Genomic DNA, 72,089 nt, shown 5'->3' with positions numbered 1-72,089 from the left:
TCCCCAGATTACTAAAGGTAATATTGTTGACTAAAGGAAAGTATACGAATGGATAGTTTCAGTTGTTGCTGTCCTTATAAAAGTGATTGACTGTTCACTTTGCACAGGAAAGAATTTGCACAGGCTTCATCCCCCTTAACAATTACAGATTTTCCTTCCTCTGACAGTTACAAATAACATGGCTTGTCCTAAGTGGCAAAAATTTACTGATTCCTTGGAAGTTCAGGTCTGAGTCTATATGGATCCTCTCTTGTTTATTTCTTGGACATCTCTCCCACTTTGCCCCTGGGGGGCACCAGACAAGCCACAGCTGGATTCTTGGTGCCTGTCAGCCTGGGGAGGTGGCACTTGATTAGGTAATTCATGACTTCAGACACTTAACTGTCCCTATAGAGGAGCTGAGGAGGAGGCCATGGGGTAATCTCCAGCCATGCCTGGTTGGGGTGACACATGGTGTTCTTAGTGCTAAGAATTGTCTCGAGATCAATTGCTCTTTGAGAACATAACTCTCAGTATATGTAGATGGTGTTCACTGAGTAGGTCAGGCTCAGCCTTTCTTCTCCAAGATGTTTCTGGTTGAAGGTGTAAACATTTCACCTCAGGTCACAATGGTATCACTGATTTATAGACTAATGTAGATAATACACTTTTCCAAGGTCTGGGGAAATTGTTTTGAGACCTAGGAATTTTCTCAGTGTGACACTGCAGTTGTTAGGTACTCTGACTTGGTTCCAACGCAGAGAGAGACTGTGCACAACAGAACACAGCACTGCCTGGCTCTGTGTCACTTTCACAGTGGCCGCCAGGCCAGCTACAGACACTGCGTCAATCCATCTCCCAGGAATCTTCTCCTTTTTTACTGACCCTTTACTGTTTCAGACATGATGTCCTTCTCCAGGGACTGGTTACATACAAAGTATGTATGACAACATCTCACTATTCTTGAGTCTAAGGAACATTCTGGCGGTACTACGGCTTATTCTTGATTGGCTTATTCTTCTGGCAGTACATGGTGGTTGTTGTTGTTATGTGCCATCGAGTCGCATGTGACTCATAGCGACTCTATGTACAACAGCTCTAAACTGTGCTCTGTCCTGTGCCAATCATACCATCCCCGATACACCCATCCCGATTACCCCAGTCACTGAATCAGTCCACCTCATAGAGGGCTTTCTCTTCCTGCGCTGTCCCTTCACCTTCCCAAGCATGATGTCCCTCTCCAAGGACCGGCCCCTCCTTACAACATGTCCACACTATGTTAGACAGAGCCTCAGAATCCTTGCCTCTGGGTACCCGCCCAGTTTGACCCTTTCCAGGATGAATCTGTTTGTTTTCCTAGCAGTCCATGGTACCCTCAGTAGTTTTTTCCAGCATCACAGCTCAAAGGCATCAATTCTCCTTCTATCCTGTCACTGTCCAACTCTCTTATGCATAACAAGTAATAGCAAAGACCATGGCCTGTATCAGACGTACCTTAGTCTCCAGAGAGACACCATTGCTCTTGTACTTTGGAGAGGTCCCTAACAGCAGACTTTCCCATGGCAATGCGCCTTTTAATTTCCTGGCTACTGGTGCCAAGAGTGTTGACTATGGAGCCAAGCAAACTAAAGCTGTGAACAATCTCAATCTCTTCACCATCCATCCTGATGCTGTCAATTGGCCCGGTGGTGAGAATCTTTGTCTTCTTGACGTTGAGGCTCAATCCATATGGGAGGCTGCAGTCCTTGACCCTCTGCAGCATGCACTTCAGGTCCTCCTCAGTTTCAGCAAGCAGGGTTGTGTCATCTGCATATCGCAGATTGTTGATAGATCTTCCACCAATCTTGACCCCACGTTTCTCCTCATAGAGCCCAGCCTCCTGGATAATCTGTTCTGCATACAGGTTGAAAAGGTATGGAGACAGGACACATCCCTGGTGTATGCCCTTTCCAATTTTGCACCATGCAGTGTTTCCTTGCTCTGTTCTGATGACTGCCTCTTGGTCCAAGTATAGGTTTCTCATTAGCACGATCAAGTGTTCTGGTATTCCCATTCTTCTCAGAGTCAGCCACAGTTTGTTATGATCCACGCAGTCAAATGCCTTTGCATAATCAATGAAACACAGATATATGTTCCTCTGGTATTCCCTGCTTTCAGCTAAGATCTATCTAACATTAGCTACAATATCCCTAGTACCACGACCCCTTCTAAACCTAGGCAAGACTTCTGGCAGTTCTCTGCTGATGTGTTGTTTCAATTGTTTTTGGATAATCTTCAGTAGAATCTTGCTTGCATGTGAAATTAATCGTACTGTTCTACAGTTTCCACACTCTGTTGGGTCACCCTTCTTTGGGATAGGAACAAATATAGATCTCTTCCAGTCAGTTGGCCAAGTGGTTGTTCTCCAGATTTCTTAGCACAACTTGGTGAGCACATCCAGGGCAGCATCTGTTAGCTGAAATTTGTCAATTGGGGTACCATCTATTCCTGGGACCTTATTTTTTGCTATTTCCTTCAAAGCAGCCTGAACTTCTTCCTTCATCACCATAGTCTCTTGCTCATACATTGTTTTATGTAATTCTTCTGTATCTGCCAATTCCTTTGGAAACAGTGACTCAGTGTATTCTTTCCATCTTCTTTTAATACTTCCTGGATCATTTACTATTCTGCCTAAAGCATCCTTGATTATAGCAACTCAAGGTTTGAATTTGTTCTTCAGTTCCTTGAGCTTAAGAAATGCTGAGCGAGTTCGGACCTTTTGATTTTCTGACTCCAACTCCTTGCACATTTCATTGTAATATTTTACTTTGTCATCCTGTGCTGCCTTTTGAAATCTTCTATTCAACTCTTTAGTATCTTTAATTCGTCCTTGTGCTTTGGCTTCTCTGCGCTCCAGTGCAATTTTCCGAGTCTCTTCTGACATCCATTTTGGCCTTTTCTTCTTCTCTCTTTGCAATAACCGTTTGTACTCTTCCTGGATGATACCCTTGATATCCTCCCACAATTCATCTGGTCTTCCCTCATTAGTGTTCAAGGCCTCAAAACTGTCCCTGAGATCGTTCTGAAATTCAGGTGGGATAGACTCAAAATCATATTTTGGTTCCCGTGGATTTGGTTTAATTTTCCTCAGCTTCAGCTTGAACTTGCATAGGAGTAGTTGGTGGTCTGTTCCACAATCAGCTCCTGGCCTAGTTTTCACAGCTGATATTATAGTCACTATTTTGAGCTAACACTACAATTCAGAGGCATCAATCCTTTCTTGTTCTTCATTAGTCAACTTTCACATGCTTATGAGGCATTTAAAAATACATGATCTGAGTCAAGAATACATAAGTCTTCAAAGTGACTTTTTTTCCTTTTTGACATGTCTTTTGTAGACAATTTGCCCAATATAATATGCTGTTTGACCCCCCCAGTTGTTTAAATAAATTATTATATAATGGTTTGCATACAAAGTTGTGTTTTGTATTATTCTTCTCACTTCATACAATCATTCCCATTTGTTGTGTTTTATAAAATCAATCACTGTTGAACTATGCTTACCAGTACCCTGTCTTTCACTGTTTGAGTAGTTAAGTGCTGCTTCTTCCCATGGGCACTGATTGTGGAGCCAAGTAAAATGAAATAATTGATGATTTTAAGATTTTCTTAGATGTTCGTTATTGGTCCATTTGTGAAGATTTTTCTTTTATTTATAATGCGATATAATCCATATGGAAAGTTTTTATATTTATCAGTAAGAGCTACCTCTTCCCTTTCTACAAGCAAAATCGTATTAACTGCGTATTGCAACTTGCCAATGATTCTTCAGTCTTGCTGCTTTGTTCTTTTTTAATAATCCAATTTCTTGGATTATTTGTTCAGTATACAGACTGAATAAGAATAATGAAATGATGCAACCAATGCACACATTCCTGATTTTAAACCATTCCATATACCCTTGGTTCGTTTTTCTTTTACTTGTTAATTATTTTTTTAATTGGTTTGCTTACAAAGTTTGTATATATTGTGTTTCACACAATTCTTTGTCCACATTGTGTTTCAAACTATCATTCTCAAGCATTGTTGTTGTTAATTGCTGTCGAGTCATAGACAACTCATAGCGACCCTATGAAGGAAAGACATGAACACTTGTATAACTTCCATCGTTTTTCCAAGTTCATAGGGTTTCCAGATGCAAGCCATTTTGGAAGTGGATGCTACTCTTGCTTCCAAGCTTGTTTTAATTGTGGAGCTCCACCAAACACTGTCCACAATGGGTGACCATTATCACATTTGACACCTTAGTGTCACAATGTTTATCATCACAGCAACCATGAGTTACCTCTGTACAGCAAGTGGACAGACCAGCACTATATCACTTAGAAGAAGGTTTGACCAAAAACAATTAAAAGCAGGCCCAAGGGCCCAAATTTCTTTTCCAGTAGGAGGCCAAATACTGTCAACTCACACCCCATGGCGAGTAATCATTACACTCTAATCCTCACCAGAACCGGAGGACAAACCTCTATAGAATCTGGCTGCTCCAGATGACTTCCCAACCTAGATTCCAGCCCCATGATGCTTTTTAGGATGTTGTTGTTGAATGCCATAGAGTAGAACACAGCTCATAGCAACCCTATAAACAAAAGGCCTGAAGCCTTTCTATACCTATTATTATTTCTCCAAGTTCAAAAGTTTCCAGAGGCATGTGGTTTAGGAAGTATATGACACTCCTGCTTCCAAACCTGTCTTAAACTTGGAGCTCCGCCAAACACTGTCCACCTTGGGTAGCCATTATGGCATTTGTCCCCCAATGGCACAAGGTTCAGCATCACAGCAAACCCAGATTAACTCAGTGTAAAAAATTGACAGAGTGCTGCAAAATTTAGAAGAATGTTCCTCCAAAAATAACACTAGACCCTCAAGCCCAACTGATATTTAAATACATGGGCCCTTCATGTATATATGTATACGAACAAAAGGCCTGAAGCCTTTTTTATAAGTGGTTGTTTTTCCAAGTTTAGAGAGCTTCCAGAGACATGTGGTTTAGGATGTGGATGCCACTCCTGCTTTCAAACCTTAATCAGTCTGGGAACTCCACCAAACATTTCCCATGATGGGTAGCCATTATGGTGTTTGGCACACCTACGGCATAGTTGTTCCATTAATTCTCAAGCATTAAATTTTATAAAATTAATCACCATTGGAACTTGCCCATCATTACCATATATTTTTGCCCAGATCCTTTCCATTTACTTTCCCCCCTCAGTATATCCTTGTTTTATCTGCTACCAAGATCAATAGGCAGTTCTGGAATTTCTGTTCTCTGCTATGTTATTCATAATTGGTTTTGGTCCACACAGTTTTAATAATTTTGTATAATCAATAAACCAAAGGTAAATATTTTTCCTAGTATTCCCTGCTTTTAGGCAAGAGCCATCTGACATCACAGTGATACTCATTCCTCTTTAATTTCTGGCAGTTATTTGGGTTTTTTTTTTTATTACCTCCCCAGCCCATCTTCACGCCTCTGCTCCTATTCTCCACTCTTCGATCCTCATACACATTTTACTAGTTAACTTTCTATTTCTGTATTAATGGCCTTATACAGTATTTATCCTTAAGGGACTGAGTTAGTTCACTTAGCATAATGCTCTCTAGACCCTACTTACCAAGTTAGGTAGTCATTTACAAAAACATTGCTCCTGTGTGCTGTGTAGTATTCCATTTTGTGAATGTACCATAACTTCTCAATCTATTCGATTGTGTTTGGGCATTTGGACTGTTTCCAGGTTCTTGCAATGATGAATAACGCTGCTATGAATATTATGTACAAGTGTCCCTGTGGTAATTATTTGTTGATGTATTGCTGTAACTGTTTTTGAATTCTATTCAACAAAATTTACTTGTGTTAAATATTAATGATGTTATTAAATAATTTGTGCATTCTGCTAGATCATATTTTTTAAAATAACCACAAAAAAGTAATTTTTTAAATTTTAACTGGTTGGCCAGGTAGCTTTCTTTAAAATTTCTTTGTATTGACAAGGATTTCCAGCATCACATCCATTTGTTGAAACATCTGGCTAGTAGTGTGAGTATGTCTTTGTCAGCCCTGAGGTACTCCATTTAATTAATTTGCCTTGATAAAGTTGTCCACAGTGTGTTACTCTTCTAGCCAAAAGGCCTTGGGTCTCCAGTAGGTCTAATCCACCAGCTGTTCTATGGAAGAAAGTTGGCCAGTCTCCTCTCATTAGGATTTACAGTCTCAGAAACCCAGTCACTATAAGTCAGAATCAACTTGATGACAGTGAATAAGTGAGTGTTTGGAGTGGAGATCCATCCCAAGATAAATGAGACTAAATTATGGTGATTGATGTTAGAAGACAACAGTTAACAAATGTTCATCAGTTTATTAGGGCAACTATATGTTGAAAAGAAAAGAGTTAGTATAATTTTCTTACTCTGCAGTGGAAACTGACTTGAAGGTGAACTTTAGCTGAGATACCTTCTTAATTTCCTTTCCATGCCTTGTCTATTTTCATATATTTGCATTGATGGAAAAGATGATCTAGTTTAGCTTTAATAATATCAGTTATCATTGTCATCAGTTTTTTCAATGTTTATTTATCCCTTGTCTTGTCTATACAATTTGATGTACAACTGCTTTTGCTTACCCCTTATCAGTTATCTTAGTACATGAAAATTTTGTTTGATTTTGGCTTCCTAGATTTAAATACATATGTTTTAAAATTCAAATTTGTTTGTGAAATGCAAACCTAATTTTATTTACTAATGGGCACTCATGGCTCATTATCAAAACACTATTCATCATACAAATAATTACAAATTAATATATTTGCTTATTATTATTCTCTTTTGACAGCCAAAGCTTAATGCCTATGCTGAACTTACCATTAAGGGGAAAGAGTGTATAGACAAGGACCGCTGCATTAGAATAGATGATGGGAAAAACTGTCTGAAAGGAATATAGGATTATTTATTATATGTATGAGAACAATCTGGAACAAGGGGTGCATTGCAAGTGGGATAGGGGAGAAGGTAGGAAGGGGGTGAGAAAATGTGCAACAATGAATAAATAAAAGAGGGAAAAAAACCAAACAAAAAAAATATGTGCCATTAAGTCAGAATTGACTCATGGCTGACCCTCCAGTGAGTTTTTAGAGGCAGTTAATTGCAGGAGAAAAGATTGCCCATCCTTCTTCCACAACGTAGCTGGTGAATTCGAACCATGTAATTGCAGGATTGCAATGCAGCTTCTTGCCGCTAGCCCACCGGCGCTCCCTAACTAGGGGATTATTAATTCATGTACTTTAGATAAATCCTAATTTAAGTTATATTTTAATGAACATTTTAAATAAATAGGCTAAAATAGGGTCGCTATGAGTCGCAAACGACTCGACGGCACATAACAACAACAACAACAACAGGTTAAAATATTTTCAGGGACTGTCGTTGCCCCTTTTTAATACAATAGAAGCTTTAAGTCAATAAAGTAGGGTGCTATGCTTGGTAGAGGGTCAGAGAATAGTGGAACACCTTTGACAAGACTAATTTGCGCTGCCTGCAACAGTGGGCTCCAGCACAGCAGTGACTGTGAGGTGACAGAGGAGTGACACATGGCTTGTTCTGTTGACTACAGTGGGCACGAGCTGACTCATTGGCACCCAATAACAACAATTTTGTGCAGAAAGAATTGGATCTGGAACCTTGAAGAGAATACTATGGTTATGATGATCATGTCACCAGAGCTCCCTATGTAGTAATGTTGTTGCTGTTATGTGCAGCTGAGTCACTTGTGACTCACAGCGACCCTATGAACAACAGCCTTAAACTCTGCTCTGTCCTGTGTCAATCACACTGTCTCTGATACACCCATCCCGATTAACCCAGTCACTGAATCAATCCACCTCATAGAGGGCTTTCCCCTCCTGCGCTGTCCCTCCATCCTCTCAAGCATGATGTCCTTCTCCAAGGACCGGTCTGTCCTTACAACATGTCCAAAGTATGTTAGATGGAGCCTCAGAATCCTTGCCTCCAAGGAGCCGCCTGGTTTGACCCTTTCCAGGATGAACCTGTTTGTTTTCTTAGCAGTCCATGTTACCCTCAATTCTTCTCCAGCATCACAGCTCAAAGGCATCAATTCTCCTTCTATCCTCCTTAGTCACTGTCTAACTCTCTTATGCATAACAAGTAATAGCAAAGACCATAGCCTGTATCAGATGCACCTTAGTCTCCAGAGAGACACCATTGCTCTTCAGTACTTTGGAGAGGTCCCTATCAGCAGACTTTCCCATGGCAATGCGCCTTTTAATTTCCTGGCTACTGGTGCCAAGAGTGTTGACTGTGGAGCCAAGCAAACTAAAGCTGTGAACAATCTCAATCTCTTCACCATCCATCCTGATGCTGTCAATTGGCCCAGTGGTGAGAATCTTTGTCCTCTTGACATTGAGGCTCAATCCATATTGAAGGCTGCAGTCCTTGACCCTCTGCAGCATGCACTTCAGGTCCTCCTCAGTTTCAGCAAGCAGGGTTGTGTCATCTGCATATCGCAGATTGTTGATAGATCTTCCACCAATCTTGACCCCACGTTTCTCCTCATAGAGCCCAGCCTCCTGGATAATCTGTTCTGCATACAGGTTGAAAAGGTATGGAGACAGGACACATCCCTGGTGTATGCCCTTTCCAATTTTGCACCATGCAGTGTTTCCTTGCTCTGTTCTGATGACTGCCTCTTGGTCCAAGTATAGGTTTCTCATTAGCACGATCAAGTGTTCTGGTATTCCCATTCTTCTCAGAGTCAGCCACAGTTTGTTATGATCCACACAGTCAAACAAAACACCTTTGCATAATCAATGAAACACAGATAGACATTCTTCTGGTATTCCCTGCCTTCAGCTAAGATCCATCTAACGTTAGCTAAAATATCCCTAGTACCAGGACCCCTTCTAAATCCAGCCTGGACTTCTGCCAGTTCTCGGCTGATGTGCTGTTCCAGTCATTTTGGGATAATCTTCAGTAGACTCTTGCTGATTTTTTTCCCTCCATAGCATTTTATCACTATTAATGCTATATTTATATGTGTGTATATATGCATAAATGTGTGCTAATATGTATACATACAAATGAGCAGATAAGAGTGTTTACTGTGAGCTGTACTTTTGCAGGTGTATTTCTCATGTTTCATCCTCATGTTTCTCTGAACAAATATGTATATTTTTACATATGGTGGAACTGGAGCATGGAAAGTGTAAACATAACTTGTCCAGAGTTGCATGACCTAAGTGGAAAAGAAGGGGCTTGAAACCAAAGTGTTCATTCTCAAAATCTGTGCTTTTCACCAGCGTGTTTGCCCTCCTGAAGAGAGGAGATGATGCGTAATAGGAAGCATTTCTGGCATCGTTGTTATTTCTCTGCTTTGCCAGTTGGGCAGGTATTTGCTGCTGTTGTCTTCTTGTGTCTTCTTCCTAGGAGTCTCTTAAACAGAGCCATATTGCCATTCATCCCACAGTTAAAACAAACCTTGAAAGCAGAACAAAGTTCACTTTTCCATCTGTGAGTCTACTAACACATTCTGCATGAACAAACTAGACACAGGAGAAATTATACCAAGCATTTTCAGCTACAGATTTCTCTGCTTTAAGGGGAATTGGAAGGATTTGAATGGTAGGGGGAAAGTGAAATTTTTGTTAACTGCTCTTTCCTGTATAAGTGCTTATTCGCTTAGTTGCTTTTTCTACCTATTGTTCTTCCAAGCATGCGTGTATCCATCCATCCATTAATCTATCTTCTTTCAGCCCTTTTGTACATTATTTGCTAAAGTATTTTTTCTTCAGAGTACTGATTAGTTAAAAAAGCACCAAATTCTCAACTACAGATGTTATTTCATAGTAAATACAGTGATGAAATAATGTGATAGGCTGTTTGCTTGGGATGTACATTTTGATGAAGGTTTGCATTGGCCAAGTTTGATTATTTTTGGTAAGAAAATGGATCAAGGTAGGTGTAGCTATTGATAAGTGAAGGGCCTTTGTTTTGGACATGTGCTAGGGGAGAGCTTAACCAAAGGCAGCAGCCTCAGGTCCCTGTCCCCAGTCCCATTCCTCCACCAGTCAGAATACCTTGTTCTGGCAGCAAGTCTGGCACCAGGTGAGACGGGAGGGTACTGGGAGGTGCAAACCCCTGCAATCCGGGATATTGTTTAAATACCGTAAAAAGCCTCGCTCATTTACTCCTTCTGAGCACTGGAGAGAAAAATGGCGTGGTAATACTGGCGTAGCGGGTGGTGCTACTTTCATATCAGTATAAAATGAAATTGTGTGGATGTTCCCCCCCTCCCTCTCCTGTTCACTCTTTTTAATCTTTAAATAAGACGATTGGTAGCCTGTTGGCAAGAAAATGGGCCCTGAATTTTTATTCAAAGTTATACAAGGATGATAGTTGGAATTTTTGGCAGGAGGCACACCATTGCTTTTCAGAAAGTGCTGTCAAGGGAAGCTTTTCCTGAATTACCTGCTGGGCCTGGGCGCTTTTATGTTGTTGTTGTGACAGGTAGATTTATAAGGCTTGAAATTTGTACAAATCAGTTGTCATTCAGTGCGAGCTGTCAATGTGTCAAGCTGTCAGCCTGCTGCGAGGGGACGCCTGAGGGGGAGTACAAGGGGGCAACCGTGGAGAAAGGAAATGAGTTCAAACAGACCTGAAATGGAGCTCAGTTCTCGGGGTTTGCTGCCCCTGTAGAGCCCGCATTGATTTTCCTTGATGTTGAGCAACAGCAAACCTTAAATGACACGTTGTTAGCAATCTAAAGTTGCTGTTTATTGTCTTTTAAATGGCAGCAAATCATGCAGAAAAGAATACAGTGTGTATTTTCGAATTGTGCATGTTTAGCAGCATCCTGTTGATGTCACTTTTCTGGCCTGGCTGGTTTCAACTAAGGGACCTGCTGCTTCACTGATGAGTCCAACTTTCTGTAGCATTTTGCAGACACAGCGTGAAAGGAGTTGTGTGCTCGCCTCTCCCTGGGCAATAGATCACTAATAAACATGGTATTAAAGGAGCGGTGAGTCGGCACTGCTGTTTAGCCTAAAATAGAGGAGCGTATCGGTTTTAGCTCTCTTTTAAGAAAGAACAGAGGTCCCAGAAGACCTCTGCCAAGACGGTTTTTCTGGATAATTTTGGAAAAGGTAGTTATAATTTTTGGACAGCACTAACCATGGCACTCAGTGAAAACAATCTCCTTCTACTTTATGAACCAATTATTAAGGAAAAAAATATTTTTTCCACTAGTAAAAAGCAAGAGCAAAGCCCTCTGGTGAATTTCTCCATTTTGCTTAACAGCATTTCATTCTGTGTCTGTTGGTAAATATTGGTGTGATTCAGATTGGCCTCGTTTGCCTCTTACATGGTTCCTGGGAAGCTTCAAATATAACCTTCCTTTTATTATCTTTCCTCCGTGGTCTTCCTCATATACCCAGTCCATGAAGAAATTGGAGCGTTTTACTAGCTTATCAAGGAGGAGTAACCCTCTGTTTCTGTAAAATAAAATTAATAGGCACAAAGGGGTCTTACCTTTTCAGCATGTGGCATTTAGCTAGGGGGCCTGGCCAGCCTCCAGATCTATCAGTCTCGCACCTCTGGACAGACTGTCCTGGCTTTAGTCAGCTGTATGGTTTTTGGCCCATTTCACTCATCTCTTCTCCATCAGGTGGCAAAGAAGAGAGAAGGTGAGGAGAGTGCGAGAAGGGGAGAGGTGGCTGTGGATGGAAACTGGGAAGGTGACACTTGGGGAGCAGTCAGCACCAAGTGGTAAAAAAATGAATCCGAGATTTCCATCTAGCCATTACCGGCTGGTGTTCATGGCCTCTGAGCCTCTGAGCGGAAAAGTCTGCAGAGAGGCTTCTGGCGCTGCTGACTTCGTCTTGTAAAAGTGCAGCTGTCCAAAACATGACAGCTACAGCATTAGCAGGGCCATTAAGAGGTGTAGAACATTTCCAGGGAAATGATTTGAAAAATGACAATGCTGGCTCCTGTGTGATATTAATTATACCCTGTACTCCTGGAAAATAAGCTAAAATAGTTGGCGAGAAAGACAAAGTGAGGTGTCCTGTTTCTGACCGTCATTCGGATCAAGCAGTCACCAAACTGGTAGAGCTTTCTTGTCGGTAGGTAATTTCAAAGGTGAGAGGTACATGCTCAAGCCATCAGTTACAGCTGTGTCTGGAGGATGGTCCGTGTAGGGCGAATGTGGAAGGCTGATGTGAAGAGGGATGGATGCCCGTGGAAGGGCATGGCATGGTGGTGGAAAGGCTGGCAGGTCTGCCCTTCACATAGAATGGGTGGCTCTGAGCTGTGCTGTCTAGTACAGCTTCCTGCAGTGATGGATGTGCTCAATGTCTGTGCCGTCCAATATGGTAGCCACTAGCTGCCTGTCGCTGCTGAACTGGTATGGTTGAGCGGCTGAATTTTAAACTTACCAGTTTTAATGAAAATGTAATCTCTTAAATTGTGATTTGGGAGAAAGTTTACCAAGCAAATTAGTTCCCATTCAACATTTCATGCAAATTTTGTTTAGCAGTGTTAGTTGAAATTATCCCAATGCTACCTATGGATACTTCCCTACTTCCCTCTTGAGTTCCCATGACCCTTTCTGCCATCTGAACTTTGGATTGGGTAAATGCTATCTTCTGGACTTGTGTGGTTGACTCTTCTGAGGAGTTCATACCTCCTAAGTATTATTGTTCCCTTTATGTTCACTTTGCTTGGCTGCCAGGTGATCCCATGGGGCTGGATTCGGTTCTAGGTTTGAAGACTGTCTCAAGGCCATGGTCACAGGCTCCACAAATTTACTTCAGACCAGGAATCTGGTTTTTATTATAACTTTAAACTTTGTTGTAAATTTTTCTCCCAATCTGTCTAGGCACTTCTGTGGTTCTTATCAGAATAGTCAGTCATGGTAGCTCAGTGCTGTCTGCGTCCAGTCTCATTAAAATGAAAATTTGAATAGCTACATATGACAATTATGTTTAACAGAACAGTACTTGACAGAGTGATTGCTCAATGAGATTCTAAAGCTAGAGTAGGTTCTAGAAATGGGTGATAGTAAGAGTCAGGAACTTCTATATCAAGTCCTTCCTGGTGTAAAATAACATAAAGCTTTCTTTGGCTATATCCTACTTTATGTTATCCTTATCATGCCCATGGGAGCCAGTGAGAACAAGTGCTAGTTTGTTTTATACATGAGAAAACTGAGGCCCAGGGTGGTCAAATAATGTCTGTTCAGTGGCACAGAGAAAATCAGGGACTGTATCTTGCAACCTTAAGCCCCATGCCTTTTCTTTAAGATGTTGTCTCCTTTCCCAAGGGCCATGTTTCTGCCCTTCCCTTTAGAAAGTCTAGGATTTATGCCACCTGTCTTCCTGACTCCAGACTTTAGCAACTTCTTCCTATGGCATATTAAAACTCACATCTGCGTGTGAAGGGCGTACCCAAGTCTGAGGTGGCCTGGAGGAAGCCTCCTCTCTTTTCTTGCCTTGGTTGGACCTTTTGGAAGGCAGCCAGCCCTGTGGCCCTGCCCTTGTGGGGCCCTCCCTTAAAAATGCAGACCCTTCTTCTGTAGACCTGTAGATCAGACACATCATCCTTCTCTGGCCTCTCTGCTGATCCTGTAGCTAAAGTACCCTATATAAGCAAGCCTTTGTTATTCCTGACTGCAGAGTTGTGCTGCTGGCTCTTGTTGAAGAAGAAATGGGACCTGGAAAGGAAGAGGTCATGAGCAGCTCAAAGTGCCAGAAGAAAAGTTTCTGGGCTAAAGTTTCCAGAGAGAGAGAGAGAAAGGGAGAGGGGAGAGAGGAGAGATGGAGGGAGGGAAGGAAGAATGGAGGAAAAGAGATGGACAGAGACAGAGAGAGGGATGGAGGAAAGGAGAAAAGAGAAAAAGAATGAACGCAGTGAAGATGAAAGTAAAGAAAAAAGGGGTAAAGCAAGAGGGATGGAGGAAAGGAGACAGAGACACAGATACAGAAAAGAAGGGAGACTGAGTGAAAGAGAGAGCTGGAGAGAGGGAGATAGGGGAAGGGAAAGAGAGAGAGAGGGAACGAGGAAGAGAGACAGGGAGAAGGAGATAGAAAGAGGGAACACAGCAGAGAGAAAGAGAGAATGTGAGTGAGAGATTTTTAAGAGGTTGTGTGTGTGTGTGTGTGTGCGCGTGCAGGTGTCTTGGACTGCTGCATGGGGATTACATGAAGGTGCGTGTATGTATGCCACATATGTGGCTACCTCATAAGATTTATTAAATAAAAAAGAAATATAAAAAAAAGCCTTGGCTAAGGTCAGCCTAGACCTTTTGAAGAAATGTTGAAATGCTGCCTTGCTGTTATCTGCTAATCCTCCAAGTGTGCGGAACATGAGAAATAACATTCAGTGTTAAACCACCAAGTACAGAGAAAATGTCTTGAAATTACAGTGTTTGGTAAATTAGAGATTGCTTGTGTTTCTCCCTTTCCGGAGCTGAAGCGAGGCTGCTTCCCTCTTTCCTTGTTTACCTTGAAAACGCACTTTACTGCCTGTGGTGTTTCTGTTAACCTTCCTGAACCCTTGCGATTTCATTCATGTGATTTGTTATTGAATGACCTTTTGAGGATTTTACAAAACATGACCTTTTCTTGTCAAACATTCAAGGGTTTGTAAAGTGAAGCTGTCACGGGGACTCTGTGTGTTTGCTAATTATAACTAATATGTTTCCCCACATCCTTGGAAATGCAAATCACTTATTCCATGAATGGCTGCTCTTTCTTTCTTGTTGGTTTGCGATGCCTCAGAGCTGCTCAAAGGGACATCTCTGGCCTGGGAATTTCTACTCCTCTTCATATAGTTAGGGGATAGAAACGCTGATTCCATTGTAAGTTAATTTGACCTCTTGGGAAAGAAAACAAGATGCATGGAAAAAGTGAAAGCATTCAGCGCAATCTAGTTCTTAAGAGAGTAGTGGGAATGGCACACTGGAAGTTTCTCTATCGTTCTAGTACCTTCCCTCCTGGGAGTGAGGAATTTTGTTTTTAGTGGAAAGAAATGCTCAAATAGGGAGTTTTTGCATATAAGACTAAAATTACAGGCAGAATCTAGGAGAGAAAACAGTAAGGCTTTATTTTTCATTTCTTGCTTTGTTGGTGGTAAATGTGGGAATAGCAGTAGCAAACATTTATTGTTTACTATGGATTCAGTGCTTCACATACATTAATGGTTTCATTTCATCATCTCAACAGTACTATCTGAGTGCTATTATCACCACCACCACCATCATCACTATTGTCATTACCGGTTTACAAATAATGAGACTGAGTCTCAAATTGGGGAATTTGCACAGGACCAATTGCTATAGGATTTGATCCAGAGTCTTTCTATTCAGTCTGTTCCACATCACGATCCCTGTGAAATTATGAATTTTGATTGATCTAATAAAAGTGATCCACCTTCCTTCAAAAGCTTATTTTCTCCATGAGAAAAATGCCCTAGGTGATTTCTAGAATTTTGTCTTTTGTGGCTGATAATCATCCAAATGAGCTGCAATCAGCTTCCTTACATCCTGGTTTGGGAAAGTTAATGCTAGGTCACATCATGTGCTAGTTATTTGTTGCTCATGGAGAAGGGGTGGGGCAGGGCTCCTGAGACACTTACAGAAGTCCATCTAGGAAGTTTCTTTCTTCATTTTTTAAAATTCTTCCTTTGTTTTTTAAAAGGGACACTTTCTTTTCTCCTGAACAGTTTTATGTTTATAGAAACATTTCTACAGAAAATTTTGGGAGTTCCCGCATATACTTTCTCTCCACTGTGCTCTATTTTCATGCAATTTATTTCTTCTGAAAACGAGCTGGATGGTCAGTTATGTGTTGATTCCAGTTCGCGGGCACACACCAACCACCACCACTGCGCAAGTAATTAACTTTTATTATTAACACTTTGTATTATTAGTACAATTGATGAACAAATACCGTTATATTTTACTAAAGTTCATAATTTACACTAAAGCTTTTGTTGTCTAGGTCTATGGGCTTTGACAAATGCACAATCTCATGTCTATAACATTTCAATATCATGGTGTAGAAATGGCCTTAAAAATGCCCAGTGCTCTTAACTATTCATTATTCCCCCTTACTCTAGGACTGTTAGCAGTCATTGATTTTTTAAAAAAAAAAAATTTACCTCTACAGTTTCACCTTTCAAGAATGTAATATAGTTGAAATAATACTATCTAACTTTATTCAGATTGGCCTTTTCCCACTTTGCAGTGCTTTTCAAGTTCCTCTATGCCTTTTCTGTGGCTAGATAAAGAATTGCCATGTTTTATTATCTTTCCATCTACTGATGATTATATAGGATATTTTTGCCATTCAGGTATTAAAATTAATGCTGCTTTGAATATCTGTATGTTGTTGTGTGCCCTCGAGTCGCCTGCGACTCACAGTGACCCTATGTACATCAGCCCTAAACTCTGCTCTATCCTGTGCCGATCTTATTGTCCCTGACACACCTACCCCAACTACCCCAGTCACTGAATCAATCCACCTCATCGAGGGTCTTCTTCTTTTGTGCTGTCCCTCCACCCTCCCAAGCATGACATCCCTCTCCAAGGGACATCGTCTTTGCAACATGTCCAAAGTATGTCAGACAAAGCTTCAGAAGAATCCTTTCCTCCAAGGAGCAGCCTGGTGTCACCCTTTCCAGGATGAACCTGTTCGTTCTCTTAGCAGTCCTTGGTATATTCAATACTCTTCTCTGACACCACAGCTCAAACACATCAATTCTCCTTGTATCATCTCTAGTTATTGTCCAGTTTTCTGACACATAGCAAGTGATTGCAAGGACCATGGCCTGTATCATGTTAATCTCCAGACTGACATCATTGCTCTTTAGTTCTGTGGAGAGGTCTCTGACAGCAGACTTTCCTAGCGCAATGCATTTTTTTATTTTCTGGCTGCTGGTGCTAAGCGTGTTGATTGTGGAGCCAAGTAAACTAAAGCTGTTTACAATTTCAGTCGCTTTACCAACCATCACAATGATGCCTGTCGGCCCAGTGGTGAGAATCTTTGTTTTCTTGATCTTGAGCCTCAATCCATAATTGATGGCTGCAGTCCTTGACCTTCTGCAGCAAGAACTTCAGGTCCCCCTCAGTTTCATAACGCAGGTATACACATATTTTTTATTTGAGTAGACACCCAGGAGTAGAAGTATTAGCTTAAATATATGATAACTTCATATTTAACCATTTGAGAAACTTCCAGATTCTTTGCCACATTTGTGCCATTTTGTATTTTCACCAGCAAATCTTAGTTTCTAGTGTGTATGGAGTGTTATCTCATTGTATACTTTTACAAATGTGATTCTTTTGTTAATTCAAAAGAAATGTATTAGTACCTTGTATTCAACTTAATTTACATTTTTCAGCTTCTTTTTGCCCCCCAAATAAACACAGAAAAATGCAGGCAAGTTAAAGGATTTTTACATGTACCATTCATTGACATAGATTACATTTTCCATTTAAGCAACCATTCTCACTCTTCTTGAGTTGTTCGGTGAGTTTCTTACTAGGAGGGGGGAAAATCTCAAACATATCAGATGACACACAGTTACTGTCACTAATGATTTGTGCCTAAGGGAGGAGAGATTTTGATCTCTCACGATTATTTGATCTCTCGTGATTAAGAAATGGCTGCTTGTCTGTAAGCCTTGTTTGTTAATAGGGGAGGAGGAGACCTGGGATAGCACATATGGACTGCATAAACCTCAAATTTTCCCAGCCTGGAGACATTCCATTTGAATTGTGTGTAAATTGCTTAAAGATAATGCTGTGTTGGTTCCCTTGCAATCAAGGTAAAGCTGTGTCTTAGAGAGGTCAGCCAGCCATAAAGGAGCTGAATGCTAGATTCTCTCCCCAAGGTCTAATATGCAGTGTCCTTTATAACATTTAAATGCTTGGCCCTGCTTCGTTGCTGATCCCTCTAGCCATTTGGAAAAGTCTATTTACCTAGGTAGGGAGTTTCCGGGCTTTTCCAGCTTCCAAGGATGACTCCTAGGAGATGTTGTCTTTGAAATGACTTTCATGTACTTTCCTTCTTCGTTCAGTTGACAGACAGATGTGGAAAATAATCTGTGTCTTCGAAATAATGGAAATTTTTGAATTGTTGGCTCATATTACTAGGAAAGAATCATTATAACTTTATACATTTAAAAAATTGTGAATTCAGGATAGAAAAATATATTTCACTTCTTTTATGACTCTGTTCTCAAAAGCCAAGCAATTTGTTGTAAAAGAATATAAGAAATATTGAGAATGAGAAAAGTTACTCATTCCATAAAACCCTGTCCCTCTTCATACCTCTTTTTCCCACCATAGCTTGATCGCTCATAGTGTGAGAGCACCTGTCCACTTGCTATTTCTAATGTATTGAAGGTATTTATGATGGGTAGTTATGTTTCAACTATACCACAACCCACCTTTCTATTAAGGAGCACCCTCATATCTTGGTGTTTAATAGCAACTGCTTCTATATTTTAGAATCTTGCCATCTCAAATACAATCAGCCTGACCTTAAGGTTTTTAAAAATCACTATTTCATAAAGTGCATGTTCAGGAGAAGATGGAAAATTATGAGAATTTAATCTTTGGGCTGTCTCTTTAAAATCGAGTCAAATTTAGGGTCTGTTTCATTACCAAAGAATGTCCTTTTAAAAAGAATCCTGTCAAACTACAGTTACTGACAGTACCCTTGCCCACCAAGACCCTTTCCCAACGATTACTACCCAGGACTTGCAGTCCCTAGTAGGGCTCTGGGTATCTGAAGGGGGGAAAAATTTTCCCAAAATAATATTCAATCAATCCTGACTTGGTCGGGAACATTTTCAGGAGAATGGAAGGGAGAGGAGCTTAGTGTAAAATTGACAAGAAGATAAGGCATTGCAACTTTAAAAAGAGAGAGAATAATTATACTAAGGAATGAGTTATAACATTTTAAAGTGAAATATTTGAGAATATGATGGAAATGATTTGTTCTTTGCTAAAAAAAAATCCACATTAACAAAATTTGTCATTCATCTCTAGGAATTCATGGGTCATCCTTAGGACCCCAGATGAAGCTCCTCTGACTTCATTCAGAAAATCATTTCTGACCAAGGAGAAAGTTCAGCCACTGACAACGTGTTCAGATTTTTTAAAAGGCATAATATTTACTTCTTTTACCCATAAAAATATTGTGAGTTGTGTTGCACGTAGCCACTGAATTGGTGAGAACAGTCAAAGATGTTGATGCCTGTCAACTGTGCTGTTAGAAATCCAGCCATGCATTGTTGAATACCCAGTCAGTACAGCAGAAGAGGAAAACAGGAGATGTGAATTCTAGGTTTTCCTCTAACAGTGTAATGATGAGAATATCTTTTGACTTACTTGGTCTTGACTTTTTATCCATGAAAATGAGTAGTTGGATTGTGATGCTTCATGTCTCTTTCCAATTTAAAATTCAATTAGTTGATCACTTTTGGTTTCTGATTTGTGTGTTATAGAATCAGTGTCAGTGCTATGGAGAAGAGAGATGTTTTCCTCAAAAAGTTGGAAATAGAAATACCATTTGACCCAGAAATATGCCCTAAAGAAATCTGAGCTGCCACTCAAACAGATATATGTGCATGCGTTGTGTTCTTCACAATAGAAAAGAGATGGAAGCAACCCAAATGCCCATCAACAAATGAATGGAAAGAAAAACTAGGGTATATTCACACAGTGGAATATTATGCAGCACTGAAAAACAAGAACTCATAACATATCCAACATGAGTGACCCTGGAGGACATTCTGCTTAGTGAAATATTTTAGTCACAAAAGGACAAATACTGTATGATGCGTCTGTTAAAAAAACAGGACTGTCATGGAGGTTGGAGGGAAAATAAGAAAAGAGGGTATAAACAATGAACACTGCATTGGAACAGATGAAGGAAAGAACTGGCTAAAAGGAATATATGATCAGGCATTTGTGTGGCAACAGTCCAGAATAAGAGGTGCATAGCAAAGTGGACTGGGGGAGGTGTGTGGGGAGGGGAGGGAAGAAATTATACAACAATGAATGAATATATATTTTTTAAAAAAGTAAACTTGTAAGGGGATAGGGAGGAAAATGTGCAACAATGAAAGTCCATCTTTTCTATACTCTTTTATTAAAATCACAATTCAATAAACTAAAAAAGAGAGCAAAGGAAAAATTTTAATTTTTAGGAAAGGAAACATCTATTGTAATAGGAATACAGAATTTTCTTGGGATGAAGTGTAGTAAAATATTTAAAATTCTTGGACTACTAAGTGGGGGGTCACACCTGGTTTTCAGACCTGTTGGAGCAAAGAAAGGAAACTAATTTGTCATGCCCATGTTTGTTATTACCTCGTTATCTTCCAGCCATTATTCTGTGTGCCTTAGTGCACCTATTAGAGAGTTCCTGAAGTTTGTCATAGAAGATGAATCTTGGAGAGGTGAAATAAGGTGTGCTGCTTACAAGACTGTGTGATCCTGAATGTTGTTTGAGGCCACCCAGTTGATTTAACTCATAGCCACCTTTTTTTTAAAGCAAGAGATAATTTATAACAGTTCAAGCACAGTCAGAAAGGTTCAAAACAGGTGTGATAGTTCTATTTTTTCCTTTTACTTGTATGCAGTCCATTTATATTTAGAATTGTGTGTCTCATATGCAACTTTTGAGATTAAGGGAGACATTTCACTAACTGTGGACATATTTTTAGGAGGTGGAAACAGTGCTTGGAGAGAGATGTCATGCTGGGAAAGGGAGAGGGTCAGAGAAAGAGAGGAAGACCCTCAGTGACATGGATTGAACTGTGACTCCACAGTGGGCTAGAGCAGGACAGAGATCATGAGGATGGTGCAGGAGAGGGCAAGGTCATGGTCATCTTTTACAAAACACTGCCAAATTCTGCAGGACCCTCACCAGCCGTATTGTGCTTATACTCAATATTACAACCATAGCTCAAAGGCATCAATCCTTCTTCTGGAATATATATGTATAATATTGATGCCTTTGAGCTGTGGTGTTGGAGAAGGGTTGAATATCCCATGAACTGCTAAAAGGACAGACAGATATGTCTTGGAGATAGTGCAGCCAGAGTGCTCCTTGGAGGCAAAGATGACAAAATTTTGACTCATATACTTTAGGTATGTTGCTAAGAGGGGCTATTCCTTGGAGAGGGACATCATGCTTTGTAAGGTGGAGGGTCAGCAAAAGAGAGGAAGGTACTCAATCAGGTGGATTGGCATAGTAACTGCTGTAGTGGTCTTTAGTGTATTAGAAATTATGAGGATGGCACAGGATAGGACTGGATTCAGTCAGATCTGTTGTTCATAGGGTTGCTATCAGGCATACTTGACTTAATGGTACTTAACAACAACAACAGCAACATCATTGTATGTATGTACAGATTGAAGCTGTCAGTGGTCTCATCTTCTTTGGATCAACAGTTAACACCCTTGGTACCAACAGTCAAGAAATCAAAAGACGTATTGCACTGGGCAAATCTATAATCAGGGACCTCTCCAAAATGCTGATGAACAATGATGTCAATTTGAAGACTAAGGTGCATCAGATTAAGGCCATGGCCTTCTCAGTCACCTGCTATGCATCAGAAAGCTGGACAATGAATACAGATGACAGAAGGAAATTAATGCCTTTGAGTTGTGGTGCTGGAGAAGAGTATTAGATATCCCATAAACTGACAAAAGAACTAACATTTATGACTTGGAAAAAGTACAGCCGGAGTGCATCTTGGAGGCAAAGATGATAAAGCTTCATCTTTCATACTTTGAACATACAGCTAGACGAGGCTATTCCTTGGAAAGGGATATGATGCTTGGAAAGATGGAGGGTAGTGAAAGAAAGGACACCAGCCATGGTGACTTTAGCATTGAGCAGTGTGTCAGAGATGGTGAGATTGGCACAGAATAGGGCAAGATTCAGATCAGCTGTTCATAGGGTCACTATGAATTGTACTCAACTCGACAGCATCTAACAACAACAACCACACATATTATGTGCGAATATGTATGTATAACAGCCCATATTATGTATGTAGAAGCAGTTGCTGCTGGGACAGAAATAGAATTTCTTTGATTAGAAAGCTAAGAGTATTTTGTATCATTATGTGAGAGTTGAAGATGAAAAGTTATGGTGACTCTGATGGGAATTAAGTACTCTCTCTCCCAGTTTTACCTTCCTTTCAAGTAACCCCAGTTTTCTAACTGAGAAATAAGAAGAGTTCATTGCTTTAGCTACTTTTTAAAAAACAAAACCGAAGCCACAGTCTGCATGTGCTCATGGCTGTGTGTGTCTACAGTAAGGGTGTGAGAATATAGAATGGCAGCTCCCTGACCAGGTTATTTAATTTCCTTTCTCCATTGCTTCAGAAATGGAAAGAAAATGTCAGAACTCTTGAAGTGCCTCTTAAACAAAAGTGTAATGAAAAGATTAAAATCAGGAAAGAAGAAAAAAAGAGCCCATTTTTTAGAACTGAGGCATCTTTTTTCTCGATAACACTGAGCTTCTTTATTGGTAAATATAAAGTCTGCTGTGGGCTGTTGTACCCCACCTCTAAGCGCGGAAGGTTCAGATCCACTCCCTGCTCCTGAGGATCTGGGTTTCCACAGTACCTTTGGACTTCTAATATTTTGGGGACCAGGGACATTTAAGGGAATTGATGGTCTCTTGGCGTGAAGGCTGCTTTCTCCAAAGCTGCTGCAACCTTTTTTCCCCATTCCCTTTTTCTCACTTCTTTTCTACTTCCCTTTGGCATGAGTGAGTCGATTGGCATTTCTGTTTGTATTGGGAAAACTCACTCTTTGCCACAGGCAAAAGAGAGGGCAGAAAGCAGGGCTACAAATAGATCTGAAGGCATGCTTATGTCTGTGCTTCTATTTCTGTGGGCAAAGGGCAGTGTTACTAGCCATAAAATATTTATTGTATTAGAAATCTCTGGTCATCCTTGCTAATGGAGGGAAGTAAAAGTATTCTAATCTGAAATAGCAAAAACCTTCACATTATTTATATTTGTTTTGGCAGTTTGTTGTTTTGTTAAATGCTGTTGAGTCACGTATGGCTCATAGTAACCCTAAGAGCAAAAGACCTGAACCCTGCCCTGTCCTGTGCCATCCTCATTATCTCTGATACACTTGAGCCCATTGCTGCAGTATCAATCCATTTTACTGGAGATCTATCTATCTTCCTCCCTTTCTCTGACCCTCTCCAAGCATGACATCCATCCCTCTCCAAGGAATAGCTTTTCCTAGCTACATGCCCAAAGCATGAGAGATGAAACTTCATCATCTTTGCCTCTAAAGAGAATTGGCTGCAGTTTATCCAAAACATATCTGCTATTTTGGCATCCCATGGAATATTCAGGACTTGTCTTCAACATTAAAACTCAAAGGCATCAGTTCTTCTTCTATCATTCTTATTGATTTGGAAATGCATAGTAATAAAATGTCATGAATTAAGCCTAATTAGGAAGAAGGTCAGTATGGATTAGTGAAGCCTAAATTGTATTTTACAGAAAATTGATTTGTAGCTTCTAAAATTATACAGTATTTTGAATTAATTATTAAAGTCTACTATAGAGATTTTGAAATAGCTTTAACAACTGGTTCAAAATATTTGGCATTATATTGTGAAATCTTGTAGGAAGAGTTACTTTTGAAGTGACTGAGGCATTTAAAAAGTGTCACTTTGTGGGTGTAAACTATGTACTCACCTTGGGCTCTTGTATGTCAGCAAGTGTGAGGGTGGCACAGGATAGAACAGAGTTCAGATCTTTAGTTCATAGAGTTGCTATGAGTCGTACTCAACTCGACAGCACTTAACAACAATAACAACACTCACATTCTTTACTATTTTATCTAAGGAAAAAGACCTTTCTTGATATATGATAAAAAAGTAAACTTCTGTTAAAATTTTACTTATTTACCATTTACATATGATAAAAAATTTTGAGTGAAATTTTATAAATCATCTTGCATTTCCATTCAATGATTTGTGGACATTTTGTTTTATAACATTAATTGAGCAATATAATTAAATCTAATATCTAATCTTTGAGGTGATAGAAGAAGCATTGGTATTGCATTTATAGTAAAAAAGACAATTTAAGGTTCAATCCTGAAGTTCAATGTTGTGAGTGATGGGATAGTATCCATATGCAAAAAAGAAGATCTACTAATATGATTATTATTTAAGTATATGCTCCTATAGCTGAAGCCAAAGAAGAGAAAATTTAAAATTTTTACCAAATCTTGCAATCTAGAATTGACCAAACAATGCCATAAAGATGAATTAATGATAATTGGTGACTGAAATGCAAAAGTTGCAAACAATGAAAAAGAATGTTGTTATGTGCCGTCAAGTCCCCTGTGACTCATAGAGACCCTATGTACAAAAGCCCTAAACCCTCTTCTGTCCTGTGCCAATCTCACTATTTCCGCCACCCCCACCCCCACTACTCCAGTCACTAAATCCATCCACCTCATAGAGGGTCTTCCTCTCCTGCGCTGTCCCTCCACCCTCCCAAGCATGTTGTCCTTCTACAAGGACTGGTCCTTCTTTGTAACATGTCCAAAGTATGTCAGATGAAGCTTCAGAATCCTTGCCTCCAAGGGGCAGCCCGATTTAACCCTCTCCAGGATGAACCTGTTTGTTTTCTTAGCAGTTCACAGTATATTCAATACTCTTCTCCAACAGCACAGCTCAAAGGCATCAATTCTCCTTCTATCTTCCCTAGCCATTGTGCAGCTCTCTGAGGCATAGCAAGTGATTGCAAAGACCAGGGCCTGTATCAAGCACACCTTAGTCTCCAGAGTGACACCATTGCTCTTCAATACTTTAGAGAGGTCCCTAATGGCAGACTTTCCCATCGCAATATGTTTTTTTTCTCTTTTCTTCTTCTTTTTCTTTCTTCTTTCTATTCTTATTTTTTTATTATTATTAAATTTTATTAGTTTTAGTGAACATTTACACAGATTTGGGGTTTTCATTCATTCATTGTTTCACTGTTTTCTCCACCCTCCTCCCCAGTTCGTTCTTCTTTACCCCCCATGTCTGTTTTAATTGTCCAATTGCCACAGTGCTTGTCAAAGCCAGTTCTGATTAATCTCCTTTGTCAGTGTGTCCCTTGCCATTCCCTATCACTCCTCCCTGAGAGAGACTTCACCCTGATTCATAAGGAAAAGGGGATGGCGTATTCTCTTAGCTACTTTCTGCTGAAAAGGGACGCTGTGGGTTTCAGGGTGAAGGTCTTCTCTCACTACTCTAAAGGGCCCCTTTGGCAGTAGGAAACACATACTGGCTGCTGGTGCCAAGAGTGTTGACTGTGGAGCCAAGCAAATTAAAACTGTTAACTGTCTCAGTCTCTTCATCATCCATCCTGATGCTGCCAATTGGCCCAGTAGAGAGAATCTTTGTCTTCTTGATATTGAGCCTCAATTCATATTGAAGGATGCAGTCCTTGACCTTTTGCAGCAAGCGCTTCAGGTTCTCTTCAGTTTCAGCAAGCAGGGTTGTGTCATCTGCATAACACATATTGTTGATGAATCTTCCACCAATCCTGATGCCACACTTCTCCTCATAGAGCATAGTGTCCCAAGTAATCTAAAGAAATGAAGAAGAAATGCTAGTCAGAAAGTATGGACTTGGTGGCAGAAATGAGCCTAGAAATAGAATAATTGAATTTTGTTTGTTCAGTGACATATTCATTGCAAATACCTTTTTAAAAAAGTACAAAAAGACTTTACACATAGGCCTTACCTGATGGACTGCATGGAAATATGATTAACTACATCTGTGGAAGGAATTGTTGAAACTCAATATCAATAGTTAAAACCAGGCCTAGGGCAGACTGTGGAACAAACAATCAATTACTCTTATGCAAGTTCAAACTGAGACTGAAGAAATTTAAAATAAGCCTATAAGAACCAAAATCTGATCTTGAGTTTTCCCACATGAATTAAAACGTCATCTTAAGGTTAGGTTTGAAGTGCTGAACACTAATGATTGAAGAATATCCTTGAAGAAAGCAAAAGGTCATTACAAAGAATAGAGAGGAAAAATGGAAACGGATGTCCAAAGAGACTCTGAAAATTGCACTAGAGCATCAGGAGGCCAAAACAAAGGGAATATGTTTAAATAAAAGAACTGAGCAGAACATTTCAAAAGGCAAGTAGAGAAGACAAAGCAAATTATTATAATGGAATGTGCAGAGAGCTGGAACTGGAGAATAAATAGGAAAGAATTTGCTCTGCATTTCTCAAGCTGAGAGAACAGAAAAATTTAAGCCTTGAGTTGCAATATTAAAGGGTAGTATGGACAATATGTTGAATGATCCAGGAAGTATTAAAAGAAGTTGGAAGGAATACAGAAACACTGTACCAAAAAAGAATTGACTGATACTGAAAAAAAATCAGGCAGGACTATATGAACAAGAGCCAATGATAATGAAGGAAGATGATGAAGCTGCACTGAAGACACTGGCAAAAAATAAGCTATTAGGAATCGATGGGATACCAATTGATGCGTTTCAATTAACAGATGCAGCCCTGGATGTGCTCATCAGTCTATGCCAGCAAATTTGGAGGAGAGTTGTATTTATTCCTATTCCTGAGAAAGGTGATCCAATAGAATGTGGAAATTATCAAACACAATCTTTAATATCCCATGCAAGCAAAAGATCATTAAAGATGCTTGAAGATTCTTAAAAAGTGGTGAGAACTCAGTCTCATAAAGACAGATACTGCATAAGACCATTGTAAAAACGGAAGGATAACTAGTAAAACATGTATGGGGACCCAAAGGAGAAAGGAGTGGGAGTGAAGGGGTGAGGATGAGTAGGGGCTAAACCACAGGTTTGCACAGTTTAGTGGGTGGAGGGAAGGGGGAAGGAAATGGGAAGGATCTGGTTGAAAGGACAGGGTAATGATGGGCAAGGTCCGGTGATGATTAATTTTATAAAACAATACATGAGAATGATTGTATAAAACACAATATGAATGAAGAATATATATATGAACTTTGTAAGCAAACCAATTTAAACAAACAAAAAAAATGGCGAGAACAGTACCTAGATCACAAACTGCCAGAAGTTCAAGTGGGATTTAGAAGAGACCATGGTACTGAGGGTATCATTGTTGATGTCAGATGGATCCTGGCTGAAAGTAAGAATACAAGAACGATTCTATTAATGCTTTATTGACTATGTGGATCACAACAAATTATGGCTAACATTGAGAAGAATGGAAATGTAAGAACACTTAATTGTGCTCACATGAAAACTATACCTTGACCAAGAAGCTGTTGTGTGAACAGAGCAGCACTATGTGGCTTAAATTAAGAAAGGAATGTCAGGGTTGTATTCTTTCTATATACCTATTCAATCTGTATGCTGAGCAAATTAGCCAAGAAGCTGTACTCTGTGAAGTGGAATGTGGCATCAGGATCTGAGAAAGACTCATCAATAACCTGTGTTATGCAGATAACACAACCTTGTTTGCTGGAAGTGAAGAGGACTTGAGACCCTTGCTTCATGCAGAACATCATCAAGAAACTTGAGCTTCAATATGAATTATGTCCCAACGTCAAGAAAACAAAAATCCTTTCCACTGGACCAATAAGCAATACCATGATAGATGGAGAAAATATGGACTAGGATTCATGATCAGCACCATTGGTACTAGGAGATCAGGAGATGTATTGCACTGGGAAAGTCTGCAGTCAGGGGCCTCTCCAAATTATTGAGGAACAATCATTTCAGTTTGAGAATTAAGATGTGCTTGATTCAGGCCCTGGTCTTTTCAAGAACTTGTTATTAATCTGAGAGCTGGGTAATGAGTAAGAAAGACAAAAGAAGAATTGATGCATTTGAACTGTGATATTGGAAAAGAGTGGTGAATATCCCATAGACTGACAAAAGAACAAATAAATATGTCTTTGAGAAAGTGCAAGTAGAATGCTCCTTTGAGGCAAAGATAATAAAACTTCATTTTAATTTTATAATAAAATTTCAGACATGCTATGAGGAGAGGCTATTCCTTGGAGAGGGCCATTATGCTCGGAAAGGTGGAGGGTTAGAAAAAGAGAAGATGACCTTCAACCAGATGGATTGACACAGTGATTGCTGCAATGGACTTAAAGTTGTCAGAAATTGCGAGGATAGCACGGCATGGGACATGGTTCAGATCTGTTGTTAATGGGATTGCCATGGTTCATACTTGATGGCACCTAACAACAACAATAACAAATATCATCACACTCTTATTGGAGACATTATGCTTTATATCATTAAATGATCAATATCATTAATTCCCATATCTAATCAAACCCTTATTGTATGTTGTCTTTTTCTTCACCTAACTTACCTATTTCTAAATTTTATTTCCCTCTTCTCATCCCTATTACAAATTTTTAACCTGTTAGAACTGAATGAGGAAGCTTGAACTATATTTTCCCTTCAGCATATTTATTATCTTAATTAGGTATTGCTGAAATTAAGAAATTATAAATAATTTTATGTAATACTGCCTTTTATAAAATCTTTATGAAGAAATATGTTTTATGTTCATATAGGTGATAATTTTGTAATGCTTTAGTTTATTCCTGATCCCTTCAGTTTTAATTTTTTAAATATAAATTGTTGTTGACTGCCGTTGAGTCAAAGCATGACTCATAGTGACTCTGCCTAACGCCTTTCTATACTATTGTCAATTCCAAGTTCATAGAGTTTCGAGAGGTATGTGGTTTAGAAAGTGGATGCCACTCCTGCTTCCAAACATGTTTTACAACTGGGAGCTCCACCAAACACTGTCCACATCGGGAAACCATTCTGGTATTTGATACTCCAATGGTGCAAGGTTCAGCATCACAGCAAACCAGGTTACTTTATACTGCACATTGACAAAGGGTGATTTACAAAGTGGAAGAATGTTCCTCCAGATAGAAATAGCACTAGTTTCACTTGGTGGTGTCGTCAAGTTGAATATGACTGAGAGTAAGTTTTGCACAAAAGGCCTGAACTCTGTTCTACAACTAACATAATTTCTCTACAGAACTCTGTTCTATAGCTAACATAATTTCTGTACATTTATAGAATTTAGAGAGTTTTTAGAGTTTCCAGAGGTATCTAGTTTGGGAAGTGGATGCCACTCCTGCTTCCCAGCATAAATCAATGTGGAAGCTCATCCCAACACTGTACATAATGGTTAACCATTATGGTATATGAAAAGACTATGGAACACCAAGTTGTTCAGTTCAGCAAATAGACAAAAGATTGCTGCTTCATTTAAGGAATATTAATTCAAAAATTAATAAATTTGGCCTGAGTGCCTTTGAGCAGACTTCTGCCCTAGGCAAAGGCTCAAGGACACCTGCTCTCGATGGGAAGAGAGCAGTAGTACATATCAGACATGACCCCAAAAACTTCTCTCATGTGCCCATCAGGACTTTCATCAGATGCAGTGAGCAGCCAAAGTCCCAGAGTGGAGGTTCCAGGCTCCAGCCAGCAGTCCCATCCCCTCCCCATGCGAGGTTTTAAAGACATGCATTTGAGCAAACTTCCACCCTAGGCAAAGGCTCAAGGACACACAATCTTGACGGGAAAAGAGCAATAATACAACTCAGACACGACCCCAAAAACTTCTCTCACGTGCCCATCAGGACTGTCATCAGATGCTGACAGCAAACAGCCAAAGTCCCATTTGTAATGCTTTAGTTTATTCCTCATCCCTTTAGTTTTAATTTTTAAATATATAGCCTTCTTAATTCTTAACTTTCTTCTGCTACACATTTAATGATCTAGAAACAAATACTAAAACATTTAAAAGGAGCATCTTTTCACATTGAAAGAACATCCTTGTCTTGCTTATATTTCCCCACAATAGTACTGGCTATCATTCTTCATGCGAAGCCATGTGAGGTCACTTTCTGGTTCCCAAATGCTAGTCTGTAGACTGGCTACCTTGGAACCACCCATGAGCCCTTAAAAGGTATAGATTCATTGACCCATTTCTAGAGATTCTGATCCAGTGGGTTCTGATGGAGCCTAGAATCTACTTTTTAACCAGCTTTCTAGTCTCATCCAGTGTGGACCGAACTATGAAGAGGATGGACAGAGCAGTAGGAAACCAGAAATCTGACAGGGATCCAAATTTGTCTTCTACCTGTGCACAACAAATAGAGCTTCAGTCTGAGAAGAATTAGTTAGCTTAGTTTAGAACTGTGAAATGGGTCTTGGTCTTCAGAATGCGAATAGAGTTAACTAGTCAGTTCATGCTTGCAGCTCACATCAAAGTCTAGCTCCTCCCCTCTTTTTCTTGTTTCTTCCTAAGAATTCTTTTCTGCCTGGCTTTGTCTGTCCTGATCCAGGGCCACATTCTGAACTTTGGTCTTCAGAGTCTATTTTTTTAAAAGAAAATTTTATTTTATACTGGCTTACTTATAAAGTTCATATACATTGTTTTTCACACCAGATCTTTCCCATTTTATTTACCCACCCCTCCCCCTACCCTTCAAATTTGCGACCCTATGACTACCCCCCTGCCCATCCTCACCCCTATGGTCATATCATTCCCTCCTCTTGGATCTTTATACATGTTTTGCTAGTTATCTGTTTCTGCAATAATGGTCTTATACAGTATTTGTCCTTATGGGACTTGTTAGAATAACAAACTTAGCATAGTGCTCTCCAGTCCCTCCCAAGTTAGGTAGTGATTTTCAAAAGCATTGCTTCTGTATGCTGCAAGTATACCATAATGTGAATGTACCATAGTTTCTCAATCCATTCAGTTATGGTTTGACGTTTGTGATCTTTCTAATGCTGCTGTGACATTGGTGGTGTCCAAGTCTGCATTTGTGCCTCAGTTTTATTTTATTGGGTTATATTCTAAGCAGTGGAATAGCTGGGTCACACGGAATTTCTATGTTCAACTTTTTTAAGAAATGCCAAACTGTCTTCCAGAGTGGTTGTATCATTTTACAACCTCACTAACAGTGTATAAGAGTGGAACAGGGAAGAATGTCTCCTGTTCATGGATAGGAAGACTCTATATTGTGAAAATTACAATCCTATCCATAGTAATATACATGTTCAACGCAATACCAATCCAGATACCAAATTCATTTTTCAAGGAGACTGAAAGAGAAATTGTCAAGTTTATTTGGAGAGGAAAGAGAACCTGAATAAGCAAAGTGCTTCTGAAAAACAAAAATGAAGTGGGAGGCATAGCACTCCCTGACCTCAAAACCTATTACATAGTGGTAGTAAACCAAAACAGCATGGTACTAGTACAACGAGAGGCACATAGACCAACAGGACAGAATTGAGAACCCAGAAATAGACCCAGCTATCTATGGCCAGCTGATATTTGACAGGAAATCAAACCTATCAAATGGGAAATGATAACTTCTTCAATAAATGGTACTGGCAAAACTGGACTGTTACCTGCAGAAAGCTGAAACAGGATCCACATCTCTCCCAAAATCAACCCAAGGTGAATCAGAACCCTGGGAGTAAAGCTCTAAACCATAAAGTTCATAAGAGACAAAATGGGATGAAGCTTAGACTTCCTAATCAATAATATAAAGAGAGTGCCAAATACAGCCAGGAATGTACAATCTGGAGAGGATAAAACTGATTAATGGGTCTTCAGAGGCTTTTAACCCAGTACCAGTTTGTCTACATGCAATAACCTTTCCCTTCACTTTACTCTGTCTTGTCACCTGTATGCGCACCTCAAATAGCCACCCATCTTTATTTTCTCATTAGCCCTCCCTTGTTTGTTGCATGGGTCATGATTAATCTTGCATTGTACACTGGATGCCCTTGAGAGAATAAGCAGTAGGAATTGTGCTAGTGTGGAGACAGCCTTCTCCAGGCTGGGATGCAGAGCCAGAATCAAGGAATAAAGGCCAAAGTATTAGCCACTAGATGCTCCAAAGAAATGCTCATAGATTTGAATTGCTAGTGACAATTCATTATTTACTCCAAAAAATGAACTTATTAAAAGGTCATCAGAGGAGGTGATGGTGTTTGCAAACCATTCAGTGAGGTCCAGGAGTTCTGAGGGAGGCGTGTGTGAGGAGGAGAGGCCACTGCTTGGGACCAGGTCTTCTTTGGACACATACACTTGCACTCACACCCTGATTTTGCAGGGCTGTGCATGAGTGAAGTATCCCATTTTGTTAAGAAAAGTTGAGATTTGCATCTCTAGTTTTTGAGAATGAGATATAAAACACTTGCTCATGAACTTCATTTGAGTAATATCTGTGGCCATGTCATCCATCTTCTTAACTGTAAATCTCTGCTGTTCCATACCCAGTTATTTAAGGAGTAAATGTATCTCCTCAAACAACTCAGAGCCTTTCTCCTTTGCAAGAAAATCTGTGATCCTAAAATGTACATTAATATTTTATTTTGCTTAAAAAGATGTACAGTTGGGATAACAAGCTTTTTTATAGCTTTAAGCATCGTGCAGTGAACAAGCCCTGCACTGAGTCATTGAGAAGACCTGAGTGTATGCTGTGATAAGCAATTCAATTATGAAGCATTAGTGTGAGAATCAAGTAGAACCAGGTTCCCAATATACCCAGTATATTCTGCATGGCCTTCCTGGGAGCAGATATCAACAAACATCTCCTCAGCCTAGAACGTCACCTGTGGAAAAGACTTGACTTCTCTAGTGGATGAGATGTAAAACCTTTTCTCCTTATTGGCTAGGAAGAATACCCAATGACTGGAACCTAGCCCAGACATGGAATATCCTGAAGATCTTTGTTGTTGTTGTTGTTGTTGTGTGTGGTTTTTAAAAAATTTTATACTGGTTTATTTATAAAGTTCAAATACATTGTTTTTCACATCGATATAATTTCCTTCACCCCCCACATCAAATTACAGCCCTATGATTACCCCCCCACCCCAATCCACACCCCCCTGCTTCCACCCTTTTTCCCACTGGATACTCATTCTCATTCTATAATAATGGTTTTATACAGCATTTGCCCTTATGAGTTAGTTCACTCAGCATAATGCTCTCAAGTCCCTCCCACATTAGGTAGTAATTTACAAAATTATTGCTCCTGCATGCTATGTAGTATTCCATCATGTGAATGTACCATAATTTCTCAATCTGTTTTTTTGACATCCAGGCTGTCATTATATTTTTGTTGGACTTCCAGGCGGTTTCCATGTTCTTGCAATGGTGAATAACACTGCTATGGACATTGGTGTACAAGTCTCTATTTGTGCCTTAGTTCTCATTCTCTCGAGGTATATTCCAAACAGTGTAAATAGCTGGGTTATATGGAATTTCTATATTAGCTTTTTGAGGAAGTGCCAAACTGCCTTCCAGAGTGGTTGTACCATTGTACAATCCCACCAACAACGTAAAAGAGTTCCTATCTCGCCACATTCTCACCAACATTTATGACTTGCTGTCCTGATAAACTTTGCCACTGCTACTGGAGTGAGATAGTATCTCATTGTGGTTTTGAATTGCATCTAAAACTTTTAAGATTTTTTTTAGAATGGGTAAAATGATTGCAGCCAATGTAGAAAGCAGTTTGATGCTTCCTTAGTTGGGAATAGAAATACTACTTGATCCACCATTAGCTTTATATTCTAAAGAAATAAGAACTACAAGAGAAAGTACCCCCCTCTCCCCGTGTTTATGTCAGTATTATTTACTATGGCAAAGGGTTGGAAACAAAGCAAAGCATCCATCAGTAGATGAATGACTAAAGGAACTGTGGTGAACTCACATAGTGGGGTATTCTATGTCACTAAAAATATCAAGAAATTGTAAAATACTGCACAACATGAATGAATTTAGAACAAATTATACTTAATAACATCAGTCAATCACAAAAAGATAATCTTGGTAACAGATCACTATTAAGCTGAGAAAATGTCTACACAGACACAATTTTGGAAAGTTATCAAATAAGAAGAGAGGAAGAAGGGCAGAAGAGTAGATAAGTTGAGTGAAGGGAAAGGCAATGTACAAGAGTTGACTGTTGTGTTATATGCTGTTGAGATGGAACTGACTCAGCAGACCCTCCATACGTTTTCAGAGGTCATAAGTCACATGGGAGGAGATTGCTCATCTTTCTCCTGAAGAACAGTTGGTGGATTCAAAACCCCAACCTTTCTCCTAGGAGCACAACTCCTTACCCTTAGGCCAGACATTGTAATTAATTATTCACATTAATTAATAAATTATAATTAATGTTATAAAATAGTCGTTGTTGATGATTGCTGTCAAGTCAAGCATGACTCATAGCAACTTAGCAACTCTGTGAACAAAAGGCCTGAAGCCTCTCTATAACTATCATCATTCATCAAAGTTCACAGAGTTTCCAGAGGCATATCTAAAGGGAAAAAAAAAATCAGTGTGATATGTAAATTCTCACTCAAATGTTGAAAAGTTGAATTTTTTATGAAATTTGGTTTTTACTTAAACATTGTTTCCTCAAGTTTTGTTTGTGTAGTGAATTTTCATGGCAGACTCCTTTGGCACAGATCAGACTGAACTTTACCACAAATTCCAAATTATAGGAGTTGTGAACTTTTCTTCTTCCTGAGTTGACCTCATACTGGTAGAACTTAAAGTGTGTGAAGTAATGAGTTTTCCTTTGTGAAGATGGATTTCTGTGAAAGACTGCCTCTGTTCTTAAAGGGTATAAGGTGGTGGTGGTGGTGGGGGTAGCAGAAGCCTGAAGCCTGGTGGAATATTAGATTTGGAAGCTGAGCTGATTGAAGTTCAGGCAGAGAGGGAGGCAGGGTGAGAGGGATTTCTGGCCACTATGGAGTCCCATCTTCTGCCTCCAGAAGTCAGGCAAGCCAGGCTTGGCCTAGGGTTTAAGGCACCAAGGGGTTTCAAGCCCAGAAGGGCCCTAGGGCCTGCGGCCCTCAGGCCAGTCTTTCAATGTTTTTGTTCAGACATTCCTCTAGGTCATATAGCCCTGGTATATAAGTTGCCATACCACGGTCATTTGTGGTTGTTGTGAGGTGACACTGATGTGTCAAAAGTGTTAATGGTTGGCTACCCAATGCGGACAAAGATTGGGGTGGAGCTCCCCGATTAAAACAAGCCTGTGGTTGGGGGATGTGTGTGGGGGAATTTTTCTTTTGCTTTTGAAGGAGAGGAGCAAATGGGGGGGGGTGTGGAGGGGAGAAGGGTGCAACAATGAATGGAATTCCAAAATCTCTGTAGATGTTCATTGAAATGAAAAATAAACAAAACAAAACAAAACAAAAAACCCACAAGCTTGGAAGGAGGAGTGGCATCCACTTCCATAATAGCTTGTCTTTAGAAACCCTATGAACCTGGAGAGAGGATGAAAGGCACCCAAGTGTCGGGGACTCTCCTTCATAGGGTCACTATGAGTCACCTGCAACTCGACGGCACTTAACAACAACAGAAACAACATAGAGTCCCAGAGTTGAAAGCAAGGAGTCGTAGAGAGAACTCTGGCTCTTTAGTATCCTTTGGAGGCAAACATAGGAGTTGAGGTAATGTTTTAATTATCATATGAAGCTTGACTTTTGTAGATAGTGAGTACTTCTCTATTACCCATCTGGTTGTATGAGCAATGCACTCAAACCTATCTGTGAGCAGAAATCTTTATCCTAGTGTCTTTTCTAGGGAGATCTGATGGCTTAGAGGTAGGAGTTACACAAAGACGAGTGGTTCGAATCCACTAGCTGTGCCATTGAGAAAGATAGGCAATCTCCTCCTATGTGATTTATTGCCCCTGAAAACCTGCTGGAAGGTAGCCTATGTGTCACTCTGACTCAACTGTCTTTTTAGTGGTATGAACTGAATAGTGATCATCTTTGGTGTTTTTCACATGATTTTATCCATGTAACAGATGCTAGTCCATACAGTGATTTTGAGAAAATTAAAACAAGGTGCCCCCTTACCTTTGGATGGATAGAACTTCTGGCCAGAGTAGGAGCTTGGTGAGAAGGGTGTAGCTTGGATGTCAGTCTCAGCTGCTGCCCTAGCCGGAAGTGATAGTGTAGTACAATGGCTTGATCACTGTAATAGTTGGTCCTGTTTATCAGGCCCTCAAAAAAAGGTTTCTTGTTATCCCCACAACCTCTAGCTGAGTGTCTTCCCCACTACTTGATTTTCTTTCTGCTCCTTTTTGCTATCCCATAGTTTCCTCTGCTGCCTTAAGATTTAAGTCCCTCAGAATGAGAGTTCCCAAGAATGAAGGACTTCCAGAGGCTCACAGAAAAGGCTGCTGGGGGCCTGAAATTCATTCAAATGCCGTTTGGTGTGAGCTGAGTGTAAATGACTTATGTGGATTAGATTTCCTTTAGGGGGTTAAAAACTAAGAAGAAAAGTGTGGAGAAAAATAAGTGTGAGGTTTCACTTATGCTGATGCCTTTGAAAATGACTTGAAATATTTAGCAAACTGAAAATGCAGCTGGTTGAATGTGCACTGAACCGTGCTGAGCCCTTTAGCCCTACCTCTTTTAATAAAGCAGTGGCAGAATTGGAAGCAATCTAGGCAATAATGAATATTCTTGTAAATCTTTCTGGTTGAAGAACTCTAAAAATATGGCTAGATCCCAAGCAGGACCTATTTCCTTTTGATTCTACTAGAATATGTGAATGATAGTTTCTAAGACATTAAAATTTAATTGATGCCATTTTACTAAGCAGATTTTCAAAGCAGCAGTGGCAGTAATTGAACTGATTAAGACGATGCCTAATTGTTCGTTCTGTATCCTGTGGAAAGAAGTTTTTCCTCTAAAACTTTGAATGCTTTTGTCCTGGTTCCCAAATAGTTTGCTTATATATTTGTGTATTATTTTAGTTTTTGATGTGTGGATATTGGAGAGGCAACAGCATGGATAAGAACTGTAAAGCATAGATTTTCCTGCCCTCTCACCATAAAGGCATTAGAGAAAATATTACTGCCGAGCAAGGAAAGAGCTCTGTAAAATAAAAAAAAGCATAAAATGAAACAGACCTGGACGAAATCATCCAGGAGAGAAATTCTTTGGAATATTAACTTTGGTGGGGAAAATAAGTGAAGGTTGAGATTTGCTAAGGCCAAAGGCTTGGCTCAGTCATTTCATTTTGCTTTTGTTTTTGTTGGTGTGCTGTGCTCTGAGCATTACTCAATGTACACTATTGTGGTTGAACTTCTTCGTTACCCTTCCTCCTTTTGACATTCCTGGGCAAAGCTGTCTTCACTCAGGACAGGCATGTTACACAAGCGGGGAAAACTCTAGACTTGAAAATCTGGCCAAGTATTTGTTGCAGCAGTTAACTGTGGCTCAGGATTAAACATTAAAAGAGCGATATCTGGCTTTCCTCCTCCCTTCTCCATTTTTTCCCCTTTTTCTGAGTTTGGTCATTAGTTTTACTGCCTTTGGAGTTTAAAAAAAGTTGGACTGTTTCTCTGTTACAAAAATAACACATTCATCAGTCCTACAGATAGCCACTGGCCAAGAAGAGAGCCATTTTTGGACAGTGGCGTTGGGGCAGGGAGGGCAGGGTGAGAATCAATCCTTGGAGAATGCAGATTCCCATTCTTTGAGGATAGTGTAGACAGAGTAGTCAGAGAGAGTGACCCCAAATTTACATGGGTTGGTAAATTTCAAATATTTGAGGACTGGATTATATCTCTAAATCTTTGTCTTTCCTTTTTTCATCCTCATCCCAGAGACAGCTAGCCCATTTTCTGGGTAAAGAAAAATGAGAGGATCACACAGTTTAAGTGTGATTGCTAAGGCTATGATGTTTGCAGAGTTCTTCAAGTTTTGCCTTTCCCCCCTCTTCTTTATAAAAACAAGATTTCTTATGCAAAATGGGTCACTTGAAGGCACCGAACAATTTCTCCAGAGCAGCAGCCAGTGCTTCATGCAGGAGAGATGTTAGCAAACCACTGACATATGGATGCGATCTCTGTTGCTTTGACCACATTTGGTTTCTACAGAGTGCGTGAGAAGGGAAGATAAATTTTGTCCTAGTAATACTATAGCGACTCATAAATAAATGGTTACCCTTTGGTGCTTGCAGTTTTCATTAAAGCCGCCTGAGCTTTGTTATTGACACCATAGGTTGCCTATTCAGGGAAATGCAGTAAAATTTATCAGTGTGCTTTCTACACCTAATAAATCATCCAAACAGGGAACCATATGGCAGATAAGACCTTGAAAATGTGGCTTCAGCATGTGAGGAGTCAAGTTGCTGAAATCTTGAATGATTACAGCCTGCACATTTTCCCCTGGAATATCTTACAGTTACTTTACATGCCATTTCCTTGTTCGCCCTCTCACCTCTTTGTCTCTCTCCCTCTCGCTCACTCTCTCCTTTCCTACCTTTCTAGTGCTATTCTTTCCTTGCCTTTCCTTTCCACTCTTTGTTTTTCTTTCATGTTGGGCGCTAGCTGCATTTTCAGCTTTAAAATAAGTGTCCAGAGCAGATAAGACGTTTTTATAATGCCTGGCTGGTAGGAGGAAGAGGGGCAGGGAGGAGCAGAGACTGACGGGAAGGGATGATGTATGTGGCGGCTGTGTCCCTACTCTCCTCCAGCCCATTGTCATTAATCACGGCCATTAGTTTTTTTCAGAGCTGCCTTGTCTGCGCAGTGCCTCAGAAAAGCCATTGTTTTTTCATGACATAGACTAGGGGGGAAAGGGAAGAAAGAAACCCAAGTACTTTTTTTCTTTTCTCTCATTCTGTCTCCTATAATCTTCTTGCTTTCCTGCATTCTTCTCTCCTCCACCCCAATTCAACTTCCTTTTTGCTACCTAGAAGGAATAGAGAGACAGAGAGCAAGAGAGATAGAGAGCAAGAGAGAAAGAGATGAAGGGTTGAGGGGTGCAGGGGGGAGGAGAGAGAGAGAGAGAAGGAAACAGATTCTAAACTCACACTGCCTCTTCAAGTCCTGTGTTTTGTGCATGTATCTGATGACACAACATGGGATACAACTGTAACATTGAATAATAGTTATGCTACTCATGGTGTACATTTTCATTTACAAGGAGGTTTTGTTTGTGTGTGTATATATGTATACATGTGTATGAGTGTTTTTTTCTCTTTGCAATTGTGGGCCGAGCATCCTTGTTATGATCCAAGGAAGGCAGTAAGATAGAAGCAATGTGTCCATGGTGAAGCTCTGTAGTCAATGATTGAGAAGGAGGATGCTGGCTGTTGCCCGGAGAGACGTCCTTAGGTTCTTGACCTTGCCTCGAGGATTTTACCAGTGTAGGCTTTGACCATGTTAACCTCATTGCTTAGTGAAATTTCTTAAGAACAGATGTGGTATTTATTTTTCATGATGTCTTTCCTAGCCACTGAACTTGACATTGCCATGCGTATGAGCTGGAATATGCGAATAGGGCGTGTTAGCCTATCCACATGGGGGTTGGCTATTTCACCACTCCACAAGGGGATTGACTATCTCACCAACCCACAAGGGGATTGACTATCTCACCAACCCACAAGGGGATTGGCTATCTCACCATTAAATTGAGTGGACCCAGCAACAGAATTGGAAGATCTCCACTAATGATGAAGGAGGATGAAAGAATTTAGTATGTCCTTCAGGCCCAGAAATTCTTGCTTCTGTTCTACCTGTGGCAGCGGCAGCCATAGTCAAACCAGAGAACCAGCATAGATGGAGGTACCTTAGAACTGCTACCCCCATGGACAGAACAAGAGCTGAACTATGACTTTGCCCACGTTTGTTGCACAACTTGGATTGGTGGACGTGGTGAGCCAATATTGATAGGATTGAGAACTTTGTAACACTGGCCTTAAGCCCCAAAGCTTAAGGCTGAGGTGCCTGTGAGCACATTTCAGAATTTATCCTGATTGAATTAGACTGGTAACCTGGATTATAACATTTTAACTTCTTCTACATAGTTCTGTGTGGTTTTTGAGCTATTGTAAAGCAGTAAGAGCGGTGTTGAGTGAAAAAAGGTCCAGAAGCTTGAGGGACATGTCTGACCTCATGGAAATTGGTTTTGTGTTGTTGATGCTGCTGACAGGGACAGTGCCCCTGTGTAAACTCAATGAAGGTTAGATATTGCCATCCTCATGAAGACCTTGCTCTTTTTACAGCAGGCATTCTTTATAATCACTTGAGGCTGGTTGATACTACCTAGTCCTCTTGGGTGAATCTCAGCAAGTGACAAAAGGGTGGTTAGTGTTCTTTCTTGTTCTCTGCTAATTAAAGATTTAGTCTTTAGGGCAGAAGACCTTGAAGTCTGCAATGGGTTTTAGGCTTTCAGTGAGAAATAAGAATTAAGCCATCTGAATGTGGAAATTATCATACAATATCATTGATATCACATGCAAGCAGGATTCTGCTGAAGATTATCTAAAGATGACTGGAAGAGCACATCAACAGAGAATGTGCCCGAAGTGTAGGCTGGATTTCGAAGAGGCCGTGACACTAGGCATTTTATAGCTAATGTCAGATGGATCTTGACTGAAAGCGGAGAGTACCAGATATCTGTGTTTCATTGACTTTGCAAAGGCATTTAACTGTGTGGATCACAACAAACTGTGGCTGACTCTGAGAAGAATGAGAATCCCAGAACACTTGAGTGTGCTTATGCGAAACTTATACTTGGACCAGAAGGCAGTCTCCAGAATGGGGCAAAGAAACACTGCATGATTTAAAATTGGAAAGGGTGTGCATCAAGTATGTGTCCTATCTCCTTATCTTTTCAATCTCTGTGCAGAACAGATTATCCGGGAGGCTGGGCTCTATGAGGAGGCGTGTGGAATCAGGATTGGACATAGACTCAACAATCTGTGTTATGCACATGACACAACCCTTCTTGCCTAAACTGAGGAGGACCAGAAGCACTTGCTGTGGAGGGTCAAGTACTATGGCCTTCAATATGGATTAAAACTCATCAAGAAAACAAAGATTCTCACCACTGGGCCAATTGGCAATATCATGATAGATGATGAAGAGATTGAGATTGTTGGCAGCTTCAGTTTGCTTGGCTCTACAATCAACACTCTTGGTACCAGCAGCCAGGAAATTAAAAGATGAATTGCATTGTGAAAATCTGCTGTCAGAGGCCTCTCTAAGGTAATGAGGAGCAACGATGTCAGTCTGGAGACTAAGATGTGCCTGATACAGGCCATGGTCTTTGCAGTTACTTGCTATGCATCAGAGAGCTGGACAATGACTAGGCATGATAGAAGGAGATTTGATGCCTTTGTGTTTTGGTGCTGGAGAAGAGTGCTGAATATACCATGAACTGCTAGGAGAACAAACAAGGTCATCCTAGAGAGGGTGATGCCAGGCTGCTCCATGGAGGCAAGAATTCTAAAGCTCCATCTGACATACTTTGGACATGTTGCAAGTCAGGATAAGTCCTTGGAGAGGGACATCATGCTTGGGAGGGTGGAGGGACAGTGCAGGAGAGGAAGACCCTCCATGAGATGGATGGATTCGTCACTGGGGTAAGGGGATAGGTGTGTCAAAGACAATAAGATTGGCAAGGGATAGAATAAGTTTTAGGGTCAATGGCACATAAAACAACAACAACAACAAGAAGTAGTGTTTCAGGTCCCAGGGGAGTTCTACTGCTAAACCATTGGCAGAGCCTTTTTACAGTTCAAATTCACCAGCAGCTGTGCAGGAGAGAGATGGGCAGTCTCCTGCCATGTGTCTCAAAATGCTATAGAAATATACACCCATATATTTTATTTTTTTAAATATCATAGAGTCAGAACTGACCCACAGCTGCCCCTCCAGCAGGTTTACAGAGGCAATTAATCACATGGGAGAAGATTGCCCATTTTCCATCCCTGGAGCAGCTGGTGGCCTTGAACCACCACCATCACCACCCCCACCACCCCCACCACCACACACACACACACACACACACACACACCTACACACACACACACAGTTGTTATTAATTGCCATTGAGTCAAGCATAACTCATAGTAACTCTCTGAACAAAAGACCCTTCTAATAACTATCGTCATTTCTCAAAGTTCATAGTTTCTAGAGGCATGTTGTTTAGGAAGTTGATGTCACTTCCGCTTCCAATATATAGCTGTATATCTATCTATCTCTATATATGAAAGTATATGTATGCATGTATTTATATATATATAATTTTATAAACCAAGAGAGCAAATATTCAGAGCACATAAGTATTGCTTTAAGTATAATTTTATGAAATTACCAGTGAAAACAGCAAGTTGTTGGTGAAAAAAAATTAATGAAAATTCTATATGACAGCTGTTATAAAAGGAAATGCTGTTATTTGGTGCCATTTTTTTTATCTCACAGTGACCTTAAGTATCACAGAATGAAACACAGCCTGGTCCTGGGCCGTCCTCACCATAGTTCACATTCGAGCCTGTTTTTTTACAGTCTTTATCATAATACATCTCATTGATGGTCTTCTTCTTTTCTCACACATTAGGTCCTTTCCCAGGGTTGCATCCCTCTTGATAACATGTCCAAAGTGTGTGAAACCAAGTCCTCATATCTTTGCTTCTGAGGCATACTCTGACTGCACTTTCAAGACAGATTTGTTCTTTCTTCTGGAAGACCATGGAATATTCAATATTATTTGCCAAAATAATCATTCAAAGGCATCGTTGTTTTTTTTTTTTTTTGGTCTTTTTTATTCATTGTTGAGCTTTCATATGAAGCAATTGAAAATACCATGGCTTGAGTGCACCTTAATGCTCAAAGTGAGGTAATTGCTTTTTGGTACAAAATGATCATCTGTAGTAGACATGTCCAAAGTAATATGCCTTTTGTTTTCTTGACTGAAAATTTCATGGATTTTTTACATAAATGTAAGTAAAATTAAATCCTTGACATTTCAGTGCTTTATTTGTTTATCATGATGTTGCTTCTAAATCAAGTTGTGAAGAGTGTTGTTCTAGTTGAAGTGTAACCCATACTGAAGGTTGTGGTCTTTGATATTCAATAAGTGCTTCAATATTATGACATGTCATGCAACAGGTTGTTGATGTGTCTGTTCTAAATGCTGTTTTATTCATATAGTTCAACTTCTCCAATTATTTGCTAAGAATATAGATTGGATACATAAAATAAAAGCATACATACATAGTAATCAAATTTGTTTGTTGGTTTATCCTTTTCTATTCCAACAACTACCTCTTGGTTTATGTATACCTTCTGTATGAACACAAATATTCTGAAATTCTCATTCTTCACTGTGTTAGCCATAGTTATTACAAACACTATCAACTGCATTTGTATAGTCACAAATAAACACAGATAAACATCTTCCTAGTATTCTCTGTGATCAGTCAGTATGTATCTAATATCAGCAATGTTATTGGCCCTAGCACCTTTACATTATAATATAGCTTGAATTTCTGGCAGTACCCTTTAAATCTACCTCTATAACTATGTATTAATTATCTTCAGTATAATTTTGCTTACATGTGTTATTAGTGATATTGTTTGATAATCTCCACATTCTGATGATCAACTTTCTTTGGAATGGGTATAAAATATACATCTTTTCAAGTTAATTTTAGAATTTTTTAACACAGATGCATGACCACTTCCAGTGCTGTATCTGTTTGTTGAAATATTTAAATTGGTACTATATAAGTTTCTGGAGTTTTGTTTCTCACCAGTGCTTTTACTACAGCTTGTATTTCTTTCCATGGTTCTTGGTCATATACTATCTCCTGAAATGGTTGATCATCAATTAGTTATTTTTAGTACAGTAACTTGGTATTCCTTTCATCTTCTTTTGCTGCATCTTGCATCATTAAGTATTTGGCCAGTAAAATATTTCAGTACTGCATTTTGAGGTTTGAATTTTTTCCTTCTGTTCTTTCAGTTTAAGAAATGCCTTTTGCTTTTCTAGCTACAGATTTTCACATATTTCATTATAATATCTTACATTTTCTTCTCAAGCCAACCTTTGAAAACTCTTGCAATCTTCTTAGCTGTCTTTATCATTTATTCTATTCATTTTAGCCCAGCTCTCATCATAATTTCTTTTATGTTAGCTCTACTTTCTATGTTTTGCACAACATTCAAGAACAAGTTTTAGTTTTTCTTCTAATACCCATTTTGGTCTTCTCTGTCTTTCTGTACTTGATCTTAGACAAAATAAGGCCAACAACTGATGTCTTTTTTGCCATTTAAATGATCTTCTGTTTTCTTTATGTATGACATCCTTGATATCATTCCACAACTCATCTTTAGACATTGCTGTTGTGTTGTTGTTGGTAAGTGCTGTTGAGTTGAGCATGACTCATAGCAACCTTATGAACAAAATATCTGAGCCCTGTTCTATCTTGCACCATCTTCACATTTCCTGATACATAAAAGCCCACTGCAGCAGTCACCAATGCAGTCCACCTCGTTGAAGGTCTTCTTTTCCTTTGCTTATCCTTTACCCTTTCCAGCTCATGTCCTCCAAGGAATAGCCTCCTAGCAACATATCCAAAGTATGTGAGGCAAAGCCTCATCATTCCTGCCTCCAAAGAGCACTCCAGTTGCACCCTCTTCAAGACATATCTGTTTTCTTGGCCGTCATTGGGGTGTTCAGTGCTCTTCTCCAGCATCACAGCTCAAAGGCGTCAATTCTTTTTATATCTTCCTGATTCATTGTCCAGCTCTTAGATGCATAGCAAGTGATCAGAAAGACTATGGCCTAATCAGACACATCTGAGCCCTCAAACTTATATTATTACTCCTCATTAATTTGGATAGGCCCCTAACTGCAGATTTTCGCAGTACAGTATGCCTCCTCATTTCCTGACTACTAGTACCAAGGATGTTAATTGTGGATCCAAGCATGATGAGGCTGTTGACAGTTTCAGTCTCTCCTCCATCCATCATGATGTTGCCTATTGGTTCAATAGTAAGAATCTTTGTTTTCTCTTTTGAGATACAATCCATATTGAAGGCTGCATTCCTTGATCTTTTGCAACAAGTGTTTCAAGTGATTAAAATTTTTCTAGAGATAGTCTCTAAATTCATGTGGGATGTACTCAAGAGCATATTTTTGTTCTCATGGACTTACTTTCCTTTTCTTCAGCTTATTTTTTTTTAGTTGTTAGTTTAATGAAAGTTTACAGAAAAGTTGGGTTTTATTCATTCATTTAATCATTCATTCATTGTACATTTTCCTCACAGCTTAATTTCAATATATGAGTAATCAGTAATTTGTATTGTAGTTCACCCCACCCCTTAGTATGACTGATGGTTTTGAGCTTCTCCATTAGCCCTTTCCACGGTTGAAATTTATTTGATTCCTATGTGTTTGTTGGAAACAGTACTTACAGTTAGCAATTTGGGCTAACAAAATTTTATCATATGATCTCTGACATTATTTGTATCACCAAGATTTTATTTTCCAACTACTGATTCTTTTTTGTTTCCAACTTTTGCCTTTCATTAACTAGCAATTATTAGTGCATCTTGGTTGCATATTTGATTGATTTCAGACATAATTTGTAAAAATACCATTTTATCTTTTTTGACATTAGTGGTTGGTACATAGGGAGCTCTGGTAGCCTAGTGATAAGAAACTGCACTGCAATCCCAAAGGTAAGCAATTTGAATTCACCAGCTGTCCCACAGTACAATGATAGGCATTCTCTCATGTGATTTGCTGCCTCTGAAAACCTACTGAAAAGTCAGTTATGAGTCAATTCTGACTCAACGGCAAACAACAACAGTTGGTCCATAAATATGAATGATAGTTTATTAGCTGATATTCTTTGTAGGTATATTATTATCAATGATAATGTTGTACTTCAGGATAAGTCTGGAAATGTCTTTTTGATGGTAGATATCATACAATCCATCCTTAATTTGTTATTCCAAGCATAATGGACCATTTAAGAATGTGCAATACTAGTCAATTTCAGCTGAGTAATGCCTAGGATATTGAATTTTATATATTCTGTTTACTACTTGACCACTGTTTAATTTTTTTTACTTCATCCATTCTATGTCCTGATCATTATTGGATGTCTGCAGCAGTTTCTTCTCATTTTGCATCTTGCCTTATCAGCATATGAAGGTCACAAAAGCTTAACTCCATCCACATTATTAAGGTATACTCTACTTTAAAGAGAAACTCTCTCCCTAGTTGTATTTTGAGAACCTTTCAACCTCAGGAACTCATCCTCTAGCACTATATTAATCATCATAAGGTTTTCATTGTTTAATTGATGTAACCTTAGGCCAATTACTTTACCCTTCTGAATGTCAATTTCTTTTCTCACATGAGGTGATTGGTTCCAGATTAATATTTCTCAAAGTGTTGTATCATGAGTGGTACAAGAATTTATTTAAAGTGATCTACAGATTGAACTTTTAAAATGTTCTTAATTTTGTGTATGTTTACACTCAATTTCAAGTTGTATTAAATAACATTGGCTATTTGTTTATAACTTTAATACTTGTATTTATGAATTAGGATAAAGTAAGTGAACTAAAGAAAATATTGCAAAGGTATGGTGACAATGTTGAGATAATATAGTAAAAGTTATTGAGTAGTATCTAAATGATCCCATGTTGTTATTCTTTTATTAGATAATTTGGGTCTAGGGAGCTCTGGTGGCCTAGTGGTAAGAATCTTCGCTGCAATCCTGTAGGCACACAGTTTGAATCCACCAGCTACTCTGCGGAAGGATTGACAGTCTCTTCCTGTGCAATTTCTGCCTCTGAAAATCTGCTGGAGGTTCAGCTATGGGTTGGTTCTGACTCAGTGGTTCACAATAACAATAACAACATGAATCAGATGTAGTTTATGCACAGTATATATATATCTAATTTCTGCTAGTTTAAATATGTTCTTTGCCATCTAATTTGCTATGTTTAATCTATTTCCAATTAGCAAAGTTAATTTTAGTCTGAATTGTGTCTGAATGATTTTAAATTCTGATTTGATGAGATCTTTATGGCAATAGCCAGGGAGTTCTGCTGACATAGTCTGCAGGGTAGTACACTTCTAACCCAGATGCTACACCTCTCTGATGAGAAAAGGGAAATCTCCTGTGCAATTTACAGCCTCCAAAACCCCATTTGAAGGTCAGCTGTGAGTTGATTTTAGCTTGAAAGCAATGATAATAGCTTTATGTGTATAAATTCATTGATGTCATAGCCTGAGTCTAGAGACTCGTAAACTAGAATGTTCTAGACACAGAACTGGAGTTCTTTAGAGTATCTCTTATATTATGGTTTCATTGGATGGAATCTAAAATGAGACATATTTTCTCTGCCAGGGTGTTTGAAATTTCTGCTTTCTCTGTTACTCTTGCATACTCTCTACTCATTGTTGTCAAGTTGGAACCGAATCATAGCTGGCTCTCCAACAGGTTTTCACAGGCTGTACTTCACATGGGAGAAGATTGTTCATTTTTCTCTGCTGGAGTACCTGACGGATTCCAGCCACTTACCTTTGAGTTGTAGCACAGCTCCTTGCTCACAAGGCCACCAGAGCTTCCTGTTAGACTTGCAGTGAATTCAAATATGACAAAACATCAGACTCACCCTCACAGTGTTCTGAAAACACACATGCCTGGACCTTATCAAACTCTCTTGGGGCTCAGATCAGTATTGAACCAGGCTGGCCCGAATGTAGAGGAAGCGTGGAGTTAAGGCTCTGATAATCCCTTTTACTTTTATTTTTTTAAATTGTGATTTTAATGAAAGTTTACAGAAAGTTTGAATTTTCATAAATTTGTTGTTGCACATTTTCCTCACTCCTCCTCTCTTCCCCCTCTCACAGTCCACTTTGTATTGCATGCACTTCTTGTTCCATATTCTTAATTGCCATGCATATAATACCTAATCATACATTCCTTCCTGATAGTCATTCCCTCATCTGTTCCAGATCCGTTCATTATCGATACAATCTTTTCTTACTCCCTCCCCGCCCCTGCCCATGTCAGTCTTATTTTATAATATTGGTATATACAATTATTGTTTGGTTTGGTTTTTTTTACTAAGATATTTCACTCAGCATAATGTCTTGCAGGTTAACCCTGCTGTGTAGTGTTTTACAAGTTCATTTTTTTTTTCAGTGCTGCATTATAGTCCATTATTTGAATGGACCACAGTTTTTCTATCCATTCATTTGTTGATGGACAGTTGGGCCGATAACCTCTTTTAAAGTGCACTTGTAGGGAAGAAACACACTACTGCTTAAAGCAGCCACTCAGTCTCGGCTTGTGTTACTTTATTAGTGTAGTAAAAGTGAACTTCAGACAATGTGCATTCTGTCCTTAGTGGTGTTCAGGTAAGATCCAGATCTCAGGTAATTTTGGATAGATCAGCATAGTGAGGAGGAGAAGCCAGAAGAACGGGCAGGCAGAATTTTGCAAGTTACAACCTGTAAATGAAAGTAGTAAGCTTGTTTCATCTGGCATGTAAATGGATGGGGGTATCTCATAACACCTCAATTTAAGAGCTTCGGGCAGCCTGCATCTTGGAGAATTTGCCCAACTCAGTATAAATGCACGCTAAATGTCTGTTCTAAATGGTTGTCCTCTAATGAATTTGTGTTCACCTGCCACAGATTTTTTTCGATCATGCCACTTCCCTTTCCTTTCCGGAGATGTCCACCGGTCCACAGTGACTGAGAGCATTAGGTGTAGCCCTTTACCTGGCTTCTCGGGCATTTTTCTCTTGAGCTCTTCTCTTATGTTGCCTCTTTGTTTATGCCCTCTGCTCCAGCCACACCAATCTCATCGTCTTAGAAACATGCCTTTATCTTCCTGTCTTTAATTGTTCTGTTCCTTCTTGGTGAAGGACTGTGTGCATTCTTTTCTTTCTTAGTCATACACAATATTTGAGCTCAAGATGTTTCCTACTTGCTCCAGGAAGCCTCATTCTCTAATCCCAATCCTGTCTAAGTCTCCAGTTCATTCGAGAGACCTATCAGAAGGAGGCTTGTGGAGACTAACTGTGACCTTAGGCACGTCATCTAAGAGGGTCTTAACTTGAGAATGAATCATGTTCAGTGATTCACAGTGTTGTTTAATAATGTAGTTTACCTGCTGTGTGAAAAGCACATAAAAAATTATGAAAAAAATTGCCTCCAGGATCCTCTCTGTTTTATGTTCCATTTTCTTTCCTTTCCTCACTGGAAGCTCCTATCTTTATGTGGATAGTTTGATCTTGTTTTAATTTTCATATATATAATATGCATACATACATGTACGTATATACACATATATGTAAACACATGTATATATTATGCTGTTGTTAGTTGCCATTGAGTAAATTCTGATTTACAGTGACCTAATGTGCAATAGATCTAAACCTTGTCAGATTCTGCTGTCCTCACAATCTCCCTTTTGCTCAAGTACTCATTGTCACAATTGTCAGTCTTTTTTTTTTAAAGTACTTTTTAAAAAAAATTTTTTTAATTTTTATTTTATTATTTTGTGTGGGTCTGTACCGTCAAATTAGATCTGACTGGTACAGGAGGAGATTGCCTCTCCTTCTCCAGCAGAGCATATGGAGGATTTGAACCGCTTATCTCTGGGATTGCTGTGCAGCTTCTTGCCACTAGGCTACCAGAGGTCCCCTACAATTGTCAGTCTTACTCTCCTTCATGGACCTCCACCTTCCAAGCAATTGCCCTTTCTAATAACATGCCCAAAGTTATGAAATGAGGTCTCACCATTTTTGTGTCTAAGGATCATCCCAGCTGTACTTTTTCCAAGTAGGCTTGTTTTTCAGCAGACCATAGTATAATCTCCAACACTACACTTCTTCAGCCTCCCATATTCATTGTCTTACTTTCACAAGCATATGAAACAATTAAAAATTCCATGACTTAGGTTAGACACATTGGCCTCTGAACTGATATCCTCGTTCTTCTCCAGCCCTTAATACTGTCCTAGCCACAAATTTTCCCAGGACAATCAACCTTTTGATTTCTTGACTGATAATAATGCTGCTTATTGTTTAGGTTGTGAGCATTTTTTCCCCCTTAATGTTCAGGTGGAATCCATACTGAAGGCTGTAGTCTTTGAGCTTCAAGTCTTAGTTATTTTCAGCAAGGAATACTATGTTAAACGTGTATCATGGTTGTTAGTGAGTTTTCCTCCAATCCTGATAGCACATTCTTCCTCCTCAGATAGTTTAGTTCCTCAGATTGTTTTCATTTTATGTGAGGGATACAACCTTGTTGCATACCTTTCCTGATTTTAAACCATGTGGCATCCCCTTGTTCTGTTTGAAGGACTGCTTCTCGGGAACCCAATTAAGTGTCTGTCATCCGCATTTCTCAGTGTCATCCATAATTTATTATGATTCACCTTTGCACAGTCAATGAAGCACATGTAAACTTCTTTCTGGTAGTCTCTGCTTTCAGCCAAGATCCATCTGACATCAGCACTCATTCCATAGACTTTTCTGAATTTAATTTTTTCCTTTCAATGTACTTCTCTAGCCATTTAAAAAGAATTTGCATTAAAGTTTTACTTGTAGGGTACACACCTCCCCATCTATCTCTCTATTTCCATTTTACTTGGTCTAGGTATAGATTTTGTATGAGCACAGTTAAGTGATCTGGGATTCCTATTCTTCTCAATGTTAGCTAGTGAGAATCCTGGGCCAGCCCACTCAGAACAGGCCCTGCAAAAATGCTGGGTGTGTGATGGCTGAAGAGCTCACATAGCATGTCCCAGGGAAGGACAGTGTGTACATCACAAGTCAAACCAGCCACTAATTTTATTCAGAAGACCCCTCAATCACCTTGGATCTCTGTCTCTTGATTATATGTTTTACAGAAGGAAAACCTTGAATAAAGTATGTATGTTTGAATAAAAAGATGTAAAATTTAGACACATATGTAAAAATGAAACTTCTATTGATTTAACAAAACATCTTAGTGTGAGCAGAACATATTATTTAGAATTATTAAGTCAATAACCTAGGTGTAAGTGGATCTCAGATTAAGGAATTCAGGGATGTTCTGATATAGCTTTTGCCTAGGTATTGATTGGCATTCTACAATGTTAACACAAGTAGACAGACTGGCTTTTAGGAGTACTTATATAGTATCCTAGATATGCAGGTGTGGTTTTTGGTCTTGTAATTTCCCTACCCTTGCCTTTAATATACTTGGTCTTCTTCACCTTTAGTTCATTCCTTTATTATTTCTGTCACACATGGTTTGAATTGCTGTTTAAGGTCTAGTTCAAATCTTATCCCTTCTTTAAGCTTTCCTTAAAAAACCTTAGTGACTACTACTCCTGTAGTAGTAATCCCTGAGTGGATATTTCATGTAGTAGTTAATCCTTGAGAGCTGAATAATAACGAAAGAGGATAGAAGAAGAATTAATACTTTCGAGTTTTGGTGCTGGAGAAAAGTCATTAATATACCATGGACCACCAAGAAAACACATAGGTCTGTCTTGGAGAGGATGAAATTAAGTTTCTCTTTGGAGGCTAGGATTTTGAAGCTCCATCTCACATACTTTGGGCATGTGGCCAGGAGGGACCGATCATGCTTGGAAGGGTGGAGGGACAGCACAGGAGAGGAAGACTCCGGACCAGAAGGATTGATACAGTGACTAGGGCAATGAGGGTAGGTGTATCCAAGTCAGTGAGACTGGCTCAGGACAGGGCAGGCTTCAGAGCTATTGTATATAGTGTCGCTATGAGTCACAGGCAACTTGACGGCACATAACTGTAAAAAAACCAAATTAATCCTTATGATTTTGTGGTGTCTCTTCCATGAATTGAAACTTTAAAGTTTGTAAAGTGCTCCTTACACTTCATGTGTTTGTCTTGGACTTCTTTCCCCACAGTGTATGGTGAGTGCAGTATCTGCTCAGCTTTGAACAGACACTCTGAATGTTTTGTTGCTATATTAGAAGGAATGGCTCACACGTCATCACTTCCATCACCTGAGAAAGGATTCCCTGCTCCATTCCTGATTGGCTCTTCTGCCTAACTGATGATATGGGCAGTCACTGATCATTTTAGATAAGTAGCCCAAACTCCATTATTATCATGGCAGGAAGAGAAGAGAGAGGTGGCAATCAGAAATGGCCTCTCAAGATTAGTAGCCCATGTTTCTGCCCCAGGGAAGGACAACAGGCACAGTCACAGTTTGAACCTACCTGTAGTTTCAACAAGGCTCAGATCTGCTGTTGACAGGATGGTTATAAGTCATAGTTAGCTTGATGGCACGACACCACTAGCAGCAGCATGGTTTCAACAGGAGGATCGGTCAGTTACTGTGATGTTGAGCTATTGTCTTGTGAGGGTGTCGCAGTCTAGGGAATTCTCTCCTGGTGGCGGAAACAAGATTCCTGGGTAACACAAGGGGTTTGCTTGTACAAATCCCTCCTAGGGCCACACAGAAAAAAGGCTTGACAGTTGGCCTCTGAAGGTCACGTCTATGGAAACCATAGGAGTAAGCTCTGCTCTGAAGCACATGGGTTGGGGTGGGAGGTGTCACAAGTCAGCATCAGGCAGATGTCAACAAGTTTGGTTAAATGGTGAAAACAGATCTGTATTACCAAGACAAAAAGAACCCCTCATATGTATGCATGGATTTTCTGGGCACATAAACTTGTTGAGATATTGTTTTGAGATTCATAAGCTCTCTGGAACCATGTTATAGTTAGTCTTTGGGCAGAATAGTCTGCGGGAGAGGTTTCCCCAAGTTTTTGTTGTGATCCTCATTCTGATCTGGCCTCCCTTGGGGCTCATGGAAGAAGTCTGTATTGCTTCTGGATAGGAAGAAGGAAACGAAGATGAGGAAGAATTCGAGTACTGTCCTACGCAAATTGAGGGGCCATTTCTGATTTTCACCTGTCTCTGCTTCTTCCTGACCTGATTACAATGGTATTTCAGCCATTATCTGAAAACACAAAATTGAAGAATCATAACATCTTTAAATATATTAATTAAACATTGACTTGATAGTGTAATTGCCTAGATTTCAGGCAAAATTCAGCTGCTTTCATATTTTTTTTTAACAGTGAATTAATTGATTTTCTAAAAAAGGGAGGAGGGGTGTGTGTGTTTATGTAGATGTACAAATGAGAGATAATTGAGTTTTATTTACTTAGGGGCAATGGCACAGTAAGAGAGAAGGTTTCCGAGGTAGACTTTCTGTATATGTGTGCATGGCTTTGTTTTTTGGTTTTAATGTGTGTGAGCTGGAGAAAGGAAGAATGAATGCAGACATAGATAATGACAAGAGGAATATGAAATCAGGGGTATTTTCCAATGAATTAAGAACAATGAAAGCAAAGTAAGATGCCCCAAAGATAAGAAAGAGAGTGAAGACAAACTGAATGCTCGTGTGAGTGGACTGCTGCGTGTGTCCATGCTGAATTCTCTTTCCCCTCGTCCTGCAGTCTCTTGGCCCTGACAAGGGCTCTGACAAGCCCTCTCGGCCCCTGCACACGCAGCCTTGTCTACAGTTTTTACTTTCTGCAAAGTCATATGTTTTTAGCTGTGATTGCAGTCACTACCAAGTGGCTCACCTTGTCTTGAGTAATGAGAATAAACAACTGGTCACTGTACTGACCATCGAAACTAATAAAGATATATAGTTCTGGGCTGGCTTAGAGAGTCACAGACGCATTCTTAAACTCTGTGTGACATTTGTACCAAAGGAACATGATTCCAAACTCACGTACTGCTTACCCATTCTGAGAAAGAACAAACTATTTGACTGATGGTTTGCTAAATTTAATATGCTTAGCAAGTAAAATTATTGCCTACTCTAATGCTGTGTAATTATTAAGATACACTGCTTTTAAAAATACCAAGTGAATAATATTGATTTAGTGAACTGCTATTTAGAAAAATGCCAGCAAAGGAGGAATATTTTATTTTAGCTGCCTTAGAGCTGTAATGGGTCTGGGCTGAGATATGCATGTGGAAATAAATTATGTACAAGGTAAACTATTTTGTTATACAGTACCCATAATATTAATTAAGCCGTAATTTTACCAACAATGCTTTAATTTAACAAATAAACAGGAATCATCTGTACCATTCCTTCAAATATATAACTTTGGGACCATAATAAAACATGCAGAAGCACCTGCGGTTAATTGTAAAGCAAACAGTGAGACTAGCAACTTTAAAGGGTAATTATAATTTATAATTTATTTATTTGACTTATGCTGGATATAATTACCGTTATAATGCATTATTATTTTCAGTCCAGCGTAAGATCTATCTGATTCCAATTTAACACAGGCAGCGCCCGCGGAGCTTTCCACCCGGGTCCTTTGGAAGTGGGGTCTGCTTGGCTTGCTAGCATAGGGTGGGCACTTGTAAAATAAAGAAGAATGGATGGGCCACTGTCCAAGGCAATCCTTGTTCAAAGCTGTGAGAATAATTTACATTAAAATGAAGAACGTTCCCTGCCTTCTCCGTCCCTTTGACAGGAGTGTTGTGGAGTCAGGTTGCCAGGGTGTGCCCACAGCCTGTGCCCTGGCCGACTGGGTCAGGGTGATGGTTGTAGGAAGAAGCTGGAGGTGAGAGGTGAGAGGGACCAGCTGCAGAAGCGCAGCTTTTTCTTGTTTCTTGTCATGGTGCTTTTGGGCTTTGTTGTTGTTGTTCTTTTCAAGAGCAGCTCGGAAGGGAAAGCGTGAGGGGGAAAAATACCACCGAGGAAGAAAAGAAGCAATTATAGCAGGCTGTTTGTTTGTGGCTAACAGAATGCTGAAATGGCAGATTTGCAAATTTGTAAGAGAGGGAAGCTTAGTGTTCATCTTTATCAGCCAAAGTGGTTTCTTGTTAGCTGAGCAGCAAGCTAGAAAGCGACCGATTTTGACAACATAATTTACATCTTTGTATAAAACTATTGCTGGCAGCCGAACTAATTTGTGCTGGATTAGGTTGTTTGTCTCTGCTGCTGACTAACCATGCAATCTATCAGAGGCCGTTTTCAAATATCACTTTTCAACTGTGCCCTTGAGAGGGGAAATTGATCGGGGATATACGGAGCAAAATTACTCCAATAACTTTATAGAAGAAACAATTACGGGATCTTACAGATGTGAATAATTCTGAAAAGTAGAAACAAATATAATGAATCCAGCCCTTTTCCTATCTTTTAACTTGTGCATGAAATTTATAAATAATACAGTAACACATTATTGGCCCAGTTTCCTTTCTCTTTCTGGATCTTGGTTGATGAGGATAATAAAGACTTGAGAAGTGCTTGGTGGGAAAAAAAAACAACCCAACTTGGAGCCCACATCTGATGATTTTGAAATGCAGGTTATATGAATCTCTTACGAGGTGATGGAGATAATAGTAACTCTACGTGTATCTGTTAAACCATGTCTTTCCACTCCGTCTGAGTTTTATAAGTTTTAGAGTAAAATGCTGCAATAGAGAAAAGAGACATCAGTCAGGCAGATATGTTTGTGCTACTAACATGAGCGATAAACATGTGAGTATATTTTATCACATATTTCTACATTATATTAATAATTTTACTGTGCAGAAGAGGAATGGAGTATCTCTCCTGCTTTTAAGAGAATATTTTCGACGTTTCTTCCTACTCTCAAGGGAGATATGGGATGATAGAATAATATGAAGGGAAAAAAAGGGAGGAGGGGGTAGGATTCACAACTGATAACCAAGCTGGAGTTGTTTATAAGATGCCTGAGATTAGCCAGCAAACAAAAAAACCATTAAGCACCTATTATTTTAAAGCAGTCGGCACATTTTTCATCACTTTCCTCTGATAAATTTTCACTTGTGCATCCTGCTTCAGGTAATTAATTGCTTTCAGTTCAGAGGAGTAATAATGCAATAAATTATGCCAGTATTTCTAGTCAAAGGATCATATTGCAGCTTCCTAAGCAAGAAAGCACTAATAACAATACAGGGGACTCAGGGACCACAAAAAATATGGCCCTGCTGTTATAAATTGGTTAGGTAAAGAGTCAAATGGTTATCCAAAAACGATTAGAACAGCACATCAGCAGAGAACTTCCGGAAGTCCAGGCTGGGTTTAGAAGGGGTCGTAGTACTAAGGATATTGTTGCTGATGTTAGATGGATCTTGGCTGAAAGCAGAGAATACCAGAAGAATGTCTATCTGTGTTTCATTGATTATGCAAAGGCATTTGACTGTGTGGATCATAACAAACTGTGGCTGACTCTGAGAAGAATGGGAATCCCAGAACATTTAATTGTGCTAATGCGAAACCTATACTTGGACCAAGAGGCAGTAGTCAGAACAGAGCAGGGTAACACCACATGGTTCAAAGTTGGGAAGGGTGTACGCCAGGGATGCATCCTGTCTCCATACCTTTTCAACATGTATGCAGAGCAGATTATCCGAGAAGCTGGGCTCTATGAGGACAATTGTGGCATCAGGATTGGTGGAAGATCTATTAACAATCTGCGTTAGGCAGATGACACAACCCTGCTTGCTGAAACTGAGGAGGACTTCATGCACTTGCTGCAGAGGGTCAAGGACCGCAGCCTTCAGTATGGACTAAGGTTCAATGTCAAGAAGACAAAGATTCTCGCCACTGGACCAATTGGCAGCATCAGGATGGATGACGAAGAGATTGAGATTGTTCACAGCTTCAGTTTGCTCGGCTCCGCAGTCAACACTCTTGGCACCAGCAGTCAGGAAATCAAAAAGCCTATCACGATGGGAAAGTCTGCTGTTAGGGACCTCTCTAAAGTACTCAGGAGCAACGGTGTCTCTCTGGAGACTAAGGTGCGCCTGATACAGGCCATGGTCTTTGCAATCGCTTGTTATGCATCAGAGAGTTGGACAATGACTAGGGAGGACAGAAGGAGAGTGGATGCTTTTGAGCTGTGGTGCTGGAGAAGAGTACTGAATGTACCATGGACTGCCATGAAAACAAACAGATTCACCTTGGAGAGGATTAAACCAAGCTACTCCTTGGAGGCAAGGATTCTGGGGCTTCGTCTGACATACTTTGGACATGTTGCCAGGAGGGACGGGTCCTTGGAGAGGGACATCATGCTTGGGAGTGTGGAGGGACGGCTCAGGAGGGGAAGACCCTCTATGAGTTGGATTGATTTGGTGACTGGGGTAATCGGGATGGGTGTGTCAGAGGCAGTGCGGTTGGTGCAAGATAGAGCAGGGTTTAGGGCTGTTGTGCATAGGGTCGCTATGAGTCGCAAAGGACTTGAGGGCACATAACAACAACAAACAAAAGTCAAAATCACTTTCAAATTGTCTCGTTCAGAGAAGTTCCTGCGTTTGTATATTTGGTCAGGATAGCGCTGTGTGAGGATTATGTAGCTCCTCCCAGTCCTGGAAATGTTGCGCCCGGAGGGTAAGGGGAGTGTTCATGGTGCTGTGGAGTACAGCCTACTTTTTCTATTTGGCAATGCTATTTATGATGACAGTAGTAAATAGTGAATTGAGTGTATGTTGTGTATATCAGGTGTTGTTTTGAGTACAACCGCATTTAATTCTCCTAACAAATTTATGAAATAGGCTATTGTTACTTTTACTTTTCAGTTGAAGAAACTGAGGTGACTTGTCCAACTGATAGACATAGGGTCTGGGATTTAAGTTAAGGCAGTCAAGCTCAGAATCATGTTCTTAATTAACATGCTACATTGCTGCTCAAGGGTGGGTGAACCCTGGCTCCGGTAGATCAGGGTGGGTAGAGAGCTGAGAGAGGTGGTGGTTTTGTTTACAGTAATTCACATACATTGTGTTTTATGCAATCATTCATGTATACTGTATTTGATAGAATTAATTACTACTGATCTAGGACTGTTATCATCCCTTCTCTTCAAGTGCTCATGGAATCTTTCCTATTCCTTCATTCACTTCTCTGCCCACCAATTTATGCTATCCTGGTTATTTTCCACCCTTCCTCTTCATCTTCCCCTCTTCTCCTTCCCTTTGTGAATATTTATACATCCTTTGCTCAGTTATTCTTCTGTTTTCACAATAGTGCTTTTATGCAGTATTTGTCCTTATGTGACTGAGTTATTTCCCTTAGCATAATACTCATTAGTTTTCCCCATATTATATAGTATTTTACAAAATCATTGTACAGTAGTGCTGCATAGTTTTTCATTGTGTGAATATTCTGGTCCCAGACTACTTTGAAAAATGGTAATTTGAGTCCCTGATTCTTTACTAGTTTTCCAGAAAACAAATTCTCTTTAGTCATAGATATCCTGCTGTATTTTGTTAGTGCCTCTAAGTTTGAAAATGATTTGGTAACTGCTTTTTGTAAGATTCCAACAGATTCTTTTCTCTTGCTCCAGCTCCCCTTGTTCTTTTCCTGTCCCACTTCCAACTTTAAGAAAAGCCTTACAGATAAAGGAAATGTAGATAAATTCCATGCCTTTCTGTTGTTGTTTACTGTCAAGTTGGTACTGACCTACAGCTGACTTTCTGTGGCAGTTGACCACATGGAAGGAGATTGTCCATCTTTCTTCCACAGAACAGCTGGTGGATTTGAACCAGATGCCTTTGGGATTGCAGCACAACTTCTTATCACTAGGCTACCAGAGCTCCCTTGCCTTTATGTAGTGCCCATATAATTTTAATTTCAGCAGATATCTTAAAGTGGAGATGATTTTAGCCGTTAAGTTATTTGCTAATATGCCTATGCATCAGCCTCATTTAAATAGGGATGTATCCTTTCTCCATTCTTTTTCAACTTATACTTGGAGAAGGACATCATGCTTGGGAGGGTAGAGGGACAGCGCAGGAGGGGAAGGCCCTCTATGAGGTAGATTGATTCAGTGACTGGGATAATCGGGATGGGAGTGTCAGAGATAGTGCGATTGGCACAGGACAGAGCAGAGTTTAGGGCTATTGTACATAGGGTTGCTATGAGTCGCAAGTGACTCGGCGGCATATAACAACAAGAACAACATTTGGAACTGATCTTTTGAGAGGCTGAACTTTATGAAGAAGACTATGGCACTGGGATTGGAGGAAGACTCATTAGCAACCTGCAATATCTGAACAACACAATCTTGCTCCTTGTAACTGAGAACTTGAAGTGTTTAACAGCTGTAGAAGATCAAAGATTGCAGCCTTTAATATGGATTGCATCTCAACATGAAGAAAATGAAAATTCTCACCACCGAGCCAGTTGGTAGCATCATGATAAGTGGAGAAAATGTTGTTAACAATTTCATTTTGCTTGAATCCACAATCAACATTCTTGGCACCTGGCAGTCAGGAAATCAAAATACAAGTTGCTTTGGGAAAGTTGGCTGTCAAGGACCTCTTCAGAGTGCTAAAGTGCAAAAATGTCAGTCTAGAGACAAAGGTGTTTCTGATCCAGGTCATGGTCGTCTCAATTACTTGTGATGCATATGAGAGCAGGAGAATGTTGAAGGATGACAGAAGGATAATTGATGGCTTTGAGTTGTGGTGCTGGAGAAGAATATTGAACATACAATGGACTGCCAAAAATCCGGAAGGTCTGTCCTGGAGGGATATCTCTCTGGTACAGACCTGTCTCACATACTTTGGACATGTTGCCAGGAGAGACCAGTCCTTCAAGAAAGACCTCATATTTGGCAGGGTGGAAGGTCAGAACAGGAGAGGAAGACCTTGGATGAGATGCACTGACACAGGGAATATGGCAATCAGGCAGGTGTGTTTGAGATAGTAAAGTGGTTCAGGACAGGGCAAGGTTCACAGCTATTGTTCATACGTCACTATGAGTTGTAGTCGACTCAACAGCATATATCAACAACAATAACAACAGTGGCCTGAGGACCAATTGACTTTAGATTCCAAAGGTTCATGTGGTGAGAGTTTCAACTCAACTTGTCCCTACAGTTTTTAAAACTTTTTATTGTACATTGTTTACCGTGGTGGTCTTGAGCATGTCATGGGGATTGCTGCAGGAGAGGGCAAACTTCAGATCTGTTGTTCATATCTTAAGAGTCATAGTATACTCGATGGCACCAAACAAGAACAATGGTTTGTGAATTGGGTAAATGTTTACAGAACAACTTCCTCTTCAATAACCCATTAAACATTTTGTGTGAAAGTTTACAGGACAAATAGTTTTCCACTCAACAAACATTTTCCCCCAGACACTGATTTTTGACAATCCCCCTATTTTAACATCACTTCTCTCACGACCTCCATGTGTTTTCTGTTTTAATTTCTCCTTCTTTCCTAACCCTTCTTGCATTATGAACTTTGTCCTTGAGCTGTTACTTCCCTTCTTATCTCAAATGAGTGATTGTTCCAAGAGGTCTGTACTTACCTGGTGTGGTATAAAGGATTTTTGTTCAAAATGGGTTTCCCAGCCATGAAATTTGACTTTGCCACCTCGTGGGCATGATCATACAAATAGGGTGTGCTAGTCTACCCACAAGGGTATTGGCTAGTCTCACCATCGCAGTAAGTTTAAATGAAGTGGTTTCAGTAGCTAAACTGGAGACCCTTAACTAACAAGAAAGAGGAAGCAGTGGCATGCCCTTTGGGACCAGAGATTCCGTGCTACCTAGAACAAGAACTACACAAGAGCAACAGCAGCTTCAACAGAGAACCAGAGACAAACCTGAGGCAGAGCTGATTTAAGACTGCTGCCCCATAGAGCCAGAGACATGGGACTTCACCCAAGTTTGCTGGAGGACTGAGTGAAGATGGCATACCTGGCAGGATTATGAGAACTTTGTAACACTGACTTAAACTGTCAGACGTATAGTCAAATAGTCAGTGACTGAGCTTGAAAAGCTGTTTGGACTGAGAAATTGTATCCTGCTGAATTAAACCTGAATTAAAGCCTGTTAACTTCTTTACTTCCTTAATAAACTCCATACATAGCTTTATGGTTTTGTAAAGTCTGTGTAGCTATTGCAACAACGGTCAGACGCAGTAGAACAGTAGAATTGATGCTGAAATTAATAGAAAGAGGTGCAGGAGCATGGCTGACTTCATGAGAATTCGTTTTATATTGTGGGTGTTATTGACATGACAGTTCCCCTTTGTGGAGTTGGTAGAACTCAGACTCAGCTGTCCTGCCGCCTACACTCTTTTCACCTGGTGGTGTTCATATTATTACCTGTCTATTATCTGGCTGAAAATGGAACCTTGGAAGTGAGTTTGGTTCTAGTCCTGAAGGGTAACTAAGGGCCGAAATCCCTATGTGACCAGTAAGCCTGGTTATTTTATTATTTCAAATTTTATTCTATGTTTTTCTCTCACCCTGACAGGCCTTTCTAATAAAATCCCTTTTAGAAGGGCTGGAAGTAATTGCTGGGCACCATTTCGTTCTTCTAGTTTTTAAGTGGTTGAGACTGAGATATGTGCAGTCCATAGTTCTTTGGACCTATTGTTTCCACATGATTTTTATTTTGTTCACTCCTTCCCCAAATGAGAGCAAGAGTGAACAAGCAAGAGAAGCACAGACTCATAAATGCACCTTTGATGGCTTCTTCCCACAGTCTTTAGTTAAGCCGTGTTACTCTTACTTTTGATGGTCTCATGCCAGTGAAGCTGCTTAAATAGTCTCAGGTAGAGCAACAGGGGTTAAAAACCAAGTAGAGAAAGAATTAAAGACAGAGAGACTGTAAACTGGGGAAAGAGAAAAGACAGATTCTTCTGGGAAGCATCTTACTAAGTTGCTAAGGAGGAAGAGTCCCTAGCAGGGATTTATGGAATGGGTTAAGTATTCATGTTTTGCAGACTTTCACTCTAATACCTGTTCTAATGATAGATATGTTATTAAATAGTAACAGGTAGATTGGCAGGTTGCAGTTTAAACAGGGAGCAGTTAAATAGAATATTTCACTGTTTGACACTTTTCCTGGATACCTGTAGAAACTCCTGTAGACCCATCCTCTTCCCATTGCTGTGAGTCTGTTAAAAACTCATAGCTGACCCTCCAGCAGGTTTCCAAAGCTGTAAATCACACACGAGTGGCCAGTGGATTTGAATCACCAAAGAAGCATGACTTTTGGGTTAGCAGTGCAATTGTCTTATGCCCTATGCCACCAGAGCTCCCTCTGGTTACTGATAGCTAGGGAAATCTGGGAGAAAGTAAAACCTATGGCTGTTTATGTGGTGGCAAAACGTCAGTGCTCTCTGTTTGAGCGTCCTGTGTGGCCCATGTGACTGACAGGGGAGATAAATGGATGATGACTCCCAGGTCCAACTTTACTGTGACTGTGTTGGTTCTTCATCCTACTCTGAGGTCTAACACCAGGCTTTTACTCTTCACTCACTGGCGCTGATACTATTATTTGAGCTGAGGTCATTGTGTTTCTCTGGCTAGACATTTGTTGGTTTTATCTACACATACCTCCCTGGAAGGTAGGGTTGCTTTAATTCCTATATTTTATGGTAGTAAAAGAGGATTTTAGAGTTTGTCCTGGCAGATGGTCAGTTCAAACTCTTGCAAAGAACTTCCCCTCTTGCCACCTAAAAGGTTCTCCCAGGGTGAATTTGTGTTTTATTTTTCTGTGTATTTTCTCTCTGAATAAATTATATCTCCTACTCACCTTCAGATATAGTCATTGATATACAGAATTGTTAATTCCATATTATTCTTGAACCAGAGGTGGAATAAAAAAAATGGGATAAAAGATAGCAAGTAGTGAATTTTCCTTGGAAACTTTCCTGTTGGAGACAGTCTTCCTGTGCCCTTTTGTGTTCTTCAGATATTTGAAGAGATGGAAAAAAGATTAACTGTTTTGTTTTTTTAAGATTAAAATTCTTCAAAGAAGATGATTTGTGATAAATTCTAGGAATTTTCCTTCACTTTTGGGCTGATGGAAAATTGGTGATAGAAAAGATTTGGATCATGGATGGGGACTGTTGAGATTGGTCAAATCTTGGGAAAAGTCATTGTGTCCACAAAGGCTCTTCAATGCTTCTGCTTCTTGGAAGTACTTGGCTAAGAAACTTACCAGTGTCATCATGGAGAGATTTGTGGGGCTAATTCAGCTAACCACTGAGGTAATTTAGTTAGATATGTGGATCTCAGCTATAAATGGATGTCTCTCACCTCTATTATGAAAATGCACCAATTTCTTAAAGTTCTAGACACATGCTATGGGGTTGTTTACCTTTTAAGGATGGTTCCTGTCCCCCAACTGCTGTGTGGGTAGAAAGATGGGCAGTTTTCTCCCGTGTGATCAACAGTCTTTGGAAACCCACTAGAGGGTCAGCTTTGAGTTGCTTCTGGCTTGATGACACAAGGCCACACCAATATAAATTATGAGCTGTAAGACACTTTCATGATGAGGAAAAGGTATGTGCAATTTTAGTAAAATATTAGTAAATACAGTAAGTATTATTTTTGTTATCATACAATTAACTCTGTTTATAACTGCTTGCTTACCTGTCTGTCTCCCCATACTACATTACTTTTCCCAGGAAAGCAGATATTTTATCTGTCTTGGCCACTGTATCTTCAGCATCCTAAATAATGTTTGGCTAACAGTTGACTGTCAGTAAATATTCTTCAGAGTGAATGGAAATTATTAAATGTTCAGAAAATACATCAAAAAGCCCAAGAAAAAGAATTTTAAAAATTCTCCTATAGTTTTAATACTTCATTGACTGCTATTATATTTTTTTCTTGTATGTTCCTCCAGCCTTTTTTCCTATGCATTTGCACATGTTTCCCCTCACTATACACACAGTAGGTGCATTTCTTCTTCAGAGTGGAATCATAGCACATAATGTTTTCATTCTATACCAGTAGTCAAGGGGAAAAAATGACATATTGCATTGGGCAAATCTGCTGCCAAGGATCTCTTTAAAGTATTAAAAAGCAAAGATGTCACTTTGAGGACTAGGATGTATCTGGTATTTTTAGTTGCCTTGTGTGCACTGGAAAGCTGAAGAATGAACACAGAAGACTAAAGAATTGCTACTTCTGAATTAGAATGATGGTGACTATTTCAAGGACTGCAGAAGAAAAAAACCAAATCTTTCTTGGATGAAATGCAACAAGAATGCTCCTCTGATAAGTGCATTTGTCCAACTATTTCGTCTCGAAGTCCACCAGTGCTCAGGAGGCCTCAGGGAACCTTGGGAAGCCTTTCATTCAGGCCATTGTGCCATTCCTGCCTGAATCACTGAACAAAGTGAACCAGCCCATCACTGCCAAATAGCCCCAGCTCCAGAAACCATTCAGCCTTCAGCGGTGTTTTCAGAGTTACACCTTCTTTGGGGTTTAGCTGATTTCCCAGTAATCAAAATCTCTACCTGTCAAATCTTTCTTGTCTGTTCCTATCCCTTCCCCCTTTTTTATGGTGTCAAATATTATTGTTCAAAACATCTTTTTTAGCCATTCATTAACTGTTTCTTTTGTGCTGAAGTATTTAATATATTAAGGAGAGAGGATTAGAGGGACATACAAGGCCCACCATAATAGAGGCTTATATAAACTCATAGAAGTTGAAGGCTAGCTCTCTTTTGGGATGCCTACTATCCTGGGACACAAAACACAGTATCTGGCTGCACCACTCACCAATCTGTGCAACACCCACCATCTTGGATCACTCACAATTGCGTGAGTCATTCCCCTGATGGGTCTGAGTCTCTGGCAGACCTTCCAGCAAACCACCAAACCCAAGGAACACTGAGGAGTTGGGGTATTGTACAAAGGAGGGACTGTCAATGTTGGAAATCATGGAGTTATACAGTATAGCAAAAGATTTGGGACCTGTTGGCTTCCCATTTCCTGTAACTGATCTGCTACTTACTCTTCCCAGAAAGAATTATAAATAAACAAGCATAACATAGATTTTAAAATTGAACCATCTTCCTTTAGACATGACGTTGACAAGCTAACTTCCTTATACTGAACACAGAAGTGGGCTCTTTACATGGGCAGTTCAGATCTTTATCCAGAAGGATCAGAGGGTGTGGGAAGGATGACATGTCGTAGAATGCTGCGGTGGCCACGCTTGAGCTCCTAGATTTTTTTTTTTAAGTGTCTGCTGTCAAGTGGATTTCAGCTCAAGGTAGCCCCGAGTTTTCAGAGAAAGCCTGCACTCTGTGGAGTTTCAATAACTGCCATCTTTTGGGATTAAATGACTGAGCATGTTCTCTGAAGAGCCTTTGGCTGGATTTGAACTGCCAAACTTTTATTTATCTATTTATTTTTATTTTTTAAATTTTCTACTAGTTTATTTACTAAGTTCAAATACATTGTTTTAAAGAACAAACTATTTCTATTTCCCTTATCCCCCCACCCAATAAATTGTACAACCCCATGATTAATTCCCTCCTCCCCCTGCACATCTTCATCCATCTGCTTCTCACCTCTTCCACCCCCCTTGGATCTTTATACTCATTCTACAATAATGGTTTATAAAGTATTTATCCTTGTGGGACTGAGTTAGTTCACTCAGCATAATGCTCTACAGACTCTCCCAAGTTAGGTAATTGTTGTTGTTGTTGTGTGTCCTATGCCAATCACACTGCCTCTGACACACCCATCCCGACTACCCCAGTCACTGAATCAATCCACCTCATAGAGGGCCTTCCCCTCCTGCGCTGTCCCTCCACCCTCCCAAGCATGATGTCCCACTTCAAGGACCGATCCCTTCTTACAACATGTCCAATGAATGTCAGATGAAGCCTCAGAATCCTTGCCTCCAAGGAGCAGCCAGCCTGGTTTAACCCTCTCCAGGATGAATCTCTTTCTTTTCTTAGCAGTCCATGATACACTCAATACTCTTCTCCAGCACCACAGCTCAAAGGCATCAATTCTCCTTCTATCCTCCCTAGTCATTATTCAATTCTCTGATACATAACAAGTGATTGCAAAGACCATGGTCTGTATCAGATACACCTTAGTCTACAGAGAGACACCATTGCCCTTCAGTATTTTGGAGAGGTCCCTAACAGCAGACTTTCTCATCGCAATAAGTCTTTTCATTTCCTGGCTGCTGGTGCCAAGAGTGTTGACTGTGGAGTCACATAAACTAAAGTTGTCAAGAATCTAAATCTCTTCACCATCCATCCTGATCCAGTGGTGAGAATCTTTGTTAGGTAATGATTTACAAAATCATTGCTCCTGCATGCTGCATAGTATTCCATCATGTGAATGTACCATAAATTTTCGATCCATTCATTTGTGGTTGGACATTTGGGCTGTTTGCGTGTTCTTACGATGGTGAATAATGCTGCTATGAATATTGGTGTACAAATCTCCATTTGTTCCTCAGTTCTCATTTTCTCAGGGTATATTCCAAGTAGTGTAATAGCTGGGTTATATAGAATTTCTATGTTCAGTTTTTTGAGGAAGCACCAAACTGCCTTTCAGAGTGGTTGTACCATTTTACAATTCCACCAACAATGTAAGATTTCCTTTCTGGCCACATCCTCTCCAACATTTATTACTTTTCACCCTGTTAGACTTTGCCACTGTTAGTAAAGTAAGATGGTACCTTATTGTGATTTTGATTTTCATCTCTCTTATTGCCAGTGATTTGGAGCATTTCTTCATGTGTCTGTTTGCCATGTGAGTATCTTCTTCTGTGAAAATTCTTTCCATGTCTTTTTCCCATTTTGTAATTGGGTTATCAGTCTTGTTTCTTGTGGAGGATCAGTAGTGTTCTGTAAATTTTTCTTATAAGACTCTCATCTGAGATGGTATTACCAAATGTTTGTTCCCAGTCTATAGGTTTTCTTTTCACCCTGCTGGAAAAATTTTTTTATGCACACATGGATTTAATCTTTAGAAGTTCCCATGATATGATAGTATACACAGAAAATCCCAATGACTCAACAAAAATACTATTAGAGTTAATAGGTCGATTTAGTAGAGTGGCAAGATATAAGATCAATATCTAAAAATCAATGGGATTCTTCTACAGTAACAAAGAGAACTCACAGAAGGAAATCAAGAAAGCAATACCATTTACAATAGCCAACCACAAATTGACATACTTGGGAGTGAACCTAACTAGAGATACAAAAGACTTATACAAAGAAAACTACAGAACATTTCTTCAAGACACAATAAAAGACCTAAAGAAATGGAAAAATACGCCCAGTTCATGGATAGGAAGACTCAATATTTGAAAATTAAAATCCTACCAAAAGCAATCTACATGTTAAATACAATCTCAATCCAGATACCAAATTCATTTTTCAAGGGGATTGAAAGGGAAATGATAAAATTTATTTGGAGAGGCAAGAGATCCGAATAAGAAAAACACTTCTGAGAAACAAAAATGGTGTTGGAGGCATAGCACTCCTTGACCTCAGTACCTACAATACAGCAGTGGTACCCAAAAGAGCATGATACTGGTACAATGACAGGCACATAGACCAATGGAACAGAATTAAGAACCCAGAAATAGACCCAGCTATCTATGGTCAACTGATATTTGATAAGGAAATCAAAGCTAGTAAGTGGGAAAATGATAACCTCATCAACAAATGGTGCTGGCAAAACTGGACTTCCACTGGTAGAAAGCTGAAACAGGATCCACATCTCACACCATACACAAAAAGCAACTCAAGGTGGATCGGTGACCTGAGAGTAAAGCCCCAAACCATAACGTTCATAAGAGACAAACTGGGATTAAGCTTAGAAGCTTTAGTTCAAGTTATAAAGAGACAAGTATAACCAGAAATACACAATCTGAAGAGGATAAAATTTATGCATGGGACCGTCTTTTCCTACCTTTGGTGGTCCTAAAACAGGACACTCTGCTACTTTATTTATGATTATCTAAATAGCTGTGTTGGATGCAGAATTCTCTCATATAAGGAGCAAAGCTGGAAGGTGAAGCTAACATTCTGCATCAGAAAAGTTCTACAATCACCATCATCACCTAGTTAGGAAGATATATTGGGCATTTCACCTAGCAATTTTCTAATTATGTGAATGAAGAACCGTAGATTTTCTCTCCTGTCTATTCTGCCTTCCTTCTTCCTCACTGGACTTTGGAAAGGATCCTCAACCTTATAATTTTTAAACATATTCTCTTACACATGTCATTGTTCTTTTTAATAGAACCTGCCAGAACCGCCCTGTGCAGAGCCCCACATTTCCACATTATTATCTCATTGTCTATCCTGAGTGTTATAGCCTTACTGTGACTTCCTAACTAATCAGCTATTTCAACTTTCATTCCATAAGCTTTATGTCTGAGTGTAATTAAATGAGCATTAAGTTCTTCTTTTTTATACTAGCAAAGCCTGAAAGTTCTGATATTACAGTAATAAGTGTGAAGTGAATTTTGAATGGCATTTATATCTGTTCATGGGCTCTAAATGTTTGATTTGCATAACTAGTTAAAATGATATCAGAGCAGCATATTGATTTAATTCCATCTCAGAAAACTGTTAATTAATAATGATAATAAATGTGTCAGTCCTTTATTATCTGCTTTGAATTGGTGATGATAGCTATATTAATACCACTTCAGTAATAGACCTCTGCTGGCTATTGTTGGCAAAGCTCTCAAGGCCTGAATCACCTGCAATCAGGATTTAGAAAATTTATTGCAGATCAGTTTTAAAAAGAACAGCCATTCTATCTTATATGTAATTTTATTAACACCTATGTTTTAATTTAACATTTTATTTACATAAATCATGATGATCAGAACCATCAGGAAGGTTTTAAACAAAGGCACTTTTTCATTTTTATGTCCCATGTTAAAAGTTGCCTGATGGATAGACTGAGCCCAGGATGATTTGTTCTGTGGGGTTAGCAGGGCCGAGGTACCACTTACTGCTATTCTGGCCACTGTCTTGCTCCTATTATTAAGGTAGAATCTCCTTGGGTCATCAAGGGCTTCTGAGTTATGTGTGGGATGGTGAGAATGCAGGAGAGTATTGTTATAAATATCCTTTCCTTCTCTACTTTTCTCAGGATCACAGTTTTAGAGACTGGTCTTACCACTCTTACTTTATGGGGAAAATAATCACCAAGATGACTTTTCCCATCCTTGAGTTCTCAGAAAGCAAAATTAATATAGATCATTATCTTAAATTTACCCAATCAGAGAAATCCAGGGCCCAGTAATGTTGGGTTTCTAGAGAGGATGTTACAGTCCTGGAAAGACATCTTCCATTTGTTTCTTACTCTACTCTTGATCACATCTAGTAATTATTATGACTGTTGATGTGTGGAAAATATCATAGCCACTTAGAGCCTTGTAGTCTGTCTCTTTATTCAGTGGATAACTGGTACGATTGAATGAGAAAGCATGCACATCTAATTGGAACTTTCACTTCCTTTCCTCTTGAGCTGAGCTTTTGTTGTGTACCTTCAAGTCAGAACTGATTCATAGCTGATCCTCCAGCAGGTTTTCAGAAGCAGTAAATCACATGGGAGGAGATTTTTCATCTTCCTCCTACAGCCATTCTTGAAACTCAACCTGAGTTGAGTTGTTGTTATGTGCATTTAGTTGCTTTCAACTCATAGTGACCCTTTGTACAACAGCCCTGAACCATGTCTATCCTGTGCCAACCTTATTGTCTCTGACAATACCCTTATTACCCCGGCCACTGAGTCAATCCATCCCATCCAAGGTCTTCCTCTCCTGCACTGTCCCTCTACCGTCCCAAGCATGACGTCTTTCTCCAAGGACTGGTTCCTCCTTGTAACATGCCCAAAGTATGTCAGTCAAAGCCTCTGAATCCTTGCCTCCAAGGAAAAGCCTGATTTCACCCTCTTTAGGATAAACTTGTTCATTCTCTTAGCTGTCCATGGTATATTCAGTACTCTTCTCCAGCACCACATCTCAAAGGCATCAATTCTCTTTTTATCATTTCTAGTCATTGTCCAGTTTTCTGATGTATAGCAAGTATTTGTGATGACTATGGCGTGGATCAGGCACACTTTAGTCTCCAGAATGACATTATTGCTCTTCAGTACTTTGGAAAGGTTCCTGACAGCAGACTTTTTAAACGCAATTTGTCTTTTGATTTCTTGGCTGTTGATATCAAGAGTGTTGATTGTGGATCCAAGCAAACGAAAGCTGTTAACAATCTCAGTCTCTTCACCATTTATCATGATGCTGCCAATTGGCCCAGTGGTGAGAATTTTTGTTTTCTTGATGTTGAGTTTAGTCCATATTTAAGGCTGTAGACCTTGACCTTCTGCAGCAGCTAACCCAAAAAACTCATTGCTGCTGAGTGGAAACAACTCATAGCAGATCCTCTAGCAGATTTTCAGGAGGCTGTCAATTGGATGGGAAGAGATTGCCCCATGCAGTCTTGTCCTGTGGATCTGTTTGTGCATTTGAAGTTATCCCTTTGGCTTAGCAACACAATTCCCTACAGACTACACTGCCAGAGCTTGTCAAGTTGAATATACAATTCCCACTTGTTCACACACTTAGAAGTCTGAGTAAAGACATGTGCCATCTCCATACTTGGGCTCAACAGTCTTAATAACTTGGTTGGGTCTATGTAAGGGACCCAGAGGAACTTGCTCCTCTTCCCCTTAGAAGTTTGTTTCCCTAGGTTTGACTTTGAGGCTAGGAATACAACTTATTTTCTTGCTGCCTTCTTTCCCTTCCCCTTTTACCTTCCATCTTTCATGCTTGTTTATGTCAAAACCAAACCAAACCCACTACAAATGAGCCAGTTATATCTCATTGCAACCCTTCATCAGGTTTCTGAGACTAAATCATTGGAGAAGGAAACTACCCCTCTTTCTCCCTTGGAGTGTCTGCCCTCTTGGTTAGCAGCATAACATATTACCACTATGACACCAGGGCTCCTTGATTCATATGCTTGGATATAAACTAGTGGTTTTTTCTTAATGGAATCTACATAGGGCTTGCTCCCTTCTTCCATCCCAGACTTGATTTTGCCTTTAGCCTTTTTTGTATTGTAAAAATGTTAAGGTAATATTTGCCAATTCAACATTTGTGGAAATTACGTACAGTTATCACTAAAACCACACACAAACAAAATCCTACTGAAGATTATCCAAAAATGACTGGAACAGTACATTGACAGAAAACCACCAGAAATATAACCTGGGTTAAGGAGAGGTGGTGGCACTAGAGACATTATCACCGATGTCAGATGGACCCTGGCAGAAAGCAAAGAGCACCAGAGGAGTTTCTATCTGTGTTTCATTGACTATGCATTTGACTGTGTAGATCACAAATTGTGGTTAACCTTGAGGAGAATGGGAATCCCAGAGCATTTGATTGCTCTCTTGTGAAACCTATATTTAGACCAGGAAGCATTCCTTAGAACAGAGCAAGGAAACACTGCATGGTTCAAAATCAGGAAAGGAGTGTGTCAGGGATGTGTCCTGTCTCTCTATCTTTTCAATTGATATGCAGAACAGATGCTTCTGGAGGCTGGACTTTAAGAGAAGGAATGTGGCATCAAGATTGGAAGAAGACTCATCAACAACCCATGTTATGCAGATGGCACAATCTTGCTTGATGAAACTGAGGAAGTGCTTGCTGCAGAAGGTCAAGGATGGTCATCTTCAATATGGATTCAAGCTTAAATTTGTCAAGAAGACAAAGATTCTCACCACTAAGCCAATTGGTAGCACAATGATAGATGGAGAAAAGATTGAGGTTGTTATTAGTTACAGCTTATTTGTTTTCACAAGCAATACTTTTGGCACCAGCAGTCCGGAAATCAAAAGACGAATTGCATTTGGTTAATCTGTTGTCAGGGACCTCTCTAGAGTACTGAGAAGCAACGATGTTAGTCTAGAGACTAAGGTTAACCTGATCTAGGCCATAGTCTTTGCAATTACTTGCTACACATCAGAGAGCTGGACAGTGACTAAGGATGACAGAAGATTTGATGCCTTTGAGTTGTCGTGCTGGAGAAGAGTCTTGAGCATATCATGGACCACCAAGAAAACAAATACATTGTTTTGAAGAGGGTGAAACCAAGTATCCTTGGAGGATATGATTTTGAAGCTCTATCTCACATACTTTGGGCATGTGGCCAGGAGGGACCGATCCTTGGGGAAGGACATCATGCTTGAAAAGGTGGAGGGACAATGCAGGAGAAAAAGACCCCAGATGAGATTGATTGATAGAGTAACTGGAGCAATAGGGGTAGATGTTTTGGAGACAGTTTTTGGAGTCAGGTTTGGAGACTGGCTCAGGACAGGGCAGGGTTCAGAGCTAT

The sequence above is a fragment of the Elephantulus edwardii genome, unplaced genomic scaffold (genome assembly GCF_000299155.1).
Source record: "Elephantulus edwardii isolate Elephantulus edwardi_28Jun2011 unplaced genomic scaffold, EleEdw1.0 scaffold00058, whole genome shotgun sequence".
In the NCBI taxonomy this organism is placed as follows: Eukaryota; Metazoa; Chordata; class Mammalia; order Macroscelidea; family Macroscelididae; genus Elephantulus; species Elephantulus edwardii.
Note: the sequence above shows the minus strand (reverse complement) of the source record.